Source organism: Motacilla alba, chromosome 4, assembly GCF_015832195.1.
Source record: "Motacilla alba alba isolate MOTALB_02 chromosome 4, Motacilla_alba_V1.0_pri, whole genome shotgun sequence".
Taxonomy (NCBI): domain Eukaryota; kingdom Metazoa; phylum Chordata; class Aves; order Passeriformes; family Motacillidae; genus Motacilla; species Motacilla alba.
The window spans coordinates 23600528-23660525 of NC_052019.1; the positions used below are offsets into that span (position 1 = coordinate 23600528).

Consider the following 59998-nt stretch of genomic DNA (forward strand, 5'->3'; position numbering starts at 1 on the left):
AGTAGACTATCTGACTAATTGGTATCCTTGAGGATTTTTATATCTCAGTAAGAACATTTTCTGGGCTATGGACAGCTTGATTTCATTCAATTTCATGCCACTTCAGCACATGATTAAATCAGATTTAAATGGATGGACTTTACCTATGAGTGTTTGGAAGGACGAATTGAATTAACCTGATTGTCTTTCCATGTATTTTTTATCTTTTCTAAATTTTAAGCTGTTACTGATTATCAGTGGTTACAAAAGCAGTTGGATAAAATATGCATATACCTTTTTTGGCAATGATAATAAACTTAAAATAATCCAACTAAATTATTTAGAATAAAATTGAAAATACAGATAATAATTTTATAAACTGGAACACTTGCCTGCTATGTCTGGAATTGGATATACCGCGAATGAATAAACACCAATGGATGAAAATATCCCCACCTCCAAAATAAGCAATAAAATATCTGTGGAACATGTCAGTGGACATGTCAGTCGACTGTGCTTTAAATTTAATATCCAATATCAAAGGTTAAAAATACTTCTACATATTCCTATCATGTAATCACCCATCCAGTTTTCTGTGACTGAATTTCTGAGTGGGATCTCACAAAGAATGCAGAAAGTTACTGATTTCTGAGTTTACCTGTATTGCAAAGTGCCTTTGAAAATGCAGCACTTGGAGTATGTATTAAAAGATCAAGAACAATTTATGCAATATAATAAATAAGATCACTCAAACTTACCCTGGTTAGGAAAACATACCAGATTGTGTCGGAACCCAGAATGTCCCTCAGACATTCTTGGATGTTTGGGGCCCAGGTTAGAAGCATTTGAGACCCTGGCATGCAGCCAGAAACCCCTGTGGCTTTGAATCTGACCCATGGAACAATTTACCAACCTTGCAGGAAGAACAAGAAGTCACAAAAGTTTAGATATTATAGTAGAAGTAGTCACGAGGTGAAGGAAAGAGTTTTTGAGTGCTGTACAGGGGGGTTTTAAGCCTTGTACACAGGGGTCTGAGTTTTGTACATGGGGGTCAGAAGTTCTAAGATGGAGGGATTTGGGTGTGCCCTGTCCTCCTTCTTTCTCCTTCCAAACCTCCATGTTCATGGAGATGTTGGCACTCACAGATTGGTTTAGAGTAGAAAGTCACCATTCAATATAGGCAATAGGCATTGGGGAAAATCCATCAACATTTGATATGTAATGTATGATATAAAAGACAGCACCAGCCCCCTGGGAGGGCACTGTGCCTTTGTCTGACCTGCTGAACGGACTGCAGCAGCTCAGGAAGAAAATCTTTTAGATAACCAACAATAAACTACCTTGAGACTGGACGACTGAAAACTACTGAGTCTTTCTCTGAAGGCATGGGTTGGAGAAGAGAATTTTCCATCTTTCGGGGTCACCCCAATCTAGGGGTAAGCCCTGACAAGATTGTGTAAAAAACTGTCCAAAATCTAAAACTTTTCTCTGAAGCCCCCTCTAATTTTAATAAGGTCTTCTATATATACACCTGTATACCTTTAGTGCCTGGGACAGTATAATTATGGTAAGAGTACAGATCATGCAGACAGACATGATCAAAGGTCTAAAGATGCTTGTAAATGAAACCAGAGGCAGTTCTGTGGGTGCAGAGAACAAAAAAGTGTGGCCCATTTGTTGCAGTTGTGTGAGAAAACTTTTGTATGTGAATGGGATGGGATTCCCAACATACTGGCTGGTGCACTTTTGTCAAAAGAAGTCTGGCTTGTGTCACCTTCAGATAAAAGCAAAAATATTTCTCAGTGGTTCATTTTTATTCAGTTTATACAGCTTGCAACCCTAATCATTTATCTGCAAACTTCTGCTTGCACTGAATGAGTGGCAGAATGTAATAATAATATCTCTGCTGAAGAAAACAGGACCACAGATTATAGTGTTATTAGTTTTTAGTTATTAGTGTAGAACCATGTTAAGTGTTGCATCAATCTTGATGGGGATTTGCTCAGATCATGTAACAGACAGTATTTTAAAAAGTGAATTACTTCATTTCACATTTCTCTGCATAGATAGAGCTAACATTCTTCACACTGTAACAGAACTTCTTCTTGGGAAAGCTCATAGGTTTGGGGTTTTGTCCTTTATCCTCTTTTGATTCCCTCATTGTAGCCTGTGATCAATATGAGATAAGGAAGCCAGTTACCAGCAACCCAGTACTGAGTTCAGCATTGATCAATACACTTTCAGATACTTCTCTGAGCTTGCAAGATGATGCTTATCAATCTCTCCTGCTGTGGTATTTATAATCAAACACTACAGGTAGTCGAAAGTTTACATCTATAATTCACTATGTTCCTCCATTTGTTGATATGGTCTCTTGCTGCAGATTTCTAAAATCTTCCTAATCTTCCTTTAATGAATTTTTAAAAGAACACTTGCCCATCTTTCTTTCCATTCTTAAATTTTCAATATTTTTCATGTCCTTAATGGGTAGAACATTGCAAATAAAATACACTGGCAAGGCTGCTGTCTGATTCAATCACATGACAATCCTTGTGCCGTGCCTTGAATCCTATAAAAGACATATATGAAGTTATCATATTTCTTTGTACTGTCTTAAGCTCACATTTGAAGCTTCTGTGTCATTTATTTTAATAACATAGGGATATAACAAAATGCTGAGAGTTATGAAAATGCTGACACAGAAAGCAACTGTAAGGAATTTTGCACATCTATTTCACACATCTTCAAAAACTGTGGCTTCTCTTTTTCACTGCTTTGGCACACACTCAGTAATTAAAAGGGTAATGCTTCCAGGAAGAGTGAGTAAATGGAAAGTCCAGCTGCGAAGGAAAAGAAAAAAGAACATAATTGATATTGCTACAGACCATCCAGCAAAAATCACAATGCAATCGGGTAGAGACAGAAGACTTCTGTTTCTTTTTCTGAAAAATGTACCAGGCATTTACCCAATGTCCTTTATTGTTTCTTGAGATTTGGATAGCCAGCTTGAGATAACCTCAAACAAGAACCAAATTGTTCATTAGAACTTTGCATAAAAACTTATTTTATCTTTGCATTATACACTACTGATACAAATAATGGAGCTAGTTTGGCTATGAGGAACTGTAATCCTATCAATCTTGGAGGAATGTTCTCTCTATTATTTGAAATAAATGAAAACTGCATACAGATGTTAGCAACAGTACCTTCTTTCAAATCAAGGACAAAAGAGATAAATCATTATTGGAACCTCAAGTGCCCCTTGCTGCAAGGTGATGAACACCACCTAAACAATGCTATGTTAAAATGATTGAGAACTGACGCCACTGGAGATTGCATGCTTGTGATGGTGAAGCTATTACAAAGACAATAAAAAAAATCATATTTAAAACAATCTTTATGGCGAAATACTGGTTTTATGAAGTATTTATTATGGCTGTCAAAATGCACTGACAAAGAATTATTGTTTATAAAGTATTTCCATAGTGTCTGTAATGAGGTTCTCAGTAATTAATTTGAAACACCATCAGAGCCTTCTTTGGATATTCAAACTGGCTTCAAATTGTCTAGGGAGTTTTGCATATGATTTCATCTGAAAACACATAGTGACTAAGAAGAAAACTGGCAATGCCAGTTCTGGAGTTATACATTCCATTTCTACCCATATGCTACTGCTTGTGTGCCCACAAGTATACTACTAACCTTTTTGACCAAAAGTCTTCATTGAACTTCATCTAATTAGTGGTCATGTGAGCATTAGTAAACTTGCACAGCCTCTGGAGAGTCTCAGCCTTTTAGTCTCAGCCTTGCTAAACAAATGTAAAGCACTGCATTCATATTTTCTTCCATATAATTCTAAAATGTGTGACTTATTTTATTTTGCAGACATACTAGGGTGCTTTTTATTTTTTTTTTCTTTGGCCAGGAGATATCAAATAGATTAGTGGAAGTAGGTGTATTCATCTGGGCATAAAAGGTCAAAATATACCCCTTAGCCTCCATAACTTTTTAAATTAAGAGCAAGCTGATCCCAGGTATCATTACCGTCAGTAATTCTCTGATAGGTGCATAAATTTTTGGGGATAAAACATGGAAGTGCTCTTTACAATTTCAGCTGTGTCTGTGCTGATTGTGTTGGACTGCCACAGTGGAGAAAGGGGATTGCACTGATACTCTTCTAAGTATCTCAACTATCAATTACCAATGAAAGCAAACAGGTACCTTGATGGTATGGAGGAATCCACTTACAACTGTTGAAAACAAAATCATTCATAACACACAGATCAATTTCTGCTCCTCCTCTTGCCTCAATCAGTAATGTCATAGCAGAAGAGAATTGGGAAAAGGAGGAGCCAATAGCTGACACTTGATTTCTAAAAATATAATTTAATGTTTTCTTGCAAGTTAAACTAAACAGTAGCATGGTGTGAAGTGCTCAACAGAAGAGACTACATCATACAAGAAGCAACATCATACAAGAAGCAACAACATGTGCAGAACTCAAGGGGAAAGTCAGAAGAACAAGGATTGATATGAAGGAAAAGGGGACTAGTTGCAAAGGGTGAAGAGGGACATTTTGTATTGAAGTATGACATTTTTTAATCCATGAACTTTTGGAAATAAATAATGGCTTAACATTTTATTTAAATGAAATTAAGGCAAAATTATGAAAGACAACTTTTGCTGTTATGACCAAGAGACCAAACCAGAATCTAAAAATTAATGCTTTGCATAAAAGTGCATTGAGCACTTCCTAAATTACAAGTGCTAAGAAATGAAAAAGCACTCAAGCTAAAGACATGGAGTTGTCATCCTAGGTTCATTTAAGAAATACAAGTAATCTTGAACACTGGCCAGGTTTTTTTCCCCTTGTGACATTTCAGTTAAACACTCCGTGGTTTTCATGTTTCAGTTGCATCTAAACAAATCCCCATGATATGTCAATATTTCATTTTGAAATACAGTAATCTGGTAATGGTTCAACTTGAATTTACAATATTTGTAGTCTTAATTTTGGTTTAGCATAAATGTTTGTCAGTCTTTTTATGACACATCTGAGAATGCCCAGCAGACACACTGAGAGTCCTAATTCTCTACTGCTGTTTAGTAGAGTCTCCTCCACCTGCAGAATAATAATCTCAAAGTAGGAGGTAGTTCTTGTGTCTACTTCTCAGTCACCTAAATGAGAGATGAATGGTTGGGAGAGAAGCGGGAAATCGGGTTCTGCTTCTTCAATTTAAACGTGTTAACTAGCCTAAGATTGCTTAGATTATTTGTAATTGTTACGGTGTTAGAATCCCTATCAGCTGACTCTTTTGCTCCTTTCTTGTCAACCTACTTCATTACACATTCTTCCTGAGCGTCTTCCAATCAATTTTCAGGTTTAATCACCATAAGTCAGAAATGAGGCTGATTGCAGATGTTGATTCCCAACATCCTTGGTGACAGGAATATGTCTTTCTTGCTGTTAAAGAGTAATTGAATTGAAAGCCTCTGGGAACGATTAGAACTTGGAGCAGACGCTCGCTGTCCTGAAACCCGTGCTGCCAGGAGGGGGAACCTGCAGCACATCCTTGAGAGAAAGCCAGAAGCACAACTACATGAAGCCATAGCAGCCAAAAGTCAAAGGTGTCGGTTACCAGGCCTGCATTTTATTTTCTTTTGCTTTGATGCCACTTCATACGAGTTACAGACTTCCAACTGAGAACAGAAACAAGTTCACATAGCTATCTGGCACAAATAATTTAAAAAACCATCAATATTAAAGGCAAGGGGAAGATTAATGAAGGGAGGATTAAACCTTTCCAAGACCTTGCAAATTACATAAGCTACATGTTGGAGAGTGAACAGAAGGCTGCTTCTGCTTTGTGCCATCCTTCTGCTTTGTGCCACCCTTCAGAGGTGGCTGATACACCTGTGCCTGAGTCAAGCTCCTGTGTAAAATGCATATTTTATGATTGGCTTTTCGCAAATATTAGGATGAATATTATATGTGTTATGTTAGAAAGTTATACTGTATTAATTTTCTCAAATATAGTTTTAGGTTATAACAGAATGTTAAAATAGAAACTATTTTGGGATATAGAAACTATATGTGGGATATTTTATATCCCACATATGTGGGATATTTTTTAAAGAAAGGAATGAGGTACTCGCACCAGATAGAAGCCACAGGACACTGAAATCTTTCAGAGAAAGAGGATTTATTGCTCCGTTATCAGGAGAAACTAACTTCTTCCCACCTCGCTCAGGCTTGAAGAGCAGTTTAGGATTGAGAGGAAGAAGTTGATGCTGACCAGACAGAATCCTTTGTTTGAATGGAATTTATGCATCATGCGTGAGGTGTATGAATATGCAATAGGCTTTTGTTTTTAAGGGTTAATCCTCTGTTAACGGGTGTCCTTTTTCGGGCTTATTTTGCCCAGAAAAGGTACCCGGACCGTCCGTAACTCTTTGTTCTTATTGTCTTGTATTGTCCTAATCTCAATTGTTCAAATTTTTATTACTCTAATTATATCACTATTTTTATAACCATTTTATTACTATTAAACTTTTAAAATTTTAAAAACAAGTGATTGGCGTTTTTCACAGGTCCCTAGCTTTATGATTTGGTGATTATTGACCAAAGATTTCAGAAACTTGTTTCAAAACTCCCGCTTTTTAACATAATACCGCTGACAGTCTTCAGGCCCACGTGGCTTTGAAGAGGTGCGTGTTAGGGTTTTTTCCCCATGTCTTTTCACATTATCGGGAAGTCACGACACTAAAACACAGGGGCACAACCTTGCACCGTTTTTCTTTGACGCTGCCGGGCCATCACAGCACCGGGAACAGCGGAGCGCTCTACGCGGGTCCTGTGAAGCTACGATTCCCGTTTATACTGCTGATGCTCAGCACTGAGCCTCGCCAGGCTGCTACGGAAACCCAGAGCCCTGGAAATCCACTCGGCCCTCAGAGAGCAAACACTCCCCAAACTGAGGCCGAAGCGAGCATTAATACTGTTGCTGTTGCTGTCACCACACACAAGTGCCCCTGAACAGACCCTACGGACGGAGCCGAGCACCCGATGTCCGGGCTACTGCGGACAGCGGAGAAGGGAGCAGCGTCCCGCCCAGCGGCCCCGCCATCCCCGCGCTGCCTCCCAGCGCCGGCCCGTGGCGCCGCCCGGCGCCGTCGGGAGCATCCCAGTCACCGCCTACATTGCCCGGCAGCCCCGCGGCCCGCGGGAAGTGGCGTCCGGCCGCATCCGGGAGTGGGATCTGCCGGAGCGTGTTCCGTGCCCGGTGTGGCGCTTACGGTGGGTCGCGGCCGGGCCGGGAGCGGGAGCTCGGCAGGCGGCGGCTGCGGTCGCCCGTGCCGCACAAGCTGAGGCGCTTCTCTCCCCGCAGGTGCGGCCATGGCGGACTCCACGCAGAACGGGCCCATGCCAGGCGGGGCCGGCGGCGGGGCCGTGGTAAGGAGCTCCCGGGCCGGGGGGGCCCGGGCCGGCCGCGGTGCTGCCCCGGCGGCGGGCGGGGGGGCCCTGCTGGGGTGGCAGCGGGGCGCTGCTCGCCCGGCTGCGGGCAGGAGTGAGCAGCTCTCGCTTTCCGATTGAAAGCGGTGCTGTTGCTGTGCCGCCGCTCTTGAAAATGGCTGAATTGAAAGTAATTCAGTGTGCTAGCGTCTGTATTTCACAGAATCATAGAATATGTTGAGTTGAAAGGGACCCTCAAGAATCATTGAGTCCAGCTCGTTGGTCCTGCACAGGATGCCCCCGAAGTCACACTGTGTGCCTGAGAGCATTGTCCAAAGGCTTGTACTCTGTCAGGGTTGGTGCTGTGACCGCTGCCCTGGGGAGCCAGTTCCAGTGCCCAAACACCTTCTGGGTGAAAAACCTTTTCCTGGTAATCTAATCTAACCTTTACACAGCTTCACGCCATTTCTGTAGTTATATTGTGTGAGTAAGATAAGAAATCATATTATGAAGATGCTTGTAGGTTTCTCGTCATTTCCATAAAGATGCACTAGAAATATAGAGCAAAAGATGACTCTTCAAAAGCTGGCCCACATTTGGAAAAAAATATGAACTCTGTCGGAAGGAAGCTGTTGTTGTGACTCTGATGCACATATAGCCAAAAGCATTCTGTGTTTCATTAGAGCCTTTCTGGCACTTTGGCTGTATCAAGACTGAGGAGGGCAGTGGTTAGGGAAAAGAGGTGCAGGATTACTGTGAAAAGTTCTCTGCTTTTTCAAGGCCAGGAATATGTAAGCCAAAACGATGCCACTTCCCTGTAATGTGGTTACGCTAACTTTACCTGACCCTATATTTTTCCTCCTTCCATTGGAAGAATTGTGGAGATTTAGCCCCAGGTTTGTGAATTGAATTCTAAAAGATACCTTGAAGCAAAAATCAGTCAGGTCTAGAGACCCTACATGATAACATTTGTGAAGCTGACTGTTTAGTGAGGCATATTTGGATAGAAAAAATATTTTTCTAGACGTTCTTACCACTGTATTTGATTGTAATGTTCAAAGGAACCTCTTGGTTTTGAGGAAGCTGAGCTATTTTTTGATCTGGCTGGTAACATCATATGAGCCAAGTACGACAGAACAAAAACAAGCTTTCTGCTTCAAGCTATGATTTGCTTATATTTGAGCTTGGAGAAAGATTTGAAATTAAGAATGTTCACTGTATGCAAGTATTAAGATACCAACTTCTGGTGGGGCTGGTCTTTTTTTTTTTTATTTTTTTTTTCTTTTCCAATGTAGCAATTTCTGATGGCTAACAAGTTGGATACAGCAATGTGGATTTCCCGCTTGTTCACGGTTTACTGCTCAGCTTTATTTGTCCTGCCTCTTCTAGGGTATGTACTGAAATATAAATATAAATATAAATATAAATATAAACATATACACTGAAATATAAATACAAATATTTACTAATAAACTAGATTCTCTTTGCACAGAATTGTTTTTTCATCTAAGGTAAATTGCTGTTATTCAGGTTACTTAGATGCTTTTTGTCAGAATAGCTTACAGATTTTAGACTGGTTTAAAACACTTGTAGATGTGTTTGGAAAATGTATTGAAAAAAATGTAAAGTCGTGGTAAATGCATGTTTTTGTGTGTAAATGGAGTATTATATTGAGTTGTCTTAGGCACCTGCAGTAAAGTCAGTATTAAACAGCTTTTGGGTTATTTTCTGGGAATAGTGCTTATGTACAATAATATAAATAAATACTTCAGGTATTGTTCAGTTGTGATGCAATTCTCGAAGGTAGAAGACTTCTGAGCTTGGTTCACATGGTAACATCTCCTCTGGTGATTTGCAGGTTGCATGAAGCAGCAAGCTTTTACCAGCGTGCCTTGCTGGCAAATGCTCTTACCAGTGCCCTCCGACTACACCAAAGGCTACCGCACTTCCAGCTGAGCAGGGCGTTTCTGGCTCAGGCTTTGCTGGAGGACAGCTGCCATTACCTGTTGTACTCCCTTATCTTTGTGAATTCCTACCCTGTTACAAGTATCCTTTTCTTGTGTCATCCTGTTAATGTTTTTAAATATATTAAAACCACAATTATTTTCATCACCTTTGCCATGATTTGAAAAGCTAGTTGAACTAGTTTGATATGTTTGCTATTTATAGAACATACTCTATGTAAAATAGGAGAGGCTTATGTTGATTGATCCATATTCAGTTTAATCAGCTCTGTAATTAGAGCACTGCATTCTCCGGCTACTTGAATTTTTTTTTTTTTTTTTTAGGTTTAAGTTTGGTGGATTTTATGACAAGCCTCCAGTGATATTTGGAAAAGATGGTATTTCATTTATTGCCAGTGCAGGGTTTTTACATGTCTTCTCACTGTAGTAGACATTCATCATATAGAGAAATAATTATTCAGTAGTAACTTTCTCAAATAAGTTATTAAACTGATAAAGTCTGCAGAATTTGCTCCTGTGGATGGTCGAAGGTGATATGTCAGAGCTGACATTTCTTAATGCCACATGATACATACTTAATGTCCTACTCCTGAAATCCTTCTGGAAGAGAAATATCCACATTCTTGCTCTGTAAAATCAGAATGGCTGGCAACTGCATGTTCTTTGGAAAAGAAATTAATTTTGTAGCATCTTTTAACAAAAACTATGACTACAAGTATTCCAGAGGTTTTGAGTAGTAAGCTCAGGTGTGCTTCTGTGCAGAGAGAATGCATTTCAGTAGAAGTGCTCTGGTGTCCAATGGTGCATGTTATACTTTTGCATACTTGCAGACACCCATATTTTGAGGTTAATAAAAGTGCATAGCAAAGAGGTGTAAGAAGCAGAAGGAAGAGCTATAAATATAGGTCTTAGACTTAGACATATCTTCATCCAGTATAGGTCATTCCAGCCAAACTTTTGCAAAGATCCATCAAGCTATCACTGGTGTAGTATAACATCATGGAGAAATGAAGCACTTGCACAGCCTGTAATTTTCCTTATGGCTTGCTTCAGTGAGTATTTTTCCAGTTCTGCTGTTCTCTTTGCTTCATGCTGCCACATACACAAAGAAAGTTCTTGATGTAAGTATATGTATATATCACAATGAATACAGTTAGTATTCTTGGGGTTTATAAACAGGTTTGAGTTCAGCTCTGGTTTGGTTTTCTTTGGCTGCATTAGAGGAATTAGAGTGAATCTGTAATATAGAATCTCAGCTAATTATTTATCTCAGCTAATTATTTTTCTCACTAATTATTTTTCTTCAAATGCTTTTCTTTGAAGGAAACAAAATCTGTGGAACAATTAAGTTGAAACTTAAGACATGTCTTTTCCAAGCTAAACCATAGCCTCTGAATTTTATTGTTCTATTTCAGTAATAAAGTAACAAACTACAGGGTGAGACTAGCAAGCAAAATACTTGCCAGTTGGACTTGCTGCTCAATATACTGCCTTGTGCATCTTAACGTAACTCCAGGCTTTGGTGTTCCTAACTGGGCTGTCTTGCTACCATGGGCACTTTGTCCTAGTGTACTGAACAAGGCTCGTGGCTGTTTTTGTGCAGTTGAACCTAAAATTGGTGAGTGAGGGAATTGCAGCATCTGATGCTTTTAATTGAACTCTGTAAATTATGGAGTTCCAAGCCTGCAGTAGTTTTCCTTAGGATATTAATCTCAAAAGTGATGAAATCTTAAAATGTTGAAATGGGTGGTAAATAGCAATTGTTTGCATTTTGTTTTCTCTGTACTAATGGAGATAGATGTAATTTTTATGTTTTCTGTAAATAATTTTTTCTTCTTTAAAGGCACGAAGTTCAAATAGTTTGCCCTTTTTGAGAAATCTCTTAGAGAAATTGAATGCTAATCAACAGAATATTCTGAAATTTATTGCTTGCAATGAAATTTTCCTGATGCCAGCTACAGTTTTTATGCTCTTCAGGTAAGAATAATGATAAATATTTAAATAATTAGAAACTTGCTACACAAGACTGCTTTTTGCAGAAGAGTTCTCTGTGGCTCATAGTACTCCATTTGTGTGGTTCTGGCTGACAGAGGCTTGAACTTCAAATAAAATTTAAGTGATTCTCAGGCTTCTTAAGTTGGTGCATCCTGACATGAAAAGGCATTCACTATGATGTATCTGAGCACCAAAAAAACTTCCCTTTCATAGTGTGGGTGATGAGTCACATGGGAGTTTTTCAGGCTTGTCACTTGAATTCGCCTACATTTCTGTCAGTACATAGTTCAGTAAGTTTAATTTTCCTTCGTTTAGTAGAATATTAAGATCTTCAGCTTCACTGAAAGTGAACTCTTATTTTTGACAATTAGATTCCTGAAATTTAAATGGCAAAGTTTCCTTATGCAAAAAGTGTGCAAACAGGAGTAGGTTGCATTCTCTCCTGTGCTGCTTCTGAGCAGTGACCCTTCTGGGTTTTTTTATTCCATTTGATTTTTCTTGTGGTGTTGCCTGTTGAAGCCATTTTAGGGATCTTGCAAAAGTTGGAATCCTACTGAAGTTGTACAGGCATAGTGACCTGCCAGTCACAGAAGTTTGGGTCATTGCCTTTTAATATTTGGAGGGGGAATGCAGCCTTTGTTCTATGCAAGTTATAGCATAGTGGGAACATTTGTCTTGAGTGGTCTCATAAGCAGTAGAAGGGAGGCTGTACCTTCTTGGATAGGATGCTAATTTGTCTTTATCTTTTGATATATCAGCTGAACATTTCAATGCTTCAGCCCTCAAGGATTGCATTCCATCTGAGACCACTTACCAGCTGACAGACTCTATCCAGTATCTGAAACTTTCAAGTGCTTTGAACTTTGAACACAGCTTTTTTTTTCCTTTTGCCTCTCTGTGGAGAATGTAGTATGTGAAATATTGCTGCTTGATATGTCATCTGGTAGATACTTGTAAAAGGTCATATGCCAAACTTTAAAATAATTGAATTGCTAAATGCATCTATTGTGAGATTTTGTTCTTTAAATTTTGTAGCATATTAAATTGTTTGTCAATACTGTAGAGGTTTCAAGATTTCCTCTTTCTTCACTCCGGCAGCTCACTTTCACTTAATATTTTTTTCTGGCTAAAGATGCTGCTAATATTTGATGGAGTTCTGCTTACTGGAACTTACTTATTGTGATGTTTAAATTCAAACAGAATTTTTCAATAATGTGTTATTTAAAGTGGCTTCAGTCACTAAAACTTAGGGCATTTCTGTGCTTCACTGTGTATGGTTTGTGTGCTATGTTTCCACTATTTCACAGCACAGCAATGGTGAAACAGCAGTTTTGTGAAATACCAAAGAATAATTTCACTGTAACTGAAATAACTGGGTATTAGCTTGGCATTGAAGTCTCATGATACACCTGTAATTGTCTGCAGTGTGTTCTGAAAAGTTTTGCAAAAGATGCTAGAAATATGGTCCAGATATTCAAAGTGCTGCAATTAGATTGAACAGGGTCACTGTAACTGGACTGCTTATGTCAGCCAGTTTCTGGGCTTATCAACAAGTGTTTTCATGGAAGACGTGTCCACCATAATTCCTGTAATTCTTTGCACACCACCAGAAACGAGGCCTATAAAAACACTTCATATATGTAAAATCAGTACAAGAACAGCACTTCTTTAACTGCTTCATTGAGCAGTTTTATTCTGTAATGTTTCTGCATTTGTAAGTGTATAGTTATGTACTTTTGCTTGTCAGATCCAGATTTTCTGATCCAATGTGACCCAAATCTTAATTTGTTTTTGAGCCCAAGTAATTTACTTGCTTTTCTTATAAATTTTTTCTTAAAAATTCCTGGTTTTGGTATTTTGTTTTGGTTTTTTGTTTGTCATTAGTAAGCTCTACTGAACTATTCTCTTTCAGTGGACAAGGGAGTCTGCTGCAGCCATTCATTTACTATAGGTTTCTTACATTACGCTACTCTTCTCGGCGAAATCCGTACTGTCGGTGAGTGCTAAATTGATTTTGGAAGTTCATGTTTAACTGCATAGTGCTTAGGCATTCAGAAACTTCTCATTCTAAAATGAATGCAGAACTCGTAATACTGCGTCTGCAAATGGCAGTTGTAGAATGTGAAATACACCTGGATGCTAAATAAAGCCCTGGCTGGTTAAAGGTTAGATTTATTTCATGTAAGTGAACAGAAAAGTACCACCATTCTTGAATGGGAGCTTTCAGAACATGCTTGTGTAATTAAAACTACACTTTGGGAATAGAAGGTCTTTCTTATAAGAGAGATATCCTTATTTTTAGATTCTAGGTACATCTGAGGCTAATCCCAAATACGAATAGGCACTTAAAAACTTGTGTAATAATGAGAGGATGATCTTAAGCATGTTCATTACCTTCTTTAGTTAAATTCATAAATGAAGCTAATTGTATTTGAAATTGAACCTTACTGATTTTGGAAGTTAGTCAAGCCAATATTATTGCTTTAGACTTTGAAATCATAAATATTCCTATGAGTGTTTTCTCAGGTGAGTGCATTTTAGAAATTTTCTTATGGGCATTGCATAGCATAGCAAGATTTTGTGAACAGACTTTCCAGTCTACTTGATCAGAAAATGGCTTGCTAGAGTGCCAAGAAAGTGGCTTTGGCTGCCATGATATGCAAAGACAGGTGTGAGCATCATAAGCTTAATTGTCTTCTGTTCCCTATTTTTGTAAGAAATCGATTGTTCCATCCTGCTACATATATTTATTTTTAACAACACCTACAACATCTATGAAGTTGCTTTACTACTTTGGTGTCTAAAAATAATTTAGGCTGTACAATACTAAAATTGATATTCAGTAGAACTAGTTTATCCAAAATGTTCTGTTGGCATTTTTGTAGTTTTAAGGGAAATTGGTGATGAGGGTTTTATTTCTCATGTCTGTCTTCTAATAGTTGCTTCTGCAGTGCAGGGTTCTTGCATATTGCCAAGAATATTCAAACACAAACACAATAGCCTTCCAGTTCCTTACACTATTTGTGACAAAGCATTATTCCTTTTTCTCTTTGAAGGTGGAGTTTTTCTGCTGTCTCTAGCTCAGTAACTTCCAGCTGAGGATAGAGTTTGTTAAAATGTTAATGTTTAAAAGTCAAGAATTCTGAAGCTCTTGGAAGCAGTACTAAGTTGGTCTAAATAATTTAACTTAAAATGTGGATGTGAGTGTGATATTGAGAAAAGAAGTTAATGAAAAAGATATATGTGGATAATACTTCTGATAAATGCTGTAGGATTTTAAAATTGTCTTTAAATCTGATTTTGCAGGACTCTCTTCACCGAGCTCAGGATTGTTGTTGAACACTTAATAACGAAGCCCTCGTGCCCTGTTTTTGTAAGAAGACTATGCCTCAGTGGCATTTCCTTTATAAGCAGATTGGCACCAACTGTTGCATAGCCAAATTCAGGCACTCATGTTTTGTGAACATTATAAGCAGCTGGCACTTCTGCTGATGATTGGAAATTCCTGGTTTTACACTGATTTCACTCCAGGCTGTATAGAAATGCATAAATGCTTTTCTTGGAGATAATATGGAATTTAGCATATCAAAAACAAATAATAGAAACTTAAATTAACCGTGCTATATTGTTAATTGATGAAAAAAGTAGTTGCATCCTACCTAAAACATGCCCTATCATACAAGTTTGTTGTTTCGTTTTGTTTTTTTAAATCAAGGGTTGTTTGAGATTGATTGAAAGTTATTATAAGAGATCTGTGCTCACTAGGTTTATGTTAGTTGGAACTATAGCTACTTTAGGATGTCTCCAGTGGATAGCAGTTGATACATATACCTATGCAGTACACTTTGGACAGTATTCTTCTGCTTACTAAATGTATCTGTAGAACTGTTTTGTCCAGTTTGCTATACTCAGTGTGGAAATACGGCTCACTTTGAAGTTAAGACAAGGTATTAAAATCTATCAAGCTGACAGATAACACTCCTTTCTGAAGGAGAGGCTGTTTTTATTAATAATACTTTAAAAGAACTCTCCCATGTTTCTACCTTGTGACATAATCTTACGTTATGCTGTTGGAAGAAATACCAAGACTGATTACAGGAAACTGTGCAGTTTTCTTGTCATAACAAGTTGTTTTACCAAGCCAAACTGCTGACCTGTAGGGTTTTAAGACTAAGATGCAATGCTTTAACTTTTAACCATGTCTCAAATGAACTAATCAATGTTAATGAAGTAACTTTTGCAGTCATTGCAGATTTGATCTCGTGTCCACACAAATGTGAGACTGCAGTAATTCAAGCATGTTAGCTTTTTAGAAAATTATTCTGTAGGTAGCTCTGTATAAATTGTTATTCCAGTTTCTGAGACCCTCATTGTGATGAGAAATTTGCATACAGAATAGCACCTGTTTAGGCAGCTTCTGAAACAAACGGGTGTAGGATTTCTTGGCATAAATCCATCTGATGACTGATCTGAAGCCAGTGTCATGACTACAGAAGTGAATATTAAATTAAGTGCATAAATTAATTACACTGGTTTTGCATTCACCCAGCAGCTGAAGGGTAGGTCATGGAAAAATAATACTGTGTGAGCACAGTTTCTTTCCAGAAATTCAAGGCAAAATATTTGTCGAATTTTCTGTAGTTAGTGTTAGTATTCTAATTGCATAAAGTTAAAGGGTTTTCATTGGCCTTTTGTAAAATTCTGTAGCACTCAACTATTCTTCCATGGTCAGAGAAACCTTATGAGAAATCAGTTTCAAAAACAGTCTTGAAGCAAATTATGTTCCTGTAACTATTGAGTTATCTAGTTTGTGATATAGATATCATTCCAACTTTCCAGCTGTATAAGTTTTTAGATCAGAGCCATTTATTTATAAACTTATTTCAGTTTTTTTGCTCAACCTCTGATGAACCAGTTGGTAATTGAATATGATATTCTTTGACTACTTGTCTTGCTCTCTGAACGTGATTAGCTATTTATAGAATACTTGCACACTGCAGAAGCAACTGCATGCAGTTAATGCTCTACAGCTGCTAAAGACTTGCAATGAGATTGATTATGTGTATATCCTGTAATTTGAGGATTTGATAAAAACTAAAATTTCTACTGCAATAAAAGGAGTGTTAAATGTAACTCGCTAGGCTCTTCAGGCTCATTTTCTCTCTTTAACACAACTTACTGGTGCTTGAACCTGGAAGTTGAGCAGAATGCTGTCCTGTGTGTATGTGTGCATGTTCTTATATTCCCACTGCTGCTTCTGAATTGGGATATAATGTCTGATGCATTTCTAAATTATTTTATAGGGAAAAAGTGCAAAAATTTATGACTTTTCCTTCAAAATCTAACCCAAGAATAAGCACTGCAACAATGGTATCTAGTCAGAGAAAAATCCAGACCTACTTATTACTGTTTCAGTTTCTCAGCACGATTCTAGACCCTCTGTCATGTTGCATGATGTGTTTTTTGAATGTTGACATCAGATTCTCTTCAGCTGTTGGCACCACTGTGATGTAAAAATGAATTTGGTCATCTAAGTTGATCCCCCATCCTGGGAGTGGAAGGCAAATAAATCTGTAATTATAGTAAGCAAAATAACATGTTATTTCTGAGCAAATTTTTGTGGTCTGGCTGCTGTTATGGGTGCATTCTACTGTTCCCTAATTGTATGATGATACTAAATTAGAGAGGAGTGTAAACTGGATCCAGTGTAATGCAGCTGTAACTGAAGGATGCTAAGTAGAGATCCAACTCAATAAATGCAGGAGAAGGATTAAAAAGAGTAAGCGAATGACAATGCTGTGAGTAAAGAGTTGGAAGACGGTGCTGTGAAGTAGAACTTAGATGTGAATACTGAATTTATCTCTTTCTGTTAAGTCTTGAAAATGGACCAAGAGGAGGAAATTCCATAAAAGGGATTTGATTTGGTTTTGCTAGTAGCATGTTCTTGGCTTTGCTTGACAAATGAGCAGCTTGTGGCCTGGTAAAACTTACTTCTCTGATGTGCTGAGAAAACATGGAACAATGTTGTAAGAATAATGTTCAAGCCAAATAAATAGGGTGACTGACCTGTTCTCTGCTTCAGCTTTGATTTTTACTGTAGCCTTTCAGCTGCCTGAGTGATAACATAGACTTTCCTCAATGCTGGCAAAAACATTCTATCCTTGAGCCTGCTTCCTCACCACACTTTGTGACTGTTTCTATTCTAATGATTAAATTAAATGTAAAATGCTGGTAGTGTCCTCAGAGTTTGAGGGGTTTTTTTTTGGTGAAGAGAGCTGTATGTTCATGCTGCTATGCTGTCAACAGCTAGCTGTGATGAAGAGGCTGTGACAGAAGTCTGTGATTGTAGAGAAATTTTGCAACTGACCATGAAGTGCCTGCCAATCCCAAAATGAAGCAGAGGAGTTTTAGTATTACTGAAAGGCTTCCTATCTAATGTGGTAACTGTTTCCACTGGCAGAAATCATACTGCTCATTGCTTTTTGTCATCTTAGCTTTTGTATGTTAAGTGCATTGCACAGATTCTGTGGGTCGACCAACCCCTTGCTCTGTACAAGCTTTCTGTAGAAGTGGTGCTCCAGCTTAACACTTGTCTGTTTCATCTGTAGATAAAGTATCAGGAGCCATTGGGCCTGTTGGAGTAGCTAATGCCAGTTAGGATTTCTTACACACCAAGTAACTCACCAATACATCCATCCTCTCCTTTATTGCCTTTTATTTGATTTTATACATATATTGTCATTTCTGTGCTGTCAGTTTTATGTTTTGCTCCTTTCTTTGATGGGTGTTTAAGTGGAGCAATATCTGTGAATGTTGTAAGAATTTAAATAAAAATGATTACAATTATGAGCCACTATTTCTTCCAACAGTTTTGGAGCTGCTAACTGTGTATGTGATTGTACTGTCCAAACAAATAGCATAGCCAATTATTTTGTACAGTCTATGTTAGACCCTTTTATCCTTAGGCACCTGTATTGCAACATTTGCTGTACAGATGCTGTGTTTGTTAAGAAAGTTCTTACCCATTTTAAAGACAGGAATGGAGACATGGAAGGAAAGAGCACTTGCCTGATGTAAGAGTTCTAGCAGAGCAGGAAACAGAAAAGAGTTTGACAGATGAAACTGATTTTTTCTGCTCTACATATAACTTGTTAGTCCTGCTCCTAAAATTATTGTAACTGTGGTCTTAAATACTTTAAAAAGTACTGTACCTTACCTTGCTCAGATAAAAAGTGCTGTACTTTACAGTGCTCAGATTAAGGGTAAAGAAGATAGTGTGCTAGAACAACACGTTCTTCTAAAGTCAAAATTAAATTTCATGTGCAGTGCCAGGTGTGGCCCTTGTATCAAATAATGCAGCAGAGCAAGATCCTGAAACCTTAACGTGCTAGATGGTAGTAGGGTATGCTAATCTGTTGAAATTGTCTATAATTTTTAGTTGCTGTCGTACACCTATTTGTGATTAAACTATATATACACTGAAATTGGTTAGTGTATCTTTGTATTGTAACTTCTGTAGTGCTATAATTTTCTTAAAGTCACAGGAACAGTCAGGCCTTGCTGTTTTAAATCACCTTTTAAGGACAGAACCTTAAGCAATTCTTTATTCCAAAGATGGAAAGATATCAGTATGGATAGTGTAATATAATTTAATCTTCAATGTGGATTCAAAAATCTTTTTCATAAAATCTCAGCATTACTTTTTAACTTCCCTGCAGAAGCTAGCTCTGTGATAATGGCAGATGTTGTGCAGGTAAGGGAGTTTCATTGCTTAGTTCTGTGCTATCCAGATGGTATAAACTTTTAAAATTAATTGAAAAATTCATCTTTTACTGGTATTCAAGGACTGAGGCACAAAATGCTAATGTAAGGGCTCAGAGGGGAAATATAGTTCTCCTGCATATTTGAGAAAATGTGAAGCCCTTTCAGAAAATCTAATAAACATAATAATCGCAGGCTGCTGACACTAAGGAAAAAGCACCTCATTCGCTCTTTCTTTTATGCAGCGATTTACTGGTCCCTACTGATTTTCAAATTGGATCACTGCAGTAAATTATCCATACCAGTACCTGTGAAAGAAAGCACTGGGATCCATATTTGTTCAGTGCTGTGCTTAATTCAGCAAGAATGATAAATTCGATGGTATGAAATTGGAAATACCAAGGGCTTCTCTCAGTGAATGAGCAAGTAGTTCCATTTGTAATTTATTGTGACCCTTTTTCACTGTATGTGCTTTGTATGTCAAATATTTATTTTGAAACAAATTAAATCATTTTCTGTATTGATACCTATTGTTTTGTTGATGTTCTTGAAATCAAATTGTGTATTTCTTCTGGATTTTAAATATTACCAGTGTGTGTTGCAAAACAGCACTTAAATAAGTTCAGATCTCTGAGCGAGTTTGAGTTACTGACCAACAGCTTTGTGTTGTGTTCCAGGTGCATGTTGGGTGTTGTTTTTTTGTGTATGTGTTTAGAATAGTGCAGAATGCAGTGAGCTACTGCAGCACCTCATTTACTTTTTCTAGAGAAACAGGAAGATTAAAAAAAAAAAAAAAGAGCTGATCCCTGCCTTTAATATCTATGCCATTAAATCTGGCATAGATAATGACAAGTCCTGTGGAAAAAATCTACCTCTGTGTCCAGTCTACTGCTATATTTTCAATGCAGGTGTTAGCAGAGAAAGTTGTATACCTGTGTTTTGGCTATCCTGGAACAAGTGCAGATCGTGATTTTTTTTTTCCTCTTTTTGGAAATGGTAATATACACTTCATGGTGAAACAGCCTCTTCCTGTCCTCTGGTGTCCTTCTCTCTTTGCAGAGTGTTACGCATTTGTAAGGGAAATAGTTGTTAAAGAAGATGGTTGCACTGCCCAGGTGTTTCTGATATACTGCCTTTATGCACTTCAGAAGTACTAATTGAGCTAATTTCACATTCTTGTAATTCTTTTTTTTTTTTCCTTACGAGCAAAAGAATCAAGTTGCTATTAAGCTGGTCCTTGCTTGGTTCATGCAAGAAATTATGGGACAAGAAGCAACAGACTGGAGCTGATTAAAGAGGCTTCCTTCAGTCCTGTGTTCTTATGCATGTCTGTATATTACTGTAGAGAACGATTAGTTGTTTCAGTATTTCATGTAATATGTACCTAGTATTGTTTTTAAGAATTTTAAGCTGTCTTTCTTGCTTTTGGATGCAGGTAAGTGCTGCTAATCTTAAGAGCTCTTTTTCCTTATTCAGAGGCTGGAGATTTTATTTGATTGTATGATTTGTCTGTTTGAAAAGAAATTGAATTCTTCCTCCATGTGCTAGTTTTATTCCAAACCACTGACCTCTAGTGGCTGGTTTGCAACTATGAAGCTAAAATTTTAGTAATGTAATGTGCTCCTCCTTAGTCTATTTGCTACAGGAAAGTAATTTTCAGTTTCAATTTCTCAGGATGCCTCCTTCATGATTTATTGTCCTTTGGCAGTCACTAGCTGCTGCTGGGGTTGAACTGGCTTGTTGAGGACTGCTGCCCTCAGTTTAAGAAACTGCAGATGACTGTTGATGTTAAGGTGAATGAACTGCATGTGAATAACTGGAAACACTTATCCATGTGCTGGAAATGAAAATATTTACTTTTCGTTTCTGTAGATCTTTGACCTAAATGACCACGAAACAGCTTTACAGAGCTGCATGACTCAGAGTAGTGTTATGCAAGCTTCTGAAGATGCACCATTCTGTGCTTCAGAAGAGTCATTCCCCTCATGCCTGACACAAAATATTGTCTCATTTTCTGTAAATATTTAAATGGTTTGCCTGAAAAACTTAAAGGCTGTTTGGGATCACTGGACATTATGTATTCACACTTTTTTTGTACTATTGGTATGTAGCTGCTTTGTGTTAACTATATATGTGTAGGATCATAAAAGGTACAAAAATCAAAAGTCTTTCCCTTTTCCCATTTTCCCCTTTCTATGCTATATGTGAGACCTATAAGGCAGGATATGATGGAAGGGAATCCTGAAGAGTAATTTAAACTATATTAAGTCAATACCATCAGCTCTTCCAGTGGATCTGGGGATGTTGCAAATCTCTCTCCACTGTTTGAACTTGAAATAGTTAATGAATTTCAGACTAAAAAATATTCAAATTTTCTTTATATTACTTCATTTTTCATACAAGGAACACTAAAAATCCTTTATTTCTTATTAGCCTTTACATATCACATATTTCTTGCTAGATAGTAATACTGGAGAATTTCATCATGGTGGACTATTTTAGCTTGAGTAATACAGTCAGTTACTGAGTTATTTTAAATAAACAGGAATGAGGAAAAAGGTTTTCAAAGACCTATATTTCAATCCAGTCACCTGTCTTTCCTGGTCTGCAACCAGTTCTATGTAAACTTTTCAAGTGTCTCCATAAAACAGGTTCTAAATCTTAAAAGGTTCCCTGTTCTTCCTGAAGACCTGGTAAGGCAACTTAACCCTATAATTTTTTGTAGGCAAGGTAATATGCTGTATAAAAAAGGGTTCTAGAGTTTTTGCAAAAGGAGGCCTGAGGAAATGACTGACATGGTAGCAAGTCTCCCCCCCTCTTATGAGCAACATACCAAGATCTTTACACAATTGGTTCTCTAGACAGAGGTTCAGGTGGCACAAAAGCCCATGTACAAGCATGGTATATAGAAGTATATAGAAATAATATTTTTTATTGGTTTGGCATTTAGCAACTTGAATGTGAATGAGACTTTTTTTTTTTTACTAACTTGACTTTATGAAATACAGGCTTCAAGTAGCCAGTTTGGATGTCCTGAAATACCATGCGATTTAAGATGTTTCTCTGTTTATTGCTAGTGATTGATAACTAATGGTTGAGGTGCTCATAAATAAGGTTGATATTTTTTTCTTAGGATGCTGCAGCTGCATGCCAGGAGTCTTGGTACTTCATTATCAATTGCTTTATGTACTTGGCTGTCCTATGCAGAATAGGCTGTTATTGATGCTCTTTTATTTGCTCTTTGTTTCCATTAGTTTTCAGTGTTTGCCACTATAAAGGGTCATGCACAGCAGGTGGATTGTGTAAATCCTGCTTGACCACCACACTTAGTATCTGTCTATGGTATTCTATTTTATTTTTTTCCTTCCTGTTTCATACTTAAAAATGCCAAAACCAGACAAAACAAATTCAGTTATTCAGATGGATAAAATAATATTAAATAGTTAGTGGCTCCATTTGGTTTTAGACAGGAAACAATAAACCTAAATTTAGCATCTCTTCCAGAGTATAGTAGTGACTCTTCAGGTACAAATGTTTCAAGAATTTCTATATGCTTTCAAACATCTTTATGCAGGGGAAAAAATATCTTAACCTCTTCTTTCTTTTTCTTTTTTAACTGTTAGGCTCTTGCCAAAATAACAAGCAGCCAGCAAATATATCGGCTGCATGTTAGACTCCAACATTGACCTCACCTGTGCTACTTTACAACTTGCAGTCAATTTAGTATTTAACTCCAGTGCTGTACATCTGGTATTTAATGATACAGCATCTGTTGCAATGCTTCTGATTCATTTGGTATGGCTGCAATTGTACTACTGGGAAGATGAGTGTTAATTATTCTGTGGAAGTATTCTACCTCAATCTGCCTCCCCTGGGCTTCTAGGAAAACTTGTTTTGGCAATGCTGCTCACTAGGTGGCTGGCAAAGATGTGCCAACAAACTTTGTTTTAAAATCTAATTGTATATGTTAAAGACAGGCACCATAATAACTCTCCTCAGTGATCAAATGCTTTGTGGATTATCAGGTACATTAATTATCCAAATTTCCTGTCAACCTAACTTCTGGTGAGCTCCCACATTCCTCCCAGTGTGCAAATGAAGATAAGGAAGCCTGAGACATTTTCTCAGTCATGTAAACCAATATCAAAGCTATACTGGAAAAAAACCCTTTTATAAAAAAGAGTGTAATACAGTGCCAGTGGGACTGATTACAGGCATGGTCCTGAGCCAGGCTGTAGGTGAGCAGGGCCGGAGGTGTCACAGTGGGCACAGCAGCCCTTATAACCCTGGAGTACAGGATCAGCCACATGGCACTCTCCCTGGAGGAAGACATCATTTTAAATCTCATTTTATCAGCACTGATGTGGGAAGTGCATTTTAGGGGATGGCTTATGCTAGGGGACCACATTTTCATCTAGAAATCACGCAAACAGATTTAGTGTACATGCTTTAATGTTGTCTGTGTCCAGGGAAAGGCAATGGTGAAGGGTCTGGACCACAAGTCTTGTGGGGAGTTTTTGAGGGAGCTGGGGGTATTTATCCTGGAGAAAAGGAGGCTCAGGGGAAACCTTACCTTTCTCTACCACTGTCTGAAAGGAGGTTGTAGCCAGGTAGGAAGGAGTCAGGCTCTTCTCTCAGATAGCAAGTGACAGGACGAGAAGACAGTCTGAAGCTGGGCCAGGGAAAACTTAGATTGGACATCAGGAAGAATTTCTTCATAGAAAGGGTCATTAGACATTGGAATGGGCTGTCCAGGGAGGGGGTGCAGCCACCGTCCCTGGAGGTGTTCAGGACAGACTGGCTGTGACTCTTAGTGACATGGTCTAGTTGACAAGGTGGTGTTTGGTCATAGGTTGAACTCGATGATCTCGGAGGTCTTTTCAACCTAATTATTTCTGTGACCCTATTAAAAAAAATTCTCTAAAGTGTGTTTCACCTGTGCTAAGAAATTCAGCGCCCGTACATTTGCTACACGTAGCCGTACGTATGTCCCTCCACCAGGCACAGTAGCAGGGCAGGGGCTGCTCCCGAGGTGCTGCAGGCGGCAGCCGGGGCCCAGCGGCAGCCGGGGCCCAGCCGCTCCCCGGGCCCCAGCCGCTCCCGGGCCAGCCCGGCGCGACGCGGCCCCGCTCCCCGGGCCAGGCGCAGGCGCGGCGGGCGGGGCGGGTGAGTCAGCGGCGGCCCCGCGGTGCCCCCGCACATCCGGGTGCCGCGGCGCCGCCCACCGCCGGCCTCCGGCCACCGCCGCCGCCGCCCGGGGCCAGGGGGCTCCGCCGCAGCCGCGCCGGCCTCCGCCGATGCGAATCGCCGCCCGCCCGCCGGCCGCTGCCGAGCGGCCGCCGCCATGATGCCGGCCCTGGCCGCCCAGCGGCGGGGCTGCCGCGGCCTCTACCGCCTGTACCTGCGGTGCCAGGCGGCGCCGCGGCCCCGCGCCTGCCACGGTGAGTCCTGCGGGGCCCGGGCCACTGCGCCGCGCCGGCCGGGCTCCTAGCTAGGGAGCTGTGACGGAGCTTCGCCTTCGCCTGGGGCGCAGCGATCGCCGGCGCTCGCAGGCGGTGGTGGCAGCCGGGGTCCCTCCCGAGGCGGTAGCACCGCTCCCGGCTGCGGGCACCCGCGGTCCGGGGAGCGCTGGCTGCTTTCTGAGGGTCGGCTGTAAGAGAAGGAAAACGTGCAGGTGTTTTGTGGGCGCGGTGCGGGGCCGGGCTGTCCTCGGCCGGGCCGTGCCAGCCCGTCTGACGTAAAGCAGGGGCGTCATGCCCGTGCCGGGCCGAAGTTTGCAGGAATTACATAAAATATAGCACGGCCTTGTGTTGGTCCGGGGAGCGAGCCCTGGCTATTCCTATAGGCCACAGATCTCAGGGAATTTGAATTCCGAACAGTTTTTGTCCTTTTTGTGTAGTCACGGTTAAATTGAAGCAAATGCTCTTTTATTTTTTTTTAAAGCGGTTTCTTGTGTGTGTTGGAATTAGTAGGAAAAATGGCCTCTAAATGTGCTGATTAAGTTTCCCCTTTTTAACCCCTCCAGCACCACCAAAGTTTAGGAAACGACACTGCTCATCTTGTGCCACGTATTTATTGCAGAACCGGTTTTATACATTTGTAATCATTGAGTTCGGTGAGCTGCGTTGAGTTCAGTATTAAGGGCTTTTGTCACATTGTGACAGCTGTCAGTAAGAGCTGTCCTTTTGTAGGGAAATTCTTCTTTCAGTAAGGTTTATGTTGGTGCATGTAGACATGCAGGTGTGCAGAAGACTGAAAAAAAAAAAAGGAAAGCTGTTGAGACTTTTACAGAATGGACAGTTCTGTAAAATATTATATTTTTTTTTGTGAGAGCTGTGTTATCCATGGGTAAGTGGTCATGCTTTGTATGACTTTATTTACTGGCACCTCTTAATTATTTTTTAAAATGTATTTATTTTTTAGTGAGTGCTTTCCAAAGCAGACAGTTTCCCTGCTGCATTTCTGGTTGGAGGTGTTATTTACCCTCTCTACAGAAGTATTGTGCTCCCTAAAAGAAACTGATTGCTAATACAGGTTGGTCTGTACTGCAACTCTGCTTTTGGCTGATCTTTTGAGATGGAAGATTGCCTACCCAGGGTGGTTTCTCAACGGACTTTTTGCATATTTATCTTGTAATTTGTCTGTTGTGAATGCTGCAGAATTTAAGACACTTCCCTGTAAAATGTTTTGTACAATGTTGTTTGCTTTTCTTTGTGATTTCTCTAGCAACTGTATAATTTGCACACAGTTCAGTTTCTCTTCATTGGTAAGCCATGATTTGTACAGAGTGTGCACAGAGTGAAGTGAAATGGCAACACTGCTAATTGTTTTGTAGTGATCTGTATTTGTTCTTTTATCAATATATGGTTTTTAAAGACTTTGAGGCAGTATGACTAGTATGAGGCAATGTATCACAAAGCAAATCTTGTGAAATAGCTTTGGTTATGTTTTTTTTTTTTTTTTTTTTTACCCTTAAGATCATCCAGAGGTCTCTGGGAAAAATGCATACTGGAGTATGGGAAAAACCCCTTAGTGTGAGAATGAAATTTAAAAGTGGATGTTTGAAGGGAGGGAGTGAAAGCATGCTGTGTACTCTCATTTTGTAGTTCATAAACATGGATAAAATGAGCGTGGGTCAATACTTACAATTTAACTTTCCTTAACTTTTGCTGCCAGAGCAGGACCTTTTCCTTCTTTTTCCTTCCAAAATGGCTGTCTGAAGCAGCTTTTTTTCTTCCCCTTGTTAGGATGGAAAGTTTCAACGAAAAGTGGGAGCCTGTCTTATATTCTACCATGTAATCGCCTGCCTGTGCAGTTGATGAGTCAAGTGAGAGTTTATACCTCCAATGGTCAGAAGAAAGATCTTGGATCTGAAGATACAGATGGATCAGCCCGTGGAGAGACCCTGCATAAAGTTGAAACAGGTAGTACTAAGCTACAATAAAGAGTATTTATAGAAATGGAGAAACTTAATATATTTACTGATAACAGTGGGGTTTTTTTTAACTGTATGATATTACGATTGCAGAATTCTTAGTATTTTTTGTTGTGGGCATCTGTATAGGAAATTCAAATGCATAAGCAGGGAGGAATGCAGAAATTTATTTCTTTGTCATTCTGATATTTTAAGGGTTTAAGTTTAGAGTAATCAAATTTAAAATGGTGATAGAAGAAATGTGGATGTTGAAAGGGCTTAAGTCATTTAAGGGATAAGAAATGGAATATATTACTCATCTTTCACAACTTTGCTTGTTTATTTGATTTTTTTTGGTAGTATTTCTGGTGTGTTGTGTCAAAGGAATTAATGATAAAGACTGAATGAGTGCCACTGTTGAGCATTGTGGCATCTCAAGGCCAGGCTATAAATGACTGGTAAAGAGGGTTGAGCTGTTTCATCTGCTGTAGTTTTCTAATCTGACAGTTGTTAGAACTGCAGCATTCACATTAAACATTTGATACAGTGTGCATAACCTGACCCTCCCTGCTGTCGATTGTCGATGTGGTGCTTGTTAGGTGCTTGTGAAATGCAGAACTGTCTTGTCCTTGCTTCATTGTAACATCCTCTATTTTTGATGCTTGTTAACTGTGGGACCGCACAGATACAGGCTCGGAAGACTGTGCTTAGGAGATAACAGATGCTTTTCAAAATGAAAGCTCCCTTTTTTTTGTGCTTTTGTCTACAATGGAGTGGTCTTCTAAAGAAAATTTCCTTTTCCTTGTCAGGATAGCAGATATTTGTTCCTTCTTTAGTAGCTTGTAAATTCCTGGGGCTTGCAACAGTCTTTAGAAGCTAGTAACTGTAGCCAGCTAAGAGGATTACATTCTGATGTTTGGAAGTACAAAAATGACTCTTTAACATTGTTCAGTCTTGAAAGTTCTACCAAATCAACCTCTACTTGTCCGAAAAACAGTGATTGTGAATGGAAGTATTCTGTATTCTTTTTCCTCAGTGATGCACTGTTCTGCTGAGGTAGTGAACTTTGAGAGGGTACTTGATGTACATAGATCTCTGTGAATGGATATAGTCTTAGTATTTTTGTGCCTTCCCAGGTAAGAAAAGAAAAGCACAAAGGGGTTTTGTTTCTATTGTTTTCAAGTGAAAGGGATGATTGTTTAAGGAATGCTAGTTAGTTATGGTGCAACCTTATTTGCTATGTAGTAAGATCAACTTCATAAATTTATAAGTGTTATTTTCCCAAAAAGATATCATTGAATTGTTATTAGCTGTAGTTCTTAATTGCTTTTAGGGTATTAATTGATTGCCTTATTGAAACACAGTTATGTAGTCCAAACTAAAAGAGAATCTGATCTTTAAATAATTTAAGTACTATATTAGGCTAGGAGTACCTCATTACTCAACACTAACCTGCTAAAAAAAAATCTTCATTTTCTAAAAATATATCACTTTGAATAAGGTAATTTTTAATTTTGTGAATGATTATGAATGTGTAGCAAACCTCTAATGTTATAGAGTGGTAGGGCACAATAGAGGGGTATGTTGGTTTGACATGTTGGAACAATAAGCTTTTTGTTCTGAAAGCTATGTTGAGATGTATGGGACAAGGATGCAATATTTGTTTGAATTTTCATGTAATACTTCTGGTTTCTAACTAGAAATCTCACTAAAATTACTGGAATTTATAGTTTTCCAAATATTAAGATTAGTTTCACTATTGTAAGTTATATTTTGTTGGGTTTTTTTTAATAGAATCATATTCTCAAGTTTCAAAACAGCTAAAAGTCTTTGTTTTTATTCCAGCTCCAGCTTGTTACATATGAGTTGTGGATTTCAGTTTAAATATTCTTTGTTTTAAGGAGCTAACTTTTTGTAAATGAAGAACCTTCCATCCCTTAAAATTGAATTCCAGCTTTGAAGCTCTGAAACACTCTGATACATAGCAGCCATAAGCCATACAGAATTAATTATATTTACTAACCTAAAGTTTTGCTTAAAACTTTAGGTCCCAAACCACAAATGCCCTGTTAAAATATTTTTTTTTTAATTTGGGGTGCTTTTTGAAGTATGCTACAAATGGGTGTTCTTCTGCAAGCTGCTAGAAGTTTATTGATCAGTGCTATATTAAATATTTACTTTTGTTATTTTTTTTGTTTCCATCTTTTGAGAGTTTTAAATGTTGGAAATCTGGCAAATGTGTTTTCTGATTGTTAGAGTGCAGTGCAATATTGAGATGTATTCTAATGTTATGTCAGTCGAACTCTTAACTCAAAAGAGAAGTAGGTACTTCCATATTTACTGTGAGCTTTAATTTTATTTTACAGGACAAGATACAACCAATGCAGGCCAAAAGCAGTCTTCACCTAAACAGCCAATCCAAGTAAAAGGTAAAGAAATACTTAGTCTACTGGAATTTTACTGCTGTTTGTTTGAAAATGACTCATAAAAAATCAAACATGGCAGTATTCCTTCTAATTACTCACTCTTCTGTGTTTGTTTGTAGTTTTCATTTAAGCTGCAGAGTTCATCAGGAAAAGACTGATTTGTTTTCTCATGTGTTGTTGCAGTCTGTCCTCCTTGCATGTTTTTAGTCATGTCCATTCTCCCTCTCAGACTTAATGTGGCTAAGCTGAATCTTCCCCATTCCTTGTTCCAAGTCTTCCTCTGTTCTTTCTTATTACTGAGTTAATCTAATCAGTGTTGCTTCTAAATATATTTTGACCACATGAGCTGCCTAATCTGAGTTCTGTAAAATTCCCATTTGTGTGTAGTAATGTGGTGGGCTTGGCACTAGCTGGACACCAGGTGCCCACCCACGCTGGTCTATCACTCCCCTCCTTAGCTGGATAGAGTAGAGAAAATGTCATGAAAGGCTTATGAGTTGAGATAAGGACAGGAAGAGATCACTCACCAATTACTGTCATGGGCAAAACAGATTGGACTTGGGGAAAATCAGTTATTTTATTGCCACTCAAATCAGACTACAGTACTGAGAAATAAAAACTGAATCTTAAAATACCTTCCTTTAACCCTTCGCTTCTTCCCAGGCTTAATCTTTTCCTGCAGTGATGCAAGGGGATGTCAGTTTTTTTAGATTTATTGTTTCTTAGTGTATGTATGCAGGGAAAAAATGCAAGGTAGATAGGAGAAATTCCTGTGAAATAATTGTGAAGATAGATATATGTTTCAGTAAGAGTCTTCCCTCTTTTAATTAAAGATGTGCAAGGAGAAATGTTTATGTTAAGGATTTTGTCAGTGTCCAGAAAGTGGAATTCTACTCTTAAAATGCTGCTCTGATTTAGAAACTTGACTATCCAAGTATTACTAAGTATTATAAAGGCAGTAACATTTTTAAAGGCTCACTAATCTTAAACGTGCTTTTTAAAGTGTTTTATTTACATCATCTTTTGTTGAGCCTGCCTTTCTTTTGGAAACACCAAACCACACCAAATGTGGTTTCTTTCTCCACATTTACTACAGTTTTATACAGTTATTTGAACTAGGAATGGGATTGTTGGGTTATTGTGCAATATACAATTACAGTACAATATATACAATGTACAATACATGATTTATTTTAGTGAAATTTACCTGTATTTCTGAAAGATGAATTAGTAAGTTTTTGATAAATACATAAGTTGTTTTTAGTAAGGTTAATATGATTTGGGTATATATTTGATTTAAATAAATGATGGGAATTGTTCTTGATTAAAAATTATCAGTCAGTTCTAACCTTAGTAAATGGTGTACTGTTTTTAGGAAATATCTAAAGTTTTTTTCATCACCTTCACTCAGGAGCTTTGTGGGATGAATGTGATTATTCAGGGACTTAAAAAATACTTCAAGTTCAAAGTGGATGATAGAAATCAGATTATTATGATAAATATTGATACCTGTGCTGTTAGTGTGTCAAAGAGAGTCAAGCAATATATTTTGCTATTAAGCATGAAAACATAGAAATAAGACAATGTAGAACTCTGGGAAAAAATTTCTCAAAGCTTTCTTTAAAAGCATTATTTTTCTTTAAGTATCCTGTGACCTAAGGGGTAGCTCTGGACCAGCTATAGAAATCATATCAATCCTGTGATTTGCAAGTTCATGTGTTCTCTAAAGTCTTCTCACCAGTAGAACCTGAGCTTTTTGTTTTAAGTTGTATTCTGTAATGTAAGTTACATTACAGTGTTAGTTAGTTGTGTTATATTCTTCTGAATGTAACTAGTCTTCCAATAAATGTGTTTCTAATGCATGTTAGAGTACAGTGACTTACATTTGAGAATAAGACAAAGCTATGTACATACAGACTAGTGGAAAATAATAGTAGAAAATAAATTTAAAATTCCATTTCTAATTTTTCTGAATATGTGTGGTATTCTTTTCCTTGTACATGAAAATCTGATGTGATAAGAGTACATCTTCCAGACATAAAAAGCATTATAAATAAAGCATGTATGTTTTTAATTGTTAAAAATGCCCAATGTTAAGAGTACTAAATTTGAAAATAATAGTTGAGAAATATTATGTATACAGTCTGTCTCATTTCTCTGTATGCTCTGCAAAGGTCAAAAGTCTTATCTGCAGAAAGTAGAGTTGATTATTGGAAAAAATAGAAATGGAGCAGTCTGTTGCTATTTCAGTTGTTAGACCAAAGGTTTCCAAATGGCAATATTTGAATGAAAAAGCTTTTTTTCAAAGGGTTTCCAAATAGCTATATTCGAATGCTATTTATGTAGCCAAGCACCATCTCTGACATCAAAGTTGAAGTAGCTGACTGTGGCAGTTAGGTTTGAGAACCCTGAACTGCAGCTTAGAAAGTAGCAGTTTTGGAGGTAAATCATTCTACCTTACTCATCTCCACGATGAGGAAGATATCTTTCTCTTCACTGTCGATTTTCTGTATCACTGACACTGTTTTTCAGATTTCCACTAAGTGATATCACAGTATTACACTAGATTGAACTAATTTCTGAAGTTTCTGCTGTAGTTTCTATGAGTGACTTGTGTATCTATTTTTTTTTAAAGTGAAAGCAGTCCTTAAAAAAAGAGAGTATGGACCAAAATACACACAGAATAACTTCATCACTGGAGTCAGAGCAATAAATGAGTTTTGTCTGAAATCCAGGTATGATGGGTTTGAGTTGAAGTTTAAATTCTGAATATTTGTTCATATGTGCATGAGAAGTAATTGTGATTGTAGAGTGATTTTGCACAAATGTTTCTAAATGTTTTTGTGGTGTACATAATTGTAAGTGGCTGAAGCTAGTTCTTGCTTAGTTTTACAGCGGACTGGGAGCTTGCACTTAAAATTCATGTTTCAGTACTTGCTTCTTAAAGTAGTTTATTGTACTTATGAGACCATAAATCTAGTTGGGGGGGAGACACCTCTGTTCCTCCTATTTTTACATAATGGTGTCGATGCCCTAATGTGTAGCTCAGCACAGGAAATTTAATCTGTTTCCCCAAGTAGCTTTGTTATCTTCAGCCTTTTGCAGCTTGTGCTGGGAGTGTAAATTTTGAGTTTAAATTTTCTTGTCACATGACTGCTGATTTCCATTTAGGGAGGCTAATTCATAAAGCCTCTTGTTTAGCATATGTGCACATTATCAGTTGCATACAGATCATTCACTGAATGTTTTATTATTTAGTGTTTTAATTCTTTGTCTTCAGTGCGTAGTATTTTATAGTAGGAAGACATGATTTGGACTTCTGGATGTGAAAACCAGTAGTTTTCGATAGCCTGCTGGAGATCACTTGCTTCATGTTGTCTGTCTGTTCTGCTTGAAGTAGACGATTTGACTTTTTTTGTACAACAGATTAGTAATATCAAAATGGTGGATCATCACCCAGACATAAAAGTCAAATTAGAACAATATGATCCTTTTCTTACACTATAACTCTTTGTCCACTTTCCTTAGTGATTTAGACCAGCTGAGAAAAATTAAACGACGAAGTCCCCATGATGACACTGAGACTTTCACTGTGTACCTGAGATCGGACGTAGAGGCAAAGTAAGAACATTTAAAAAGGATGATCTGAGAGAGAGAGAAAAGAGTTTTAAAAGTCAGGTTTGCAATGTGAAAGGGCAATAATGTTTTCCATTTTCTATCTGAACATATGTTATATCCTGATTATTATAATTACATTGTGTATAAAAAATTCAACAGTATGGTTTTATGCTTGAAAAAAAGTTGCATGAATAGAAACATTTTTAAGATACTTTTACTTCGTGTAGGTCTCTTGAAGTTTGGGGTAGTCCAGAGGCTCTTGCCAGAGAAAGAAAGCGACGTAAAGAGGCAGAGATCAAGTACAGAGAAAGTGAGTATGGAGTTTTCAAATACCTTGAAATGTAGCAAGGAAGTATGATTGTTAGGAATCCACAAGATAGTGTTACATTATTGAAAATATGCAAATTTGTAACTGGCAATTGCTGACTAGGTTTTGTGGCATAATCTTAGAGTAAAATGTTACTATCTATGCAGATACAGTCTGTTACTATCTTGCAATTTATCACCATTTTGATACAAGAAGAACATACATTCAGTGGAGATCTGTAGACATACTCTTGAGGCTTTCAATTTTTAGATGATAATTTTTGCATTTTATCTAATTGAGATTTTTGAGAAGAGTTAAAACTGATCCAAATCTTTACCATGCCACTACTCATTAATTTCTTTTCCTCTGAAAAGAATTCAGCTTGCCTTTGTGTTTCAGAAAGGGAGAAGTACCCCCAAATTTTTTTTATTTTTTTAATTTTTGTGTAATAGTATTTTTGTTATCCTTGCTGGTATTATCAATAACACATCCAGCCAAATCAGTAGTTTGTAATGTATTTGGATCTGTCTAGTCAGTCACACAAAAGGCAATACTGCTTCAAGATGCTTAGTCTAGTTGTGTACCTTGAAATGAGAGGTCAATTTTTTTTGGAACAGTGGTGCCACTAGAACACCCTTCTGTCAAAAAAGGCTAGAACTGCAGACACCTGTTAAGGTATCTATAAGTGTACTGAAAGTGCAGTCAGGAGCCTCAAAATTTGTATTGACCTGAAGAATAATTTTTGGATATAAATAAAATGAATTGGCAGAAGTGTATTTTGAGTTTTTTTTCTCAGTGCATTATCATTTGTTGGTAGAAATGGTAACAATGTTAGGATTATAACAGATTGTATTTGGCATTTTGCATGAGTATATAACAACATGTGTTTTTGATTAACAACATCAAAGGAGGAATTCTTTCATAGATCATCTAGCTCTTATTAGAAGTTGGCTGCTGTTTAAAAAGAAGTAGACTTCAATTCCTGAAGCTACTGGTTACTAGTACATACTCACAATGCAAATTTTGTACTGCAGATCTGTTTAGAAACCAAAGGCTGTTGTGGGAATACAAGGAGTTCTTTGGAAATACTAAGGTAAGGTCACTTTAAAGTGTTTGGCTAGAAAAGTGTAGTGAAATGTATTATGACCCCTTTTGAAGGAAAATTTGTGTAACTGAATATTACTGGAAGATTTTTTTGCACTGTAATATGCCAGATCTATATCTGATTGTTATGCAGTAGTAAATGTTGTGATTACAGCTTGCATGGGTTCCTACTGTGACAGTGTAATCCACCAGTAAGAGAGTTTTTTTTTTTCAGTTGCCTTCTTATCAAAATTGCAGCTGTACTCATAGTTTCAAATATAACCTATTACTATGTGTAGTGAATATGTTGTTAATTTAAGAAACCTAAGTAAGTTTCTTTAAGAAAAAAGACCCTAGAAGATGATTGCTTTTGTCTATGCACTGCTGGCCCTTCCGTTTTGCTGAAGGAGACACACACCCTAGATCCAGGTGCTTGGGTGTACAGAATGATTCCTTAGTGGGCTCTGGGCCTTATGGCTGCAGTGGCCTCTGCTGAAGACTTCATTGGATGTTTATATTTTAATAGCCAACCATTAGTAGAAATACATTAGACCCAACTGCAGTTTGCTGAACATTTAGTAGTAAATTAGTTGCCTTCACGAACTTTTGCAATACAGGGCAGTGCAAAGTTTTTTACTTAATTTGTATGGTAGATGTCTCATGAAATCAAGAATTAGTTATTAAATAATCTGTTATTTCTTTATGTAGCCACGCTCCAGTACAGCAGCTATGTTTTTCAAGGGACCAGGGAAGGTGGTAATGGTAGCTATTTGCATGTAAGTAAAAAAAAAAGAAAAAAGAAAAAAAAAGTTTTGTTTATGCAATAAAAAGTAATTTATTTATATTATCTGGGAAATAGTAACAGTGTGTGTATTTAAGATAAAGATGCCTGTGTCTGTAAGTAAAGTTAATAGATTTGTTTATTGTTGATAGGAGAGAGTTTATGTGAATACATTGATTAATACATAGAGGCCAGGTATTGAATATATCTCTGATGAGAGAAGAGCAATTCCTTTTGGAGTGTATCACCCTATATAGTTTCTTAAAGTAAAAAACAAAATTTAGAAGGATCTGAAGCAGCAGGTATTTAAAGTTGTCCATTTTTCTTGCTCCGTCTTGAGAGGAAGCTTTTCATACATTTTAAAGAATCTTCCATATCACCAACAGAAAAGAATTCACTTTTTTCTGTATACTGTTATTTCTTTTCTAATTGAAAGCTGTCTTCTCAGAATCTGCTGGGTTTGCTTCCTCTAATTTGAAGATAATTTCTGGCACATGTTAACATACGCCACTAGAAGATGTTATTAATAGTTTCTCATAACAATTTATATAGATGCTTAAAAAATGGGCAATAAATGAAAATCATGTCAAAAATATAGAGGAGGATATTATAATTATTTTGGCTGATTTTCTGTGCAATAGTGTTGTAGCAGTTAACCTACTGATTCTGATAATGTTTGAAGTGAGAATGTAGACTTGGACTTTGGTGTTAATAGTTACCTTTGTGCAACATAAGACAATGTTTACTCCAGTAAACCTGTACCTGTAAAAATGTCATCACAATTCACACTCAACATCTTAATGGACAAGTTCCATAGATAATTTTTAGAGTGTAACATAATAACAGCCTTGTCTTTCTGTCTGTTGTCTCACATCTGTATCCTACTGAGGATGAAGTAGGAAATCTTGCACTACAGTATTTGGTGGAGGATGTGTAGGAGGCAAAGGATTGGAAAAATAGAAAAGGAACTTGTAAAGACTTGTATTCTCCCACTGATAGAAAATTATTTGTTCTGAGTAGTGATTTTGATGGTAGTTTTCAGGACGTGTAGCTTATTTGGAACTGCTTAGAAGTTAAAGATTTCTGAAAAATAAATTGTGTATCTTTATCAAGTTTAGCTGAATGGACTTTTTTCACAGTAACCATGCAGAAAATCTCTATGTATTATCTGTTTGCACAACTCTCTAATAATTAAACTGATATTTGAGTTGACCCCTTTCTGGCAGATAACACATGATTTGTACAGCACTTCTGGCTTTGCTGAAAATATTAAACATCAAATATTCTGTTATTTCTTCTCTTTGTTTTCAGAAATGGGTTGAATTTTTTCTTCAAGCTGCTTGCTTGGGTTTACACGGGTTCTGCAAGTATGTTTTCAGAAGCCATACATTCTTTAGCAGACACATGTAACCAGGTGAGTATTTTTTCCATTCTGCTAAGGTTAGTACTTGTAATAAAACTGGGAATAAAGACAGGTACTTACAGTAGTTGAAATGAACTTGAAGAAAAAAATTAGGATGCATCTAAATTTGTATTAATGTAAAAAGGAGAAGTTAAAATGTAGATATTGAAGTTTTTTAGAAACAAGTTGAAAGAGTGGAGTTGCAGCAAGAACTGTACTCAGCTACTTCACGGATCATGAGTGATTCTTGAAACTAAAATGATTTTGGTTAGTATTTTTGTTAAATGTTAACTAGAAGTGCTTTTCTTGTCAGTTACTGTAATACAATGACAGACTTTGTTACTTATTCATCTCTAGGTAGAATAATGATGAGAATTTGAGCATCTGGTTTTCTTTTTTTATTCCTTGATTACCTATCAGCCTGTCACAGCACAAGTAGCCACATACATGGCACGTTTACTTTGAGAAGTGGAGTGGCAGGCTCAGAATTTGACATGTAATATTAATGTGCAGGGATAAAATTAATGTTGCTTTTTCCAGTGTTTTCTATGGTGTACTTGAAGCATATGTTATGAGACCTTGAAATGATATTGCAAGGCTTTGGGGGGAAAAAAATCAACCCTTAAAGAAAGTGTTGAAGGAAAGGCCCCTGCAGCTCATGCAAGAGGAGTCCTTGGGTAGCTTGTAACTCATACAATGCAAGAGTCTTGTGCTCCTCCAAACTTGAGGAATCTATAAGACCTTAGACTGAATATCTTGAAATGTCTATTAACATAGTTTTGGCAAACTTTTTGCTTGAGTTGGACCCAGAATGCTTCTTTGTCCAGAAAGACGAAAAACTCACATTTTGTTTGATGGTTTCACACAACCTTTCAGCTGATCCAGATGTAAAGTGAAGACAGGGGTGCTCCTAATTCAACTGATAAGGCTGGCCTCCCCATGAATTTAAGTATTAAAGTGTGCAATTTTTCACTTGGCCAAGTGTGTCAATGTATAGGTGAACCAGGTTTCATAGTGATATTATATACATTGGAGAGCTATTCTGTATTTTAAATATCAAAGTTGAATGTTCCATTGAAATGGGAAGGGTTTGTTTTGTTTTTCTAAATAATTGAGTGTGTGGTTTTGGGAAAAACACAGAAGAAACCTTGCTTCCTCAAAGCAGCTTGCTGCTGCTAAGTCTAAAGTATCTGCATTTTAATATTTGTTACTTTGTTTCATTATCCATAATCTTAAACAAAACACGTGTTTTGCAAAATTCTGGTCTAGATTTATAACTTCCTGCATCAACAACTTAATACATGCCTAATTAAATATATTCCAGGTGGGCAATTTAGCTAGCAAGAGGTTATTTCTTCCTTCAAAGTATGCTGACAAGTTGCAGTGTAAAGTTACTGCTTTAAATGTTGTCATCACCCTACTACACCACAGTCTCAGTATAGTTTCTCTTCAAGAGGGATTTATTTAAAGAGCTTTGTTCCCTGAGCAACTTCATTCCTTCACACTGAAGCACAGCAACAACACTTGTGATTGCACATAATGTTAATTTTCAGTTGTGATTCTAAAATTATAATTAACAGTAATTATATATACACATGTAATTGCATATATATTATATATGTAAGTATAACTAACAATTTTTTGGGAGTGGTAAATTTAGATGACAAATTTTGAGGATTGTATTCCAACTCTAATAAGATATCAGTAGCGAAGCATATAAGCAGTTCAACAAATTACATCTGCTTTTACCTTTCATGTTCAAGTGATATACAAGGTTTCTAAATGTTTTTTTAACCTCTTGTCTTAAACAGGCATTGCTAGCTTTGGGCATCAGTCAGTCTGCAAGGACGCCTGACCCCAGTCATCCGTAAGCTTTTTGAGTAAATAAAGATTTTGGTAACTATATATAGCAGTAAAATCAGTTCTTTTTTTGTGCATCACCTTGTTGTTTTAATGTGCTGTTTTGTGCCATTTCTGAAACATATTGTTTCTGATTTTACAATAGATAAAATAAGAAAAGGGTTTTCTTTCAAGCACCAGGAGTTGGAGCTTCAATGGCTTGATGCCTGTGTTGGTTTTTTTGTTGTTGTGGTGTTGTGTTTTTTTTTGTTTTTGTTTTTTTTTTTTTTTTTTTTTTTTTGTTTTTGTTTTTTTTTTGTGTGGTATGCTTTTGCTATGTTTTATTTTAATTGCCATTATTTCTCTAAGTTGTTCTGGGCTCTTCTGCCTCTTCCAACTAATAGATCTACTTTTAAAACACTGTTCATGTGAATCAAAGGATTTTTTTAAAAATAAAAATGACTTTTGGTAATTTTTGTCCTCTTTCTTTTTTCAACAAAGTGTTTTTATGCAAGCTAGTTACTTGTACTATAAGGAGTTGTGTTTGACATAAAAAGCTCTTTGTATCTGGTAATAAGAATATTACTTGATATGTTCTTACAAGTTCATGAAAGTTAAAAGTTTTACTCTCCTTTATATTTTCTCAGTGTTGAGGTGTTTTACTCTTTGTATGTTTGGACAAGTCACTCATTCTTTAAGTACTAGCTCAAAAATACATGTAATTTATGGGATTAGTTACACTTTTTTTATTAACAGCATCATTAAAATTTGAAAAATTTAAATCTTAAATTTGTGCAAATATTCATCATATCTCGTTTTTCCCTCTCACTCTTTTCCCTTTTTCCTCAATATAGACAAAATGCTTGATGTCCTTACATGTATTAGATATCCTTTTTCAAGTAGTTTTTTGTTTTCCTGTTGGATTAGATTGGATTTAGCAGCTTTGTCTTAAATAAATGCCAAATCATGTGATGATAATTTAAGACATGTAAAAATTAATGGCAAACTTTGAGATATGTTTGTAGAGATGTAGAATCTTATATTCCTGAAATAATTTTCTTTTCTTTCCTCTAGGTATGGTTTCACAAATATGCGCTATATTGCCTCCCTGATCAGTGGAGTAGGCATTTTCATGATGGGTGCAGGACTTTCTTGGTATCATGGGATCATAGGTTTACTCCACCCTCATCCTGTAGAATCTCTTCTCTGGGTAAGCTAATCTTGTTTGGTGTTGTATTTAACACCAGTGACTTAATAAAAAAATCATGGCATAGTCTGAAACTTACTTCCTGAGTCGGTTTGAGTCCCAGCACAATTAACTCAAACCATTCTTAATGAAAATGTGTTTTAAGAAAAAAAAAAATCTTGAAACTATAGTTGATCCTGCAGCAAAATGAGCTGTTCTCTAAACCCTGCGTCTTCCTTTCATATCTCCCCTTCAAGAGGTCCTGCTTTCCTTTGGAATATATTGCATGATCCAATTATTATTGGTTTCCTTCTGTTTAGGGACAATTACATGACACTGTGGGTAATGTGGTTCTGGAACGCTACATTTGGATAGCCTGTGGTGAAGAGATCTGTAGAAATATGCATATAATATAATATCATATCTCATTCTTGTTTTTTCCATACAGGCATACTGCATTTTAGCAGGATCATTGGTATCAGAAGGAGGTATGCAGCTTGAAGTTTCTATTTAAGTATTTGTAATCTCTTAAAATTACAATGTCATTAATTACAGTAATAATTGATCTTTGCTTACACAGTGAAGTTTTGAGCTCTGTTGCAAATACTTGTAAACAAACAAAAAGAACCATGTGAAAACTCTTCTTTTTGATATATGTCTATATAATAAGAAGTTGAAGAACACAAAATTTGGAAAGTAGACATGGATTGCCTTTTCAGTATTAAACGATCAATGAATAAACGGTTCTGATTTGTATGAGAGACATACTTGTAGAAAAAATAGTAACTGTACTTTATTCGAAGTACCAACAATCAGAGCTTTCTTGATGATCTGTTGCTGTGATATTATAACAAAAAGCTCCTCTTTTCAAAATGGAAACAAGTCCTTTTGCCTCTAGCAATTTTCAGTAACAACTTTGTTGTTTCAGCCACCCTGCTTGTTGCTATAAATGAAATTCGGAGGAGTGCTCGAGCCAAGGGTCTTTCATTTTATCAATATGGTATGTATCATTATAGCAGTAAGATATGTGGTGTTATTGAAAACACAATCTCTTCACTAGTATTTCCATAATGATAGAAACAATTTTCTGTTTTCCTTTTTACTTTTCCCTTTATTGATCTGTTTTCTATTCTACTAAAAAATAACATTTTACAAATTAGGTGAGAACTGTTGATTTAAGAATGCTATTAAACACTTGGCTAAGTGCATGTATTTTTCAGAATAAATGCCCCTTTTAATTTTTCTAACATTTTTGGGAAGCTTCCATATTTGGGCTTGTTCTGTGTATGTATAAATGCTTTTGGAAGTGTCAGTATATGCAAAAATTTAGTTTACAGCTATATAATTGCATAAATTGTTCTTTTAAATTGCTGTTGTTAGTACAGTTTAAGTACTATGAGTAACATAGTAAAGCTAAATTTTCAGAGCAATGTAACTTTTTTCTGTTGTGTGTGCAGTTGTGCAGAGTCGTGATCCCAGTACCAATGTGGTGTTACTGGAGGATGCTGCAGCAGTCCTGAGCGTGGCTGTAGCTGCGACCTGTATGGGACTGACTTCTTTAACAGGTAAAATTCTGCACAGAGGCAAGCAGAATGTGGATTTTTTTCCCATGCATGATATAGACACAGATCATTTAGTTTATATTGTTTGACTTAAATATGTCTCTGCTCTTCATTTCTGGTACTTGTACTCTGTAAGCAGATTTTGGAGCTGTTTTGTCATACAAACTAAGTTATTTTTTACTTAAGGTAAGATGATCTGTATGCCAAGTGGTTCAAAGTGCATCTTTGCTGCATAGTCAAATTTTCTAAAGAGGGATGATTACTTATTCATCCCTTTTTAAGTATTGATTTTTAAAAGAGAATAAATATTGGAATTCTGTTTCTTGTGGCTTCTAATGACTTAATTGCAAGTTTCACTTTTTATATCAAAGGAATTTTAAAATTTCATTTCTAGTTTCCTTCATCAACTTAAAAAAGCAGTATTATTTCTATAGATCTGAACATGAATAAGTGTTTGAAACTGATTAAGTACTATATTCCAGAAATGTTAAATACTTGCAAATTTTTGAGTTATTGGTAAAAGACCACTGGATTTTGTGCTGCCACCTATGTTTCAGTGTATGTGATTTTGTGCATAAATTTATATTTACTAATATAAAAACACATACAGACAAGAGTTAACTCATGTGTTGGTCCTGCAGGAGACAGAAGTGGTCAAGGGGCAGGAGAAACTTAAGGCTTTGTTTTATGATAAATTGTTTTGTTCCAGCTTCATCATGTTCCTCAGTAAATGTCCACTGAATTAAGAAAAGAAAAAAGTAAAATAAATGACAAACTAAAAAAAAACACACCGACCAAAAAAATCTCACTAAAAAGCAAAACCCATAAAACTCCTCAAAACTGAACTCTTTTCAGTGTGAAATTAGAATTCTCTGCTATGTTTTAGAAATACTCTGTGAAACTAATTTGCTATATCTTGTTTAGGAAACCCCTATTATGACAGTGTGGGGTCTTTGGGTGTTGGAACTTTGTTGGGAACTGTGTCAGCATTTCTGATCTACACTAACACTGAAGCCCTCCTGGGACGATCCATTGAGCCTGAACAACTGCAGCGGCTCACCGAGCTACTGGAGAGTGATCCTGTAGTGAGGTAAGAACCTCTACAGCTCAGTCTCTACTATAAACAACAAAAAACAAGAAAACAAAATTTAATGAGAGAAATCTGGTAAGATTATTTTTAGTGTGCAATCTTCTGTATAGGGATTCTAGAGTCTTTATTATTGCTTATTATTTCTGTGCTAAAACTTTTAGTAAAAGAATACTTGTACCTCTGGGGTGTTCAACAGCTAAAATAGCATTGCAGATACATTCTGTCACATTAATTACAGGAATTGACAATGATCTAATGAGAAAGCCATCACAAACTAAAACTGTTTTCAAATTCATGAAATGCAAGCACTTAAATGATACTATTATGTTGCTTGAATAGTTTATTAGCACCTAAATATTTAAATGCTGTTACTGTTAATATTCAGTGTGTGGAATTCTGTAGAAGTTGGCAGGACATGCTGCAGTAGTATATGATGCAATGGATTCTTCTTGTTACATGCTTATAAATTAACTCATTGCTAATTTCTCCTTTTTAACAAGTCAGCAATTTGTAGTAAACTTATGGCTCATTGTAATTATAAATCTTGCTTAAATGCTTTTCAATGAGCTATTTTAGCTTTACCGTATTAACCTTGATTTAGAAGCAAACTTCTTTTTGTTTTCTTTTAGATCTTTATTTCGGAACATATTTCTGTGTAAATCAGCTGAAGTATTGTAGTGCTTTTTTTAAATTTGTATTATTTTTTTAGCTGTGGAGGGAAAAACCCCAAGCCCATTAGTTAATAATACCAGAGTACTTGAAAGAAACGAAGTGGTGGCATCATTGCAGTTCCAAGCAAGAAGTCTGGATGACATGCCCTTCATTCCAGAAACTAAACAAGAATCCAATTTGGAATAGAATTCTGTTAGAGTTTTCACATGTCAGTAAATTACGTATTTGTAGTGGCCCTGGATTAGTCTGAATGGTGAAGGAGGTGCCAACAGTGCTGTGTTAGATTAGGTGAGTTCACATGACTTCTGTAGCTCTTTTTTCCTAAGTGCACAGGTGGCTTTTGCTTGTCTTAGGATGAAATAATAAAATTTCTCCTAGGTCAAGTACTATTTAATATTGTAGTCCATTTTGTAGGTTGCTCTAACTTCTCAAAAGAGCAGACTTAGTTTGTGTTCTTCTTACTGTAAAGAATTTTTTTTAAAACAAGAAGTACCTTAACTTTAAAAAAAAAGCATGAATAATAAAAGAAATAAAGACTTGCAAGAAACTGCATATTTTTATTTTTTTGATGTTAGAAGCTGAAACATGTTTAGGTGCTTATCATACTCTCTGTATGCACTTTGCCTTCAATTATCTCTTTCTTAGATCCATTATGTTACCAGCTTTGATTCCTTTCAGTGCCCAGTTTGTCTTTGATCAAGTTCTTACAACAAGCCTGCTGTCTCTAGCTTGAGTAATGTACATCTTCTAAGATGACACCTGGTCTTAATCTCAGTTCTCTGCAATGTAAACTTGTATTACCCTTGCTTGTTACTAGGTATAGGTAGGTATGATTTGGAGAAAAAGCTGGAAAAAAGCCAAACCAAAGACTGAAATAAGGAAAAAAAATTATAGCAGCTGAAATGAGGAAGCCTTTTAACATTAAGTATTTCTTCAAAGGCCTATGTGTATATTTTCTTCAATATAAGCTGCGGACTTCTAGGAGTGTCAGCATTTTCTTGAACATTCAAACTCTCACATTTTCTTAAATGGACATGTGTATGTCATGGTTTGGCGCTGGCCCAATGCCAGTGCCCCCATGAAAACCCATCTTCCCTGGTGTCTGCTGTGAGATGTGATCAGAGACAGAGCAAAGCAGGCCTCCACTTGCAAACAAGGAAAAAAAACCTTTATTATCACACAATTACAATAAAATGAACACACAGAGCAGAATGGAAAACCTTTTAAACATTTCTCCTCCCCCCACTCAATTCTCACAGAATAACACAAAACCTTAGATCTTAATCCAGTCCATCACCCTTCAGATAATCAACTCAGTCCATCTCCACCCTTCCGACAATCACTTCTCATTTCATCAAGGAGAGAAGGAGCCCTCCTTGTGCCACCACATGTAAATCCCCGTCACTCAGCAACTACACGTCGTGACTTCTTCCTTCCATGTTCAGTGCTCTCACCACTGCACATGGACCAGAGCTGCTTTTAGGGTTTCCCCTTTCAAGGATGCCTTGCCCAGTTCCAGAAGAGAACGACAGTCTCTCACCTTTTCGGGACACCAGTCCCCCCCAATATTTCACCCCCTGGGGCCGAGGGGTCTCACCATCACTTCATCACCTGTCGTCTCCGCTCACATCACTCCTTTGGCGCAGCCTCCCCCTAAAATGCAGTCTCTGTATTACAGGAAAGGTTCTATCCATGGCTATACAAGAAAAGTCCAGCCAAAAGCCACTCCATCATCTCCTCCACCTAGGATTTCCTCAACTTCTCCCAGTCCTTCTTCACTTGCACAACTCTGCATCACACTTGCGCATTCCTTCTTATCCGTTTCTCTCCTCCCTCAGCTCCCGGAGGATCAGCATTTGCAAGGTTTTCCATCGTCTCACAGAAGGGTTAAAATCACAGTCTCTGCTTATTCCGAACTCCCACACTCCCGGGCACTCTTCCCTTGTCGGCCCCCCCTTCTCTTCCTCGGCCAGGCCAGTGCTTATCAAATTCAAGATAGCACTGGCATCTCTCTCTTTCTCTCTCTCTCCTGAGGAAGTGGGGGGCTGCCCGCTGCCTCTCTGAGTTCCTCCACCCTTCCGTCTCTGTGGGGAACTCACTCTTATCCAAGCCATCACCTCCCGTCCTCTCTCCCCAAGGCTCCGGCCCACCTCCCTCGGCCGCATGGCTTTTCCCCTCCCCCACCCAGCCCGGAGCTGGGCAGGGGAGGTCCGACTCCTCCATCCACCGGAACCAAGAAGGACGATCCCCTGGGAGCTCCTCGCTTTAACCCCTGTGTTCTCAGAGGCGGATCCATATCCTCAATGGTCAAACCAGGTGCCAATATCCACATCTGGGCACCTATTGGTTTGACCACTACCACCTCCCAAAAACTCATTTCCTCTCAAACCACGACAGTGTAGTACATATGTCCATTTAAGAAAATACATATCTTACATGATCTTACATATCCTTCTGAAACCAAATGTAAAAGAAAAAGCTCCTGATTACTGGCCTGCTTCTAATAGTGACTCATATTTGCTTTTTTATTTCAACCTTTTAGGGCTTTCAGTTCTCAATGCAATGCTTTTTGCAGTTGCTGCCCCAGAATATTCCTCCCTTATTCTTTCAGGCATGGTTTGCAATGTTTATTTTCAGGTGTGTTTTGCCAAATCAGAAGGTGGTCTACTCATTCAGTATTCATCAGAAAGTATTTTAGATCCAAATGGACAAAAGGATCCAGGGGCTCTGATATCAGCCCCTGTTAGCACCACACTTAAGTTGCTGTTCCAGCAGTAGCTTGCCTGAACGTTGTGATCCACTGCTAATTATGAAGTATTTGATTATCAGACAATACTATCTGCTGTCCTACTAAAATAAGTCTCTCTGGTGGTGATATTTTTTCAACTAAATCTTGATACTTTATTTTTTTATAACAGGATTGCTTGGCAAGACCTACATTCCCTAAAATCTTAATGACTGGAATTAGTGTTCTTAATATAGAATTCTTCTCTCCACCTTTCTAACTATTTTTCCTTCAGTTGTCAGGTGAAGCTGTCGTCACTTAAATGGGTGGACTTATTTACTCTTCTTAAATTTTGGCACAGTGTTGTTAATCTGGTTTTTGTTTTAATTCTCATTAGTATTGCAAGTTGAAAAATTAATTTGCCTTCACAGTTATTCTTGGTTCTTTTAACTCTTGAATATAAGTTGTGGAACCTGTTGGATTAGAAGCATTTTCTTTCATTTAAATATCCAGTATGCTTCTCTGCTCTAAGTAGAGAAATGCTTTGTTGTACTACTATAATCTTGCTTTTTTAGATCAAGAAGACAATTACTGCATGTTTTTTCCTATTCTGTTTCATCAGTAACAATTTTCCATTTCTGTCTAGTAGCAGGCTTGTTTCCATGCTATCCTTTGGTTTTGATATACTTAAAAAAAGTTGGTTTGTATCACACTCTGTGACTTTTTCTTCTGCTTCTCCTTTCAGCTTGTTTGACTTTATAATTTCCTCTTTCTTTTCATTTTTCTTAGTAATTTCTAGTTGTGTCCCATATTTAACTCATGATTCTGAGTACGCTTTCAGAGTTGTTCTCAGCTGGAAAATGATTTGATTTTTTTTGCTATACAAACATTCAATTCTTAACTCTCATTGACACCTTTGGTGCATAAATCATTCTTGTGTTCAGCTTAACTGAACTGTGGGAGATTAGCCTTTCATAACTGTGAAATAAGATATGTGATGTGGTACAGACTCTGTCCTGATTCTGTTCTTATGGAATTTAATCACAGATTCCTAGACATAAGCTATTTTTAGTGACAGTTTCATCTTTAATTTTACTTCATTGTAACAGCTGTTGTGTAGTTGTGCTTCTGTTGTGCTGGAAAATCTGTCATTCTGGTTTGAACAAAAATCAAAAATATTACAACCAATTGCTCAAAACCAGTAACTTGATGTTCTCTGACAAATTTTTCATTAATTTGAAACTTGCTCTTTTCCCTAGTTAGAATTGATGGTGTCTACTAACCATCCAGAAGCTTCCATGAGCAACCTTTGTAGCTTAAGATTTAGCATACGCATTTGTATTTTTGAATGATTAGTGATTTTTTTTCCACCTAACTCACTGTCTTATCTTTCCTGGGCAGATTATATGCACTAAGGTAGACTGTTTTCCTTCATATTTATGGAATATGCATAATTTCACTGAATTTTATCAGGCTGTTGCTTAATGAGAATCTCAAATACCAATGTTGATATGTCTTCAACATTTTTGAATCACATAGCTCCAAATTCTCTTTATTAACCACATCTGTTATGTTAAGTACCCTCTTTGGGATGAGGTAGTTTGATACAATCTAGTTTGCTCCAATTAATACTGTTTTGACTTGGTAACTTCCCACAGAATAGTGTTGTGAATTGGAATGGAGCTGGAAAGTCTTTATTGCTACCAGTAAGCTGATAGTTCTTTTAATCTGCTTAAATATTTACTAAGATGTATTTTTTGGTGTCTCTATGTTTAGTCCATGTTCTGTTTCTTTTTTAGTATGCTTACCTCTCCTCCACCCTGAGTATTACAAGAAATAACCTTGTAAAAATTTCCTGTGATTGTTCATCTTAAAGTTTCTGTCTCCTGTTTTATTTTGGCTGTTCATTCTAACAGGCTCTTTCCAGCATACATGCCTTCTGCTTTCTTCCTGCACTGCCTGTGAAGTTATTTCTGATTTATAAACATTCAGATGCAAAGAAGCATTTCTAGTTTGGAACAGTAAATTTGCTTAAGACAAAGGGCATGCTAAATTTACAGATTCTGTGACATTGCACGATTTAGCAAAATTAATGGAGGTAAAGTTTGGTACTTTCCATCAAGTGAGCTGCATTGCTGAATCTAATTTTTGTGTTAGAATTTACGAAATAGTCAAGGATGCATTTTTCTGTTAATAAAACTAAAAGTCTTTTGAAATCTTTTATACTCTGAAAATGTCAGAAGCAAGAATTTTAAAAATGTGAACCTTTTGTGATTTGTGTCCTGTGTTTTAGTCTCAACTTATTTTTTCTGACCTTGATGGGAAAATATGAAAACTTGCTCTGCAGTGGAAATTTAAAATTTTCTTGGCTTTGAAGATAAACTGAGTTTTTGTTACTACAATTAGGAAAAAATCGAGTATTTAATTTTGTGTTTATTTCACTCTTGAAATTTATCACAGTATGTCTTGGTCTTCTTATCCCAGAAAAATTAAGAGCTTGTTAACTGTTTACTACCTATATTCACATATTAGAATTTGTCCAACAAGCTGGAACAAAACTCTGTCACAGAAACCCAGATTTTTTAAAGGACCAAAATATAAGCATTAGAGCTTTAATGTTCTAGTGTTTATTAGGAACCTTTAAACAAATATAGATTTTTCAGCATCTAAAAACAGATGTATCTTGATAAGCAGTGATTAATAGTTCTGAAGGATCAAAAATGAGTTCCAACACAATGTCCATAACTTTTTCTTACATCAAATGTATTTTTGAAAACTCCAAAAGATCATGCCTTTACCAGCTTTAGGAAAGGACACTTCTATAATTGCAATGTGTCCTTTCATTAATTCACAGCAGGTTATTGTTCCTTTCCTCAGAATTGAGGGTACTTAAAGACTGTTAAATAGTGTCATGTATATGCACAAAAAAAAAAATTCTCTGCAGTGGAAAATAAGTTGGGCCTAAACTTTTAACACAGAATGGGGAAATTCTCACATTTTTATTTGTGGCATTTTTTTAATATACTGTTAGTCTAGTTCTAAATTTGTGATGCTTCTAGTTGTCTGTCTTCTATTGCAGTGATTTATAGATATGTTGGTGTTGCAGAAACCTGTGGAAGTGGTATAACCAGTTCAACATAAATCAGTATTTAATAGAAGTGTGAATGGGCAAAAATGATGTTATTTTGTCAAAGACTGACCTTTTAAAATTACAGGATCATTTTGTGGTGACAGTATTGTTAACATGAGAAGTCAAGCTAGCTAGTGGTTTGTTGTAGGTTGTTTTACATTGTCTTAAAAATGCATGTGTTTCAGAGCAATTCATGATGTTAAAGCAATGCATGTGTTTCAGAGCAATTCATGATGTTAAAGCCACAGACATGGGAATGAGCAAAGTGAGATTCAAGGCAGAAGTAGACTTTGATGGACGTGTTGTTACTCGGTCTTACCTGGAAAAACAAGATATTGAACAGCTGCTACAAGTATGTAGAAAAAATTGCTTTTGTAACCCCCAATATTTGATACTTACTTTCCAATTTCAAGTACCTCGAAACCCAAGACTTGCAAGTAGATGAGATACATTTCACTTCTTCTTTTGAAGGTTTGGGGATGTTCTTACTTTATGTTAGCATTTTAAATGTACTTAGAGAGAACTGTATTATGTGCTGCTGAAAAAGACCTACTTTTGGCCTGAGAAGGAGGAAGGCATATTTTTTTTTAACTCATTACCCTTGAGATTGGTTCAGGTGGTCAGAGCCAAGTGCTAATAATGCCAAGGTTGTTCATTTGCTCCCTGCACTGGCCATTCATATAAGTGTTTGAGTCAATAACCCTTTTGTGTCTCTTCCACTCTGAAGATTCTATGATTCTGTGATTGTTTTAGTAGAAAATACAGATTTGTAAAAAAAAAAAAAATTGATGAGAACATAATTATTCCAATACATTTATTGAATTACAAGATCTGCTGTTAAAACTAGAAGCTTGTCACCTGCAAATAGGCATCTGTTTTGGCCATTTGCCCTGGGTGTTGGTGATGCAGTGCTGAACAGGTCTAGCTGTTCAGACTCAGTGTGAATATGGATTGTTTGCATCACAGGATTTAGCATTTCGATGATGTTTAAGAATTAACCATCTTCAGTAAGTGCCAGTCTCTGATTTCAGTATAGTTCAGTATAGCTTTCTTAAGCCCTCTTTACAAGACAGAACTATTCTCTGCTGTATTCTATATGGCAGAATTATGAAATATGAAGAAAATCATTATTTATCTAAATTAAAAGGAGAGTTTTGAGTGAGTAAAATGTTTTGACAAGACAATGTTTTTGTTTTCACTGGTACCTTTCTTATATACATTTGTTTGTTTACAAAATTTCTTTTCTACCCTTTCAAAATGAAATACAGATATCTGCATTTTGTCTGTCCATTAAGCATGATTTAGAAGTTACGTTTAGTTCTAAATTTTACATTGCAGTTTTAAAAATTATTAGTCAGTATCCCAGTTCTAAAAAATGTTGATGTCAAAATAAGAATTAGATATGTGTATGTATAGTGCAATATCTGATGTGTTCATCTACTGTATTTCAATTTAATACATTTTTTGAGAGGAAGAGTGCTATCAGCTTTGAAACACTGCAGTTTTGCCTGGTTTTATATTGCCAGTTGCTTTGCTGTTGCAGTTTTTAGTACACTAGTCTTCTTTTCATGGCTTTGTTAGCTTTTATTCTTTACCTGCTATTCCCTTTGGCAACTGCATTCAACCTCCACTAGTTCTTAAAATACTTTGAGTATTGTTGGGAAAGATTTTCTTGATTGATTCTAGATTGGCAACTGTTTCTTACACAGGCCATTGTTGTTACATGTAGTAACCTCACGTCAGCTATAAAAATGTGGTGGAAGGATAGCTCTTTCAGTAGGCTTCAGCCATCTGAAGTCAAAGGCAGACAGTGTGCTTGCCTTTTGACCTATACTTTTTCAAATAAGCAGCTCAACTAGCACAGCTGTCAATGTTATTCTTTCTATAGTTGTGAAATATTTGTTGAAATGCTGTCATTTAGATTACCTTTGTTTTTTTTCTTGTTAGACTTGCTGTGATTGTAGCCATGGGTTATTGTGGTTGAGATATGTTTTAAGCTTGCTCAATTACCTTATTCCTCTTCAGTTTTAGAGTAGTGAGAAGGGAAAAGAAGTTGCTGTCATGCACTTATATGCACAAGAAGAATTAGTTATTTCGTAGTTTCTGTCTTTTTGCAATAACCTATTTATCCTAAACATACTTCAGCTGAGATAAGCTACAGGACAAATGGCTTCCAGACAGGTTGGTGTGAGACCTCCAAGGAAAGCTCATGGCTTTAAACTGAAAGGTGATAGACATAAAGTAGATATAAGAAAAAATTCTTTACTGTGATAGCCAGGGTGGTGAGACAGTGGAACAGGTTGCCTAGAGAAGTTGTGGATGCCCCATCTCTGGAGGTGTTTAGGACTGGATTGGATAGGGCCCCGAGTAACTAGAATCTTTAAGTAACTAGAATCTTTTAAGTAACTAGAATCTTTAAGTAACTAGAATCTTTAACCATTTAACCAGAATGGTTTCTGACCCAAACCATTGTATGATTCTATGGCAATACTGTAGTACCTGCTTTGGTGCTGCTGAAGTCTGTGTTTTTTTGGAGGGTGGAGTTTAACATCCTGTCTTCCTTAATCTCATTCCTTCCCGTTTTTATGTTGTTGGTCTCTTAGCCTGACTTCCTGTCGACTGTCTCCAAGTTTCTGATATTATGGAGGAGTCATTTACAGCAGTATGTCATAATCCTTGTGGACTTTGAGATGGGTTGGTAAGGTAATGCCCAGAGAAGACAGTGTAATGGAATGGCAGGAATGTAGAAAATGGAGAAGGAATACAAGGGGGTACCCTGCTCTGCCTTGCTGTGAGGAATACCTCAGAAACTTCTAGAAAATGAAGGAAATTCTCGAAACTTATTTGGAAACTTAAGGAGGAAATCAATTGAAGATAGAAGAAGGTTTTGTATTAAATGCAGGTGTAATGACAGAGCCAGCTGTTTTCATCAAATAGATGCTACTCTTCTGTGTCTTTGAGACACAAGAACATATGATGTTTTGAGAGTAAATGGCAAAAGCTGAAGTGTTTTGTTTAGGGTTTTTTTACCTCCCTGTTGAAATATGTCAAGACCCTCTGGAGTGTTATTCCTTTATTTTCTTTTCCTCATCTCAACCTCTTAAATTTAATTTCTTCCTAGGAAATTCAGCAAGTGAAAACCCTTGAAGAATTAGAAGCCTTTATGCTTAAGCATGGGGAGAATATCGTTGACACGCTGGGGGCTGAAGTAGACAGACTTGAGAAGGACTTGAAGGTAAATTGAGCTGCTTATTACTGAGTGCTTATTCTGTGATATATTTTAAACAAAATCTCTGCATCTACTTTCTGGGATTTAATTTGTAAATATGGGAGAGGGAAGCAAGTTGATATTACAAATGCAGATTTTTTTGCTCTAGTATTATTATCTAAGTTCTGGCCACCAGCAAATCCTTACTTTGCCACTGATCCATGTATTTAAATTTTTTATTCCATTTTATACCAACATAGAACAAATTTTCATTCAATAGACCTGAATGTGTCTTTTTTACTATACTTTCAGAATGCCAGGGTTTTATAGGCTGTTGAATTCTGTTTTCTGTATTTCTGAATGCTGTAAAAAAGAAAGAATTTTTTTTTTAAACTGGCTCTTAGAATTATATCAACTATTTCTGGGTGATGGGACTGCTACTCAGCATCTTTCACTCTTGTTGAAGCTGTACCATGTTTATTTTACTTCACAAAAGCCTCTCAGCTGTCTTATCTTTTTTTTCATTCTGCAATTTAAATATTCTCTGACTGATGCAAGAAAGGGTTGTTCCCATTTGTGATTTTGTAAGTATATTGGGGCTGTCAGTCTTACCTTCCTGGAATAAATTCAGAACTACAAGCATACTGACCGCCAGATAAATGCAGTCCTGCCATGACTGTTCCTTCTGGCCATGAGAACTACTCAAGTGCATATCTGTCCTTGCTTGTTATATTTCATAAATATTCTAGTTTAAGTTTCTATCCCTAGGGTTGTCCTGTTTAAGAATCAAAATATTGTTTTTGACTTTAATTGCACCATCTGAATCAGTTCTTCATGCACGGTTTTTGAGGAGCAGGATCATGCCTAAATTTTTTATAAACATGGATACTGCTTTTTGGTATAGGCACATATTTAGTGATTGTGCTGATATTGAATATGCTTTACTAAACATACTAGTCAGGTTCACGTGCTGGATGTCTTTGAAGTCATGACTTTCTCATGGATTGTTCAATTCATGTAGTGGTGATAACATATTTCTATAATATCAGAAAATGTGTATTTCTTAATAAAAACAGTGTTCTGAATCTTTATAAATAGCTTCAGTGGCAGAGAACAAATTATTTCAGCAATTTTACCCATTATTGAGGAAAGTGTCTGTTAAAACTTTAGGAAAGTGATATAAATATATATATATGTGTGTATCTGAACAGCTTTGTATAAAACTCTACTGCCTTGTTAAAATTGAGAGGTCCTCCATACTTTATAAAGCATAAGAACTAATTTATCCATAATGTTGAAAAGTATTTTTCAAATAAAAGGATGATGTAGCCTTCCTGAAATGCCTTATAATATGGACAATATTTGTTGAAACTCTTCCTCATTTTAAAATAGTCCCTATGTTACCCAAAAAGGGGATTTGTTATCCAGTTGACAACATCATACAGAAACACATTACTTGTAACCATGTGCAAAAATGTATTTGAATATTCTCAATACATTGTTTTTAAATTTTATTTCAGCAACGAAATCCCGATGTTCGTCATGTGGATTTGGAGATACTGTAGACTTGAGCAGGAGAAACCTTCATGTTGCTGCCCTTGTGGGAAGAAGTGATGTAAAGGGCTGCAAAGCTGCTGGGATTGCAGTGACCTCAGCACCATACCTCGCTTCCCTTGCCGTAGGCTTCCTGGACTGTTAGCACTGCTTCTGTCTCTGGAAGAGCGCTAGACTTGCAGACAAAAATTCCCATGGAAAAATCAGTTTCAAAAAGCTACTTGAGTTAAATTCCACAGGAGAGTCTGTCCAAGTATATTTACTGCGATTCAGAACTTACAACTTGAGGTTTAGTTAGGCCAATACAGCTCCCTGAAACTATACAGTACACGTAGTTTTTCCATTTGTGTCCTTTTGCAGTCTGTTTGCACTTCTTTAGTTTCTTTCAAGATATCATTAAAGGTTCTTGGGAGATATTGAGATTAGATAGGAAGAGTTTGTTCCAGTGGAACCTGCCAACCTTAAATTGTAATATTTCAACTGTGTGATTGTTTCACAGTTTTTCTTTTCTATGAGATGAATTGTTTCATATGGGCGCTGGCCTTATCTCAAATACCATGACCTGGAAACCTGCTTTTTGCCACCACTACAACTGCACTTGAGGAAAACCAGGCTTTTCACCTTAGAGGAGCCAGCTGTATGGGTTTAGCCAGAGTACATTGAGTTACTGTGAAAAATTACTGCATACAAATTTTGGTGCACTTCCTCTCTTTAAATTTTGGTTTTCTTCCCTACTTTAACACTTGTTTTCTTATTTGTAAGTATCTTCAGATGTGATCTGGGAGATATTTATGGTAGTGCTTATTAAAAGTTACCTGGCATTTTTGGCTTTTTATATTTTAATAGACTCTATTCCCAGATATGGTCTTTGCTAGAAGATATGAGAAATGTAGCTGGAGTAAATAATAGTAAAAAATGATCTATTTATAATTAAACGAATGAATACATTGTATTTTTAATTTATTTGCCTTTAGATATTACCTTAATTCAGAACCACTTCCTCTGAATTTTTGTATAACTTGACCTTGCTTGTTTGGGAAAGTAGAGTAATTCTATCAGTGGTCCTCAACAATCCAGAGATAAGTGATTAGTTTATAACTTGGAAATGTGAAATTCTAGAGTTGTGTACAATTGTCTCAAGGCTTTCTGCAGAAGGTACTCAAGTTGTACCAGATTCTTTGAGACCCAGTCTTTATTAATAAGGTCATGAGTACTGAACATGCAAGTTGAAATATAAGTGAAATAACCGTATTTAAGTAGCACTGAGGAAAAGTCTTTATGCACTTTAATGTAAAATAAGATTTGTTCATGGGTGACAGGTGGTAATGTGACCATCCTAGTAACTCAGTTGCTGAGTGATGGCTGAATTGCTGAAAGAAGAAATGTTGATATGAAACAAAAGTCTTCAAAAATCAATTTAAGATTATATTATAAGCATTGCAGCAAATAATTGTGGAGACCAATATGTACAGATTTGACTAAAAGCATTTTAGAATATTTTTTCATACTAGGTGTCACTTTACCAGTGAACAATGAGAATTTAAAGTAACATGCCTTTTTGACAACTGCAAAGTACTTTGCATGCTGGTCATTTAAAGTAGAAAAACATTCCAGAGTTAAGTTACAGATGGGGCTTCACATACAGTAATTGTGAGTGAAAGGATCTTCTTGGTACCCTTTTCCATAATCCCTATTCACTGGTGGCTTCTTTATAGCATATTACCTTATTCTGGCTAATTCAAAGGAAGGCTTACTTTATCTGGTTTTCTTCTATTGCAAAACTAGTTAGTATATTTAAGCCTGATGATTTAAAATGCAGTTTAAAGGTAATTTGGAAGTCTCCCATATCAAATAAATAACGCATATTTTTAGCACATTATAAATAATTTCCCTCTCTCCTTGCCCTTCTGTGTAAAATTCATCTCATCTCAGTATGCACTCTCCTGGTATTAGTCTTATTCATGAAGAGCGCTGGAATCGGTAATGCATAACATGTTTTGTTCTCCCTGGAATATTGATATGCATTTTGAATAAACACATTAATAAACCAGCTATTTCAGAAATCAAAAACCTGAAGAGAAGTAAAACTGGGAAAGTGTTCTTCCTGCAGAGGTTAGCGAAGACAGCCAATGTGATGCAAGTGGTTTGCATGCTGGAGTTACTGATGAGTGAGTAGTGTCAGTGTGCACGTCGCAGGGCAGAACTTTCCCTGCAACGTTAGTAAACGTTAGCTCATTAGCAAAGTGTTCCTGTATCACTTTCAAGAGGAGATATGAGCTTATATTCTTACAAGACATCTGCTGCAAAAGCCTATTAAATTTTTTTTTATTAATTGGAGATGTAATTAATCTGAATTCTGATCTTAGATTCCTTTTTTGAGTCAGAAGAATATCCATTCATACCTTTTGTTTATATGCCAAGAGAGAATTGAGTTCCTTGTCTCCTAGTTACTTTACTGATTATAGCATCCCAATATGTTAAATTTAAGATGCCAGGACTTGAGTGGTTTTGGGTACGTTACTGTTGACCAGTCTGAGGACCCAGTTCTGTTTTTTAAAGTGACCTGGATGGTGATATACTACAAAAAAGCAGGCAGACTGGTTTTGGCAGTACCTTGTAAGTTTACATGTCATGCAGTTGGATGGAAGTACTAATTCATTGAGCCTGCCGGGTTCAAAAAGAACAGTAATTCCAAGCTGTTACATTTTAATTTATATGTTAAAATTCAGAAATTGTTTTTAACAGATAAGACATTTTTACTGCTTTTTTTTTCTTTACCTGACTTTATAATCAAAACTTTGAGGTAATGTGGGTCCACTACTTAGTTTACTTTTATTTTAATGTTTTTGAGGAAAATAATTAGCTAATAAATTTGCATTTACATGATAGAGTCCTCAGATTAAAGAACTGTACATGTGTGGAGGAGTGAATTTTTCTTTATCACAAATGCAATTACAAAATGGGTATTTTTACATATTTTAAGGAAAATAAGTGAGGATTTACCTAACAATAAAGTTTTATTCTAGGATTTTTTCAATTAAGGTGTGGTGTTTTAAAATAATTTATTTCTGTAGACTAGCCTTGCAGGTTCTATTTTTTCAAATTTTGTTCCAAGTATGGCTGCCCTCTCTGCTTTGTGGAAGATTTCTTACATGCTGTGCAGTGATTCATAATTCTGTAAAACCTGCAGTGTTTTAAGAACCTGTCTTAGTGTTCCAATATACTGAATGATCTTAATGTATTTGAAGTCCAAATCGGTTGGATACTAATAGTACATTTTTCTATAGATTTTTTTTTTTTTTCTGTAAAGGATAAAATTTTGAAGTGATTGTCTTTCCCCCAGCAATGAACTTCAAGTCTAAATTGTCTCTGTTATACACTGGAATTCAGCATTTGATGTGGTGTCCCTTTTCCCCTCCACTTTTAAAGCATTTATTAAGGATACAGTGCTAGTAGTGAACACCCCAGTGGATTAGTGTATTACAGGGACTGTTTGGTGGTTTGTGTTCTGCTCCAGAAGTAGTGGGGGGAACATAATTTTTTTAAGGACAAGTTTGCATCCTTTATTCCCTGTGACTCATCCTTGAACTGAAGGCTTTTTAGACTCTCTTTTTTTCCTTCATTGAATTCCCACACAGATTTTATTGGTTTTTTTTAAGTGACTCTTACTTTTCAAGGAAGAAGCTATCATGAACATTTTATGTATTTAAAAGCAGGGCTGAATTCTACTCTTGGTCTGTGAATTTTGTACTGTACTTCTTGTTCATTAATACTTAAGAATAGTGATTACTGCTTTGAATGCTACAAACCACATTAGCCAAAACCAAGTTTTCTGATCCTGTCAGATTCTTTTTCATCTGTGTCTGGAGACTCATTTTTTGAGAGATTTCTACTGCCCCCTCTTTGATAAAAGGAGAGTACAGGAATGTTTTTGGGTATGTTTTGTCTAGGTTATAGATTGATTGCAGTCCTGTGTCCTCTTTATTTGTAATAATTTTAGCTGGTTTTTCTTTTTTTTTTCTGTAAGAAAGAAAAAAAATATGGCATTATAGAAGTATCTCTAATAGTGATGAATAAATCAAAGACAGACTTCATGCACAGAGATTTCATGCCCTTGTCTATTCAAAATGTGGCAATTTTTGAAAATTGTCAGTGTAGTAATCCTTTTTCTAAACTTGACTTGGATGTTTTCCTTAGAGAGAAAACCAGAGCACCATATTGTTTAAGATTTGAAAAAAAAAGTTTCCCTTTATGGTCACATGTTCTTGAGGCATTTTGGACATGGTAGAACAATCGATGAATGTTGACTCCTGTACAAAAGCTGCCCTTCTGTGCATACCTAAAGGCTTACAGAAATGAGTATAAAATGCCAGTGTGCTTTTTTTCCTTCTAGCTGAAGTATTGTGCTGCTTCTATTCTTATTGTTGTCTCTGAATAGAGAGTACTACTAACACCTCTCTTGCAGTTTACCTGCGTAATGAAAATGAGAAGTTGAGATGTACCAAAAAGTTTTTTTGCTTTTTTTTTTAATAGAGCGTTTGCATAGCTTAAGTAATTTTTCCTTTCTTTTTAGTGAGACACAGATTATTAAATTCAAACATAGACTGTATTACATTAAAAAAGAAATAGGAATCCAGGCTCTAAAGCACAATAGTTCAATTTTTGAAATGTATGCTCTTTGAAGAAAATAAAACGGAAGCTGTAAGTGGATGTATGGTCTATAGAAGCTGCAGTCAGCCAGGCTTTGCAGAAGCAAAAGAAATTAAGGTAAAAGTAGATGATTAAAAGAAAAGAATCCAAGGAAGGAAAAGACCCAAGATATTGAACATCTGGAAATAGGAAAGGATGAAAATCATCTAAAAAACTTGTCCAGAAATAAGAAATAATGATTGGAGAAGAAAAGAACAGTAAGAAATTATATTTTATTAGAATGTACAAAACTAGGTAGGATGATGTTTTCTTTCTTTTACCAATATTCTGATAGTTAAGTAATTCCCCCAGCAAAAACTTTTTTTTTTTCCTATACTGAAAATCAGAGCCTCTTAACTATGTCCTGAAGTGGTGCTCAGCCTTGCAGGTACAAACCTATTTGTCCACTGAAAGCTGCTAAGGGTGATGTTGTAATCTCAGTGTTTGTTGGTAAGGTATGTGTTTGGTAAGTGGAGGGTGAATAATATTATTTGTGGGAGTGGGAGCTGGAGTGAATGAAAGAGAAAATTAATTGATTCTTTTAGACAGAAGGTGACTGAAGCACCATACTGAATGTGCTGTGGGAAAAGAAGAGCTCTGTCCTAAGGGCTACACAACTCTTGCCATGGACTGTAGTCATTGATGAATACATTAGTCTTTATTTTTCAATTTGCTGAGATGTCTGTGGATAAGCAAGATTTCTAATTAAATCACATTCTGAAAAGGAGATAAAACATTCAAAATGTAATGTGAAAAGGATGTATGTGTTTTAGATGCCACAGACACTATGGTACATTATAATAGATAGGCAGAAAATATTCTGTATTATGTAGGGAGCTTGTGGACATTTTTTTCCTGTGTAAATCAAAGCCATCAATTAAAATAAAAGGTGGTGGTTACTTTTTATAAGTGTTACACTAACAGCAAGCCCAGACAAATTTTTGTATAGCCAGCAGTCAAAGTTCTATTCTGGGGAAGAGGTGCCTGTTAAAATAGTGAATACAGGTCCATAATCTAGCGTAAATTTGTTTTTTGTAATCTAAATTTAGACTGTGTTTAAAACTGTTGAGGTTGTGATCAACTGCTTCAAATCTGAAGTCAGAGGGGAAAAAAAAGCAATGATGTATAAATGATGTAATATAGAAGGGATTTTGTAAGCTTCTCTTCAAATTAAATATGCTGAAGGACTGTGTGAAAAGTGTTCGAAAAATGCCTAAAGTGTTTGGAAAGCATTTTGGCTGTTGCCAAGATGGTACTAAATTTGAAAGTCAACAGTGAGGATTTTTCACTTTTGGTAGAACTTTCAAAGGGCAATGTCAAAGTAAAAATCCATTTTTCTATGCAGTCTTTTAATCAGATTCACCAGCCTCCTCCCCACCCCACGCCTTGCATTTTGGTGTATTGGCTTTTTCATTCTGTGTCTTGGTTACTCCATATTGGTATGGGGAAGTCATTTTGATTTGTGAGGTGTAGATATTGGAATAGTTACCTGCACATGTTCTTTGTTTTGTAATTATACTTGAATTCAGTACATTCTGTATCATGGCTGGAAGTTGTAATTACTCAGTAAAATGTTACATAGCCAGTAAGGGTCGTGTTCTGTTAATTTAAGCAATTTTATATGTATTGGAAAAGTAAGCAACAACACTGGTTTTAGACAGCTGCTATTTCGCTGTGTTTCTGAATTCCAATTGCATATAACTATTTTATGGATGCAAAACAAAATGAAGTTTCTGTCCATCTATTTGTGCTAGTTATTCACTCTGCCTTCGTGACGCTGGCACACGCTGTTCAATAGCATGTGCTGGGTGAGGGAGCAAATGCCTGGGCTGGCCAAGCTCTGTAGTTGTTCTCTGCACCTCACTGGCAACTCTGCCTTTCATCCTATTCCCTCCCTGCCCTCCAAGAGGGCGGTTCCTTCCCCAGTACTGGGAAAGCTCGTCTGCCTGGCTCAGAGGCCCCACTGGCACTGTCTCTGGTTTGGACTACCTGTCCTGATCCAGGTGAAGGGTGACATGAAGAACGGTAGTACCACAGATGGGTTGCATGTCTGTGTATAGTCAAGGGTATGAGGAATTCCTTGAGGAGGTTGGATTTATGTGTTAGGCTTGCATAGTAACCATAGTTTCACAATCCCAGCAAAGCTGTCCAAGCCTCTTA

The 59998-nt window shown here is 36.8% G+C and overlaps 2 protein-coding genes across 3 annotated transcripts; both read left to right on the plus strand.

The window, feature by feature from the left end:
• The first annotated feature begins 7155 nt into the window (after nt 1-7155).
• Nucleotides 7156-19678, plus strand: TMEM33 (transmembrane protein 33). Its single transcript, XM_038134443.1, has 8 exons — nt 7156-7276; nt 7368-7432; nt 8728-8822; nt 9291-9478; nt 10450-10517; nt 11240-11373; nt 13304-13387; nt 14698-19678. The coding sequence occupies exons 2-8, from the start codon at nt 7376-7378 to the stop codon at nt 14825-14827; spliced, it is 756 nt and encodes a 251-aa protein (XP_037990371.1). The 5' UTR covers nt 7156-7276; nt 7368-7375; the 3' UTR covers nt 14828-19678.
• Nucleotides 19679-24368: 4690 nt separating this feature from the next.
• Nucleotides 24369-59423, plus strand: SLC30A9 (solute carrier family 30 member 9). Of its 2 annotated transcripts, XM_038134439.1 has the most exons (19): nt 24483-24593; nt 25576-25686; nt 26400-26576; nt 28933-28995; nt 31628-31727; nt 32521-32613; nt 32838-32920; nt 33952-34010; nt 34709-34776; nt 36093-36195; nt 37995-38050; nt 39097-39232; nt 39657-39696; nt 40137-40208; nt 40666-40773; nt 41695-41860; nt 48610-48739; nt 51509-51622; nt 53116-59423. In XM_038134439.1, exons 3-19 carry the CDS (start codon nt 26471-26473, stop codon nt 53158-53160), a joined length of 1542 nt encoding a protein of 513 aa, XP_037990367.1. In that variant the 5' UTR covers nt 24483-24593; nt 25576-25686; nt 26400-26470; the 3' UTR covers nt 53161-59423. The 2 variants fall into 2 exon arrangements, with proteins under 2 accessions (XP_037990365.1, XP_037990367.1); XM_038134437.1 differs by lacking the exon at nt 25576-25686 and having other exon boundaries at nt 24369-24593.
• Nucleotides 59424-59998: the final 575 nt, after the last annotated feature.

Bases quoted from the DNA above. Each gene is read 5' to 3' on its own strand.
- SLC30A9 (XM_038134437.1), top strand. From the start codon at position 24,497: ATGATGCCGGCCCTGGCCGCCCAGCGGCGGGGCTGCCGCGGCCTCTAC. The intron at 34,777-36,092 runs GTAAGTAAAAAA...CTTTGTTTTCAG, and splicing joins GTAATGGTAGCTATTTGCAT to AAATGGGTTGAATTTTTTCT. The intron at 40,209-40,665 runs GTATGTATCATT...TTGTGTGTGCAG, and splicing joins TCTTTCATTTTATCAATATG to TTGTGCAGAGTCGTGATCCC.
- TMEM33 (XM_038134443.1), top strand. From the start codon at position 7,376: ATGGCGGACTCCACGCAGAACGGGCCCATGCCAGGCGGGGCCGGCGGC. The intron at 9,479-10,449 runs GTATCCTTTTCT...GGCTTGCTTCAG, and splicing joins GAATTCCTACCCTGTTACAA to TGAGTATTTTTCCAGTTCTG. The intron at 13,388-14,697 runs GTGAGTGCTAAA...CTGATTTTGCAG, and splicing joins CGGCGAAATCCGTACTGTCG to GACTCTCTTCACCGAGCTCA.